Source organism: Nicotiana sylvestris, chromosome 2 (genome assembly GCF_000393655.2).
Source record: "Nicotiana sylvestris chromosome 2, ASM39365v2, whole genome shotgun sequence".
NCBI lineage: Eukaryota > Viridiplantae > Streptophyta > Magnoliopsida > Solanales > Solanaceae > Nicotiana > Nicotiana sylvestris.
The window spans coordinates 170,692,102-170,764,190 of NC_091058.1; positions in this window are offsets into that span (position 1 = coordinate 170,692,102).

The following is a 72,089-nucleotide window of genomic DNA, read 5'->3' on the forward strand; positions in this document are numbered from 1 at the left end:
TAGAAAGAAAAGATAGAGAGAGATATTATTGCACTTGTGAAGAAATGGAGTAACATCGGCCCCTTACAAAGTGGCATAGACTCCCCTTATATAAGAGGGGGAATACCATATAGTATAGGGGGTATTAAATGTAAAGATGCGGGGATGGGATGGCTAGACATGGTACTAGTGCCTATTGACTCTAGCTGCTTGCCTCGGGAGTCCCCCGTCTTCGTAACCTTTGCTGGGTCGTGGACAGATCCCTTAACCTCAAAGCCTTTGCAGGGCCATGGATGATCCTTAAGATAGGGAGCTCGATTATAATCCCATAGCCTTGAGGTGCTGACATGATATTCCGAATATGCCTTAATGGCGGGAAATAGATTCCCTTGATTTCACCGCATAGATATAGTCTCCGCATTTCCTAGAATGAAGTAATAGGAAACGATATTGAATCATCATCTCAATGTCATTATTTACATGACATCAACCGTCTAAGAGCATTAAATGTCATGCCCCAGAGAACCGCGCAGGCCGCCATCAGATGCGATAATCGAGAAACCCACAAACTGTCGTAGGCTCGTCGCTTCTGCTTCCTATAAATGCACCGGTTGCTAGATACTCCCTATCTTCACCTTTCTCGTAAACCTGCAAACCAGAATTTTACTACTTGATATCCTTTCCTTTTTTCACAAAAGGGTTTTTATCATTTTCCATTGTTGGGACTTCCAAGACGGTCCCCCGACAGAACGATGCCACATCGTCGTCCCGATTACCTGAGGGGGAAAACAAATCGGTTCCCACTTTAGAGCAATGGATTCCTCCTGATCTCGACACATCATAGGATTTTGACATCGAAACTTCTTCATCTACGACGGGTCGGTGCGAGCATGTGTCTCGATATGTTAGTGTTGTGGTCGATGATAGCAAAGTAAGGAAGAACTACCGATGGAGCGAGGCTGTGGATATAGAAATCCCCGGCCCCAATGGTAACATTACCGACTTCAAGGCTGGCTTCCTTCACATATACACTTACCTATTCACCTTGGGCCCTGATAAGTCCATTAAATCTCCCCCCTTGGAACTCGACTCGGTTATTCTTAACTTCTGCGCCCAATATCAGGTGACCCATGGTCAGATCTACCCATTATTTTGGAGGAAAGTGTTAATGCTTAGGTATTTCACCGAAAGGGTTAGAGGCGAAGTTTTCACCCTTAGCCATTTGATCAGACTGTACCGCCCTCGACTGTATCGAGGCTTAATCAAGCTTCGCCATCGATCCAAAAAAATTTTCTTCATGAGCGTTAATGAGGGGAAGGAGCGGGGATTGATGAGCAAGTTTATCCGAGTGAGGACCTCGGACATCATCCCGGCCTGGAGTATGCCCTTTCCAGAGCAGTGGAACGATCAATGTAAGTGAACTTCCCTTTAACCACTTCTCAATTACTCTTTGATTTGTCTTGGTAACCTCTTTGTGCTCTCTCCAGCCGCTGTTTGGAATCCCGAGGTGGTCCCAGATTTGTTGGGATGGATCAGGCGTTTGGATGAAAAGTTCCGTACCGCATTCGGTCTTGGACCGTCATGGCTAAGGAGCGTTAGGTGGCCAAGAATCATGGTGAGGTTCCTTTGCCTATGCTTCGCACTTTCTGTTTCCTTTCGAGCTCTTAGAAAAAATGTATCATGTTTATTGTATTGGTGCAGGCCTTGGCGAGAATATGCAAATGAGGCCGCCCCCCGTTGGTGAAGCAGAGGCCTTGAAGCCTGATACGAATAAGAAAAGGAAAAATAGGGCAGTTACTACTCGTCCTGCTGAAACTGCTGCCCTATCCTCTGGGTTGAACCCCAATGTCAAGGGGGAGGACGATGATGGAAGCCTGTTGAGAAGGAGAACGAGGTCTAGCATGGGAGATTTACAGGCGTCTCGGTCGTAGGCTAGTAATTCTGGAACGGCTGGCTCCGGCAGGGCTACCAAGTTGGGGGTCCTCGAAGGGAATGCTAATGTAGCTTTGAATCGTGTAGCCGGATTTGGTGTAGCTTCTGCTAGGAGGATCGTTGGTCCTGAGGGATCGGAGTTCGGGGCTTTCCAGGAACGTGGGTCGCTATTTGGAAAAATCGGCGACCCGAACGATTTCATTCAGAACTTTCTGGTCTCATTGGGAGAACTGAGGGATGCTGAAAGGATGATCGACGCCAGAGTTGGGACTCCTCTCAGAGGGGGAGACTTCATTGCCAATATTTTTGATGGCGTAATCGACAGGGCCGATCTTGACGTCTCTAGCACGGTTAAAGCGGTGGAGAAGTCCACACAACAGGTGATAGCTTTTCCTTGCGCGTTTCTTTTCATTCTTGGGCATTATTCGCCATCTTTCTTAACTTTCTCATTGTGACACAGTGTAAAGAGATGTATGATCATGCCATTCTTCAGCTTCATGGGGAACTTTTCTGCCATGAGAAGGAGCATAATAACATAGCTTTGAAGCTACAGGTCTCGGAGGCTCGCGATGCCCAGGGGGATAGAGAGTTGGGGGAGCTTCAGACCCTTTGGAGGCGGCGTTTTAGGAGAAGGCTGCTCTTGCTGCTCAGGTACTCTGCCTTGATCATACCCGCCCTTTTACTTCATATTCACACATGTTCTAGATTCATATATTCATCGACTTGCCCTTCGTCGTAGGTTGAGCTGAGTAGCTCGCAGATCAGTCAGCTGGAAGCGGAGATCTCTGGGCTGAAAGAGCGAAACGAGATTGTGACTGGGGAATTGGCAACATCCCAGTATCTTCTCTCGAGCACTCGCAGGGAGATTGTTATCTTGGCCGCGGTTAAGTCTGTACCCGAACGAGATGCTGCCACTTATTAGGAAGATGCGGCCACAACACATACAATGGTTCATGACATATCCCTAGCGGCCGAGAAGAAACTGATTCGATCTATCGAACATGCCAAAGCAGAGGCGAAGAGGGAGATCCTGGAAGAACTCGAGGCCAGAGGCTTCAATCTGTCTTCCGACCTGGAGGAGGCTCGTGCGGTGGAGGGAAGACTGGCGCTCTTGATTGCCCCTGATGGGGGTGAAGACGATAGTGGCAAGGAGTAGTCTCCGAGCCCTTTTTGTATGTCTCTCTTTTTGCTTCATGTGTCCCCCCCCCGGGAAACAAATAGTGTAAAGACGTTTTTCTTTTTTGTCAAAGTATGAAAGGAACTTTTATTCCATCAGCCCTTCTTGCTAATTTCTCTTTTTTTTTTTTGTCTTTGCATTCCAACATCGGCCCTTCGGAGCCTTTTCATAGGACAGACCGGGGGGCCCAATACTAGCCATGTCCCGAGGTTGAATCGATAGCTCCTCCAAACCGATATTTATGACATCGGGGATCTCCCGAGGTCCCTTTATTTTACGAGTTATGTAGGAGCCTGGAATGATTCTGCTAGTGCACTCCCCAATGAGAAGGTGACGTTAATGCGGCCAGAATTTATTGTCCTTGTTGGGCAAATGAGAAGTTGTCGCTTAGCCCCTATATATTTGTTTACCCCCCCCCCCCTTTAAACGACGATTTTGCAGTCTTTGATAGTCCTATCTCCTCTGCAGAGCCTGGCGCTTTGTGTGAGTCCTTCCTCTCTTTTGCTTCAGAAAGGTTTTTGCCTGGATCTTCCCCTTCTTCTCCTTATTCTATCGTAGTCATGGCTGCTGCCTCGATTCCTGATCCTCGGACGAAGGGGAGACCCTCTTGTGTTCCACCCTTGGTTGGTGCCAGCGGCTCCCCCCCGATGCCGAGAGGGCGAGGCCCGAGGTGCCCTGCCTTGAAGAGGGCTGTCATACCGGGGAATCCTCCCAATGTTCCGGGCCATCGAGAGCATGTATTGAGGATTATTTCATCGATGAAAGAGGAGAACCTTGAGATGATCAGGGGAGAATGCGGATGGGAGAAAGGCGTGATTCTGCAAGTACCTTCCACCGAGGAGAGTGTCATGACATATGTTGAGGGATTTTTGAGCAAGTATATCCACGTTCTTGCACTGGGTTCCCCGGATCGGGTCGTTCTTGATTTCTGTAGAAGATATCAAGTAACGTTTGCACAAGTTCATCCCTTTCTTTGGAGGATAGTGCAGTTGATGAGATATTTTGCTGATAAGGCCGGGATAGAAATTACCCTCAGTCACCTCATAAGGTTGTACTGGCCATTGCGTTATTATGGCCTAATTACTCTTCAGTGTAGGTCCAAGTGAGGAGGATGAGGACCGTGGATGGATGAGTCAGTTCGTCTAAATCCGGACAACCGACATTATCCCTGGAAAATATTTACCGTTTTCTGAGAAATGGAACTTCACACGTAAGCGCTCTGTTCGAACTGTCTTTTTCTTTATATGAGGTTGGCGCCATAACGATGTCTTTCATTTCTGTGTTTATAGCAACTCATTGGTTGCCCGACAAGGTCCCTGATTTAGCCGAATGGTCTCGTAGGCTGGCAACTTGCTGGACTTACGATAGGCACTGGTGGCGAGATCTTTCAAAAGGGAGATGGGAGGTGAAGCATCATGCTAGGTGCCTGGCGTACCCCCCCCCCTTTTTTTTTTATGGACGACTTCCTTTTTGCTGATTCATCTGATTCATCTGGCGCAGGTGCTGGGAGTTCATTCGAGGCGAGACTAGGTTCCCCAATGGAGGAGGAGAGATTGTTGGCCCCAGGATCAAGGAGTGCCGGTAAAAGGAAAGGTGCTCCGGGGTGCAAGAAGGCTTGTGGTGAGGCGTTTTCTCCGCAATAGTTAAGGGGAAGCGATTCGGTCGACCAACAAGCTTCCGGGATTGGTGCACCATCGAACGTTGCTTCAACCTTCGACAAGGCTTAGCGTTTTGGCCTTATGGTGAGTTTCGGTCGCGGTAAGGATGTTCTAGCCCTGCACTCCTTTCTTTTCTTTTTATTCACCAGGCTTTCTTTCTCAGGCTTTTGATAGGCTTAAAGCCGAACTGCTTCGTTGCGGGGCCCCGTTGTGGGAGGCTCGAGATAAGGAAAAATCCCTCAAACTTCTCAGTGTGGCGAAGGATAGTGAGCTCGTTCCTTTACAGCGTGAGGTGGACCGAAGCCGTACCCGGGAGGCCTTCTTGGAGAAATAGGTATTCTGCATTTCGTGCTGGCCTTTATTCCCTTTTTTGTCTTGCCGTCTTTGACATGTGGCCATTTCAGTTGAAGGATAAGGCGGATGAGCTGGAATAACTCTAGGGCGAGGTTGGCAGAGACAAACGTGAATTCACTAAACTGCAGGTGCATGTTAGAGCCCATTACGAGGCCATAGAGAGGGCTCAGGCCGGGGGTTCCACTCTTGAGGCTCCAGGCTGCCCGTGCGAATGATTCTGCTCGGGCGAAGATGATTGTGAGACTTTCATCCGAGCTTTCAGGGGTTAAAACCGAGGTGGTGAATATCCGGACCGAGATTGTGATGGATAATACCAGGACGGGACAGAAAATGGCGGCTTATTCGAGGAGCGCTGCCACTGCTAAAGCTAAGTTGTAGAAGACCCTCTATTGTGCCAGCAACAGCAAGGAGTACGCGAGGTGTAGATCCAGGAGGGAAATCCTCGAGGATATTCATGCTAGGGGCTTCGACCTCTCGGGGGAGATCGAGCAAGCCAAAGGAGATGAGTACGATGCCAAGTTCCTATTATCTGATACCGAGGATGAGGAGGAGGAAACCGCAAGGCTATAGCTTCCATAAAAGAGCGGAATGATCATTTCCTACCCTCTTTGTTGTGTATATATAGCCTTCATTATACGAAGCGGGCTGAGATCGCGCTTCGTCGTCAATATATAGCAATAAGAGGGAGAACCCCGCAACTTATATCTTCTGTATTTCTGCTTGTTGGAGTTTCGATCGGGTTGGTTTGATCTCGTACTTGCCCTTAGGCTTGCATGCTTTAACTGAATTTGGGTTCAGAATTCGAGTCGCATTGCGATTTGAGATTTAATTAACCCTAAAGTTCTTTCCTACCTGCATAGGCGCACGGCAATGGCCTTTTGTGTTTTGGGTCGAAGTGACCTTACATATGGGTGGCCCAGAGGCTCACTCGGTTGGTGATAGTGGCATTTATGCTGTGCCCTTGGGCACGTTGTAGTGTAGCTATTTCGGGTCCAGTCTCCGAGTCACATTGCGATCCGAGCTTTAATTGACCCCTTTGGTCGTTGAGACCTTTCAATATGTTGCCCGGAGGCTTGCACAGTTAACTATTTTGGATCCGGTCTCCGAATCGGGTTACGATTCGAGCTCATTTTAATCCTCAAGTTGTCAATTTTTTAGCTGGTAACAATGGCTCTTACGCTGTTTGGTCATAGAGACCTTTCAATATGTGACCCGGAGGCTTGCTTAGTTGGCGACAATGGCTCTTACGCTATTTTTGCCCATGGGCTTTTTTGTAGGCTTTATTTTTCGCTTGTTAAGGTCTTTTGAAATATTTTTGCTTAACCCATCGTCGGTTCTGTAAGAACCTCGATTTCAAGTCGTTGTTGGTGATATTTTGAGCACCTCGGAAGGTTCATAGCTCATAGTTCGAGTAGATCGACGCATTTGCGATTTGGAGCCGACATGGTTGGAGCTCGTTTTTGCCTATTGAGGGAAGCCTGTTTTAACCGATCTTTCCGAAGTATATTCAATGTAGTGGCCTACAATTTTAGTGACAGTCGTGCGTCGCCGAGTCGCATTTATTTTGGTTGTATCAGCCATTTTGACCATAGTCATGTACGTTTGGCTGTAGCCATTTTTGATCCCGAGTGATAGTTTAGGCATCTACACCGAGGGTATGCCCTTTAGGGATTCTTACAAATGCGATGTATAGCCTAAACATTGGGATTTTCATGCCTGTTGAGGTCTTAAAGTTTGTCATGCCTATTGAGGTCTTACAGTTTGTCATGCCTGTTAAGGTCTTACAGTTTGTAGAATAGATCTGGTTACGCCGAGGCTGCCCGCTAGGGGTCTTACAGTTTTGGATTTTCCAGTGTATGGCGATTAATGGCAATCTCTGAGTCATCAAGTTTGTTTAAGCTTGAAGACCGCTTCTCGTGAGCTCGGAGTTTCTTTATGGGGGCTTCATGAGCCCGGAGTTCCGACCCTGGGGTCGTGCGGGCGTTGAATTGATGACGCTAAGTCTCCGAGTATCTCAGGACGCGTTTGGTGGAGAGGCTCTTGTTGAGAGTATACTGTGATTTTCCTTTTCGGAGAATGAGATGTCGGGAATATTCTCCGATCCATTGGCGCAATACATGTATTGTTGTGTTGAGTCGATCTATATTAGGTCAAGTTTGGTTGCTTCGACAATTTTCATGTTGCCTTGCCTTACTCTGAGAAGGAGTCTCTCTCGTTTTTCATGGAAAAAGGGTGTTTTTCTTTGATTGCCCGATACAATAATACATGCTTCCATTGACGGGGGTCTGACTACATCGACCCTTCGGTCCGATACATCATCTCCCTATAGGAACCTTGCTTGTCGTTTCCACAACCACCTCAAATCGGGTAGCTTCCTGGGGGAATGCCCCTCGCCGTTTGAAAGTCAGCCGTGAGTATGGCCTCGAGAAATTTTGTGGAATTACCCCTTAGGCATCTCGTAGATGTTGCCTCATTAAAAACCTTGCCGGTTAAACCTTCTTTTTGGGATAAAAACTCGGCCAAAGGAATAGAGTGCAACGGGCGTGCTTTCGGGATCTTGAGGTCTCCTGATAGCATTAGCGTTCCGGTGTCTCCGGCCGAGTGCCTACATGAGGGTTAGTTTCTAATCTGAAATAAAACAAAAGGAATTGGTGCACCTTGAAACGAGATATGCTGGTGGCGCCTTGAGATTTGGCTTATTATGACTGCCTGGGGGCAGATAAGTGATGCGGCTTTCTGCTTTGTTTTGTCAAACCCGACTGGGGTCGAGACCTGATTCAACCGTTGGCTTATTGGGGAGCGGAGGTATGAGTGCTAGTACCATGTCGTGTATTGCAAACATTTCTCTCGCTGCGTGTTGTTCTCCATAGACGATTTTGATCCCGTCCTTTGTCGGGAATTTTATCATCTGGTGGAGAATGGATGGTACTGCTGACCCGTTGTTGCTTGACCTTTCGATTACTTGCCCGGCGGGGGGAGCTGTCTCCGGTGCCACTATGCTGGGGGTTCTCGGATGGCTTTGCAACTGAGTAATGTCCAGTTGCTATGCGTGCAACATTTCAAAAATAACATGAAGACTAACTTCCTGTTCTTCCCAGGCCGGGGTTTTTTGAGCTTTATCTTGGTCGTCGTGCCGTATGCTCCTGTTGGTGTGAGAAGTTTCGTCGACTTGTTGAGCATCCTGCGAATCTGCGTCTGCTAGGATCGGTCCGGGCACGATATCAGGATTCTATGGAGCTGCTCCAGCGGCCGGGACAGCCACGCAATTTTCCCCGTGGTTTTCGAGGTTGTCGTTTTCAACTCCGTTTACCGAGTCAGATATTTTGACCTGAAATCAAAGGATCTTGGACAAAAAAAAGTATGAAAGATAATGTGTATTTGTACAATGAAACCAGCAAGAAAATAATCACTATTATTTTTAGCCCCACGGTGGGCGCCAAACTGTTTACCGTGAAAATGGTAACGACAATTAAATTTGTAAATGGGATTCTAAAAATAAGTGATCGATTCTCGAGCTAGTTGTTAGAGCAGATGATGCTAAGAACATGAAGTTTAATGATGAAGTGCAAGCTAAAATGAGGCAGTAATCAAACCGAAGGGGGGCTGTTTCCCGGATGCAGAACCGGCCGGAGAGGACCTCGGGGTCAAGGTTTGAGTCGAGCTCGAGCTATTGGGGTCGGTTGGGAATGGGATAACAATTAAGGATATTATTAAGCAAGGCTCTTTATGACCGATATTGAGCAATATAATGAATAACAACTAAGAGGGCGATAGATATTAACGCAGCCTTGGGCCAGTGAGAACGAACAAGTTAGTAAGAAGAGAGAGACAGAGAGATATTATTGCACTTGTGGAGAAATGGAGTAACATCAGCCCCTTACAAAGTGGCATGGACTCCCCTTATATACGAGGTGGAATACCATATAGTACATGGTATATTAAATGTAAAGATGTGGGGATGGGATGGCTAGACATGGCACTAGTGCCTATTGACTCTAGCCGCTTGCCTCGGGAGTCCCCCGTTTTCGTTGCCTTTGCTGGATCGCGGACAGATCCCCTAACCTCGGAGCCTCTACAGGGTCGTGGATGATCCTCGAGATAGGGAGCTCGATCATGATCCCATAGCCTCGAGGTGCTGACATGATATTCCGAATATGTTTAATGGCGGGAAATAGATTCCCCTGATTTCACCGCATAAAGAGAAAAAAATGAAAAATCATTCTAAAATCACACGATTCTTGTAAAAAACCAAAAGATTCTTGTAAAACTCATATAAAATAGGTCCAAACCATTTTAGATCTATACAGATCTAAGAGGTTCAGAAGAAAGAAATTAGGGCTTCGAGAAGAACAATCACAAAGATGAAGAATCAAACCTAAAAACCCATAGATATAGGAATATCTCACTCGGAATCAAACCAGGACACCTTGAAACAGGAGAGAAAGGGCCATAGATGCAAGCAAACTAACCCTGGTCCCTTGAGGACCGTGGAGATGGCAATACCAATGTGAGGGAGACCATTAGAGGCCTGGGGAGTGGTAAGAAGCCACCAAGATAGCCATAGATGAGTGACAATTAGGGTTAGGTTTGAGAGAATTTGAGAGAGGAGAGGGATTTCAAGGCGGCGAATGGTGAGGAAATGAGAGGGTTTGGGGGGTCGTTTGGTTTATTTTAGGTAAGGGTTGTTTGTGGCCGTTGATCTCCATGATCAACGGTCGAGATTGAAAGGCTTTTAGGGCCGGATCAGGTATTAGGGTTTGGGCTGGGTAAATTTAAATTTAAATTGGGCTGGTATTGGGTTGAAATAGGGCTAAAATTGAAATAAAAATAGGCCAGATTTTTAAATAGCCACTTTTAATAACTATATAATTTATAAAAATAATAAATGAGTTCCAAAAAATATTTTCGTATAATAAAATGATTTAAAAAAGTTATTTAACATTTTTAAAAATATAAAAGATAATTTTATGCATCAATAATGTAATTATGCATTAGTATGGGCTATTATTGCAAAGATGTGTAATTTAGCCTAAAAATGTAAATATAATTACAAAAATGCACTAAAAATATTTAAACACTATGTTGGCATAAATAAAGAATTTAGATGACTAAATCATCACAAAAGTAATTTGGAGGATAATTATTGGATATTTTATAAATAAAAGAGAAGAAATAAATTGATTTGGAGCTTTTTTAAAAATTATAGAAAAATTATAAAAATGTTTGTGCATGCTTATAACTGCATATATGCTATTTTTAAAGTATATATATGTATTAAAATATATAAGGAAAAATTGTGTATCAACAGCTGCCCCTCTTCACCCGGGAAGGATGAAAAGTTTTCGGGTAAAGAAATGATGGCCAATTTTGACCAGTCGGGATATTTTAAAAGATAGAGGTCGGACTCCGATCTTTGAGCTGCCTACATATCTCCGGTTTTACAGGAATTAGGCCATGTGTAGTTCTAGATTCATTCGCGAAATATACCGATGAAGTCATTGCAAGAACGGACACGAGATGCAAGAGCGGTTATGGTGAGCGGCTAAGTTTGAGATAGTTGAAGGAACTAGAGTGAGATCGCTCATGCTAGGATAGTGATTGCTTGCTGGTCACCTGCAGATAAAGAGATGCTACAGACATGCTTTTGTGCGGCAATTTAAACATGATGCAGATTCCCTTTAGACCATGAAAGTTGTCTTTGGATGGTTAAGGATGACATCCTCGGACCATGATGTCCTGGGCTATGAATTGTTTAATGAGGGATTCGCAGCCATGGAATGGTGTTCTCGGGCCATGCAGATGGTGCCTCCGAACCATGACGCCTTTGAATAATGATATGCAAATTGGAGGGATCCTCAGGCCATGGCATGGTGTCTTCCGGTTATGAGGATGATGCCTTTTAGACTATGACGCCTTTGGATAAATTGGCAATATTTCAGCCTATGAGATGCAATAATATGATGCTACCAAGACAAGGCTTAGTGTTGTGAAATGCATGGCAGGTCTTAGCCCGATTGAAAAATAATGGATAGTACCAGAATAGAGCAATATTTATGCAATGAGGGACAGTGCTTAGTCCCGTGTAAATGTGGAGGCAAGGATTAGTCGCATGCAAATGTGGAGGCAGGGATTAGCCTCATGCAAATAGGGAGGCAGGGATTAGCCTCATGCAAATGGGAAGGCAAGGATTAGCCTCATACGGGTATGGAGGCAGGGATTAGCCTCATGCAGATAAGGAGGCAGGGATTAGTCTCATGTAGATAGGGAAGCAAGGATTAGCCTCATGCAAGTATGGAGGCAGGGATTAGCCTCACGCAAATATGGAGGCAGGGATTAGCCTCATGCAGATAGGGAGGCAGGGATTAGCCTCATGCAGATATGGAGGCAAGGATTAGCCTTATGCAAGCATGGAGGCAGGGATTAGTCTCATGCAAATATGGAGGCAGGGATTAGCCTCATGCAGATAAGGAGACAAGGATTAGCCTCATGCAAGTATGGAGGCAGGGATTAGCCTCAGGCAAATATGGAGGCAGGGATTAGCCTCATGTAGATAGGGATGCAGGGATTAGCCTCATGTAATATGGAGGCAAGGATTAGCCTCATGCAAGTATAGAGGCAGGGATTAGCCTCATGCAAATATGGAGGCAAGGATTGGCCTCATGCAGATAGGGAGGTAAGGATTAGCCTCAAGCAGATATGGAGGCAAGGATTAGCCTCATGCAAATAGGGAGGCAGGGATTAGCCTCATGTAGGTATGGAGGCAGGGATTAGCCTCATACAAATATGCAGGACAAGGCTTAGTCCCATGCAAAGAGCATGTAGCAAATGAGAGTAGTATATTTCTTAGCTAGAGATAAATTAGGTGTCTGATGGCCGGATCGATAGTGAATTTGCTTTGTGTATACATGTTTGTGAATGCTATCGCCACGTCAAATGTGCCTGCGTTCAAAAAGAATTGTAAGTTTTGTGACGGGAGGTTGGTTCGTGCTTTCGTCCGCTGGCCTTGCTTTGCTCCGTTCTGGAGGCCTTATTTGAGTTTCCCTGGGTAACACCTGACTGTTATGAAAAATAGAGTTTTTTTTCGGAAATATGCAATTGTTGGTAAAAAGAAAGTCATTTTAGAAACATATTGATATATGAAGTGAGTTTTAGATGAACTAGTGACTGTAACATATTTCTGAGACATTGCAGCTTCTTGTGTTAGAATTTTGAGGGTCTTCCTCAAAATTTTGCACCAGTTTGGTGGATGATCTTTTGACCGTTTGTAGATAATAGGCCTAGCTGAACCTTCTTCAGAATTTTGAGAATCCTTCTCAAATTTCTACCACGGTTTATTAACTGATTTCTGACTGTCTGACATATGTTGGCATTGGTTGAACTTGCTCCGGAATTTTGAGGGTTCTCCTCAAAATTCTGGCCTAGTTTCTGATCTTGGGGGAAATGGAAATTTTATTATGATATGACCGAACCCATAAGGCTACCTACATATCCCCTCTTAAACGGGAATCAGGTCAAGCGTAGTTCAATTACGTCAGATGAGGAAATGTAAATAATCTAAGCATAACATCTCTTGACTGCGTCTGAATTGATTGGTTTTGGCCAAATTTCTCCGTCCATTTCTGAAAGTATGAGTGCTCTTCCTGTTAGCACCTTGTGAACCATGTATGGACCTTACCAGTTGGGAGAGAATTTCCCTTTGGCTTCATCTTGATATGGGAAGATCTTCTGCTGTATCAGTTGTCCTACCGCAAATTGCCTTGGTTTGACCCTTTTGTTGAAAGCTCTGGACATCCTGTTCTGGTAAATCTGACTGTGACATACTGCGTCCATCCTTTTTCCATCTATGAGGGCCAATTGTTCATAGTGGCTACTTATCCATTCTGCATCGTTGAGTTCAGCTTCCTATATGATTCTTAAGGAAGGAATCTCTACCTCGGTGCCATAAACCAGTAAATAGGAAATTGCTCCAATTAACATGCGGACTATAGTGTGGTACCCCAATAGGTCAAAGGGTAACTTTTCGTGCCATTGTTTGTGGATTTCTACCATCTTCCTTAGTATCTTCTTGATGTTCTTGTTAGCGATTTCTACGGCTTCATTTTCTGAGGTCTGTATGCTGCTTGATTTTGAAAGTTTCACACATGACTTTCATCATATCACTGTTGAGATTAGTAGCATTATTAGTAACAATGGACTCGGGAGCTCCAAATCGGCAAACGATACGATCTTTGACAAAGTCTGCGATGACTTTCTTGGTGACAACTTTTTAAGATGCAGCCTCTACCCATTTTGTGAAGTAATAAACGGCTACTAGAATAAACCTATGCCCGTTTGAAGCAGTGAGCTCGATCGGACCGATGACATCCATTCCCTAAGCAGCAAATGGCCAAGGTGAGCTTGTTCTGTTGAGCTCATTTGGCGGTACTTTTATCATATCGGCATGCACTTGGCACTGGTAGCATTTGAGGACATACTGGACGCAGTCTGTCTCCATGGTCATCCAAAAGTAACCCGCCCTGAGTATCTTCTTGGCTTAGACAAAACCATTCATATGTGGGCTGCAGGTCCCAGCATGTATCTCCTCAAGTAGCTTAGAAGCCTCTTTTGAGTCGACACATTTTAGCAGTCCCAAATCAGGAGTTCGCCTATACAAATTTCCTCATCTGTGGAAGAAGTGATTGGACAACCTCCGGAGTGTGTGTTTCTGAGTGTGGTTTGTATGCTCCGAATATTCTCTTTTATGCCAAATACTCCTTGATATCATGGAACCAAGGTTTTCCATCTGTTTCTTCTTCGACATGAGCCCAGTATGCAGGCTGATTATGAATTCTCACTGGGATAGGATCAATGTAATTCTTATCTGGATGTTGTATCATGGATGATAAAGTGGCCAATGCATCAACGAACTCATTCTGAATTCTGGGCACATGTCAGAACTCTATCTTTGTGAACCTCTTTCTCAACTCCTGTACATGGTGCAGATATGGAAATATCTTGGAATTCTTAGTGTCCCATTCTCTTTGTACCTGGTGTACGAGCAAATCTGAATCATCGATTACCAGCAGCTCTTGAATATTCATGTCGATTTCCATATTGAGTCCTAGTATGCAGGCTTCATATTCTGCCATATTGTTGGTGCAGGAAAATCTGAGTTTAGCAGATACTAGATAATGTTGACCTATTTCTGATACCAAAACTGCTCTAATGCCCACTCCTTTGAAATTTGCATCTCCGTCAAAGAATATCTTCCAACCATCGTATGCTTCGGTAATGTCTTTTCTTAAGAACGAAACTTCTTCATCAGGAAAATATGTTTTCAAGGGTTCGTATTCTCCTCCCACTGGATTTTCAGTAAGATGATCTGCCAATGCTTGCCCTTTGACCGCCTTTTGAGTTACATAGATGATATCGAACTCACTCACCAGTATCTGCCACTTGGCTAACTTCCCAGTCGGCATGGGTTTCTGAAATATGTACTTCAGAGGGTCCATCCTGGATATGAGGTATGTATTATAGGCACAGAAGTAATGCTTCAATTTTTGAGTTGTCCAGGTCAAAGCACAGCAAGTGCGTTCTAACAGAGAGTATTGTGCTTCATAAGGTGTGAACTTCTTACTCAAGTAATATATGGCTTGCTCCTTTCTCCCTGTCTCGTCATGTTGTCCCAAAACACATCTAAAGGCTCCATCCAATACAGACAGATAGAGTAGCAAAGGTCGTCCCGGTTCTGGCAGGACAAGAACTGGTGGTGTAGACAGGTACTCCTTGATATTGTCAAAAGCTTTCTGACAATCCTCGGTCCAACTTGTTTCGGCATCTTTCCTCAGCATCTTGAACATGGGTTCACATATGACTATGGATTGTGCTATGAAGAGACTGATATAGTTGAGACGTCCTAGGAAGCTCATCACCTCCTTTTTGCTCCTAGGTGGCAGTAACTCCTGAATAGCCTTAACTTTAGACGGATCCAGCTCGATCCCTCGACGACTGACAATGAATCCCAATAACTTTCCCTGCAGGAACCCCGAAAGCACACTTTGCAGGGTTTAGTTTCAAGTTGTACCTTCTTAACCTGTCAAAGAACCTTCTCAAGTCTGCTAATTTGATAATGACGTCGTCCACATACACCTCTATTTCTTTGTGTATCATATCATGAAAGATGGTTGTCATGGCTTGTGATGACCCAAAATGTCATCTTTAAATTAAATAATCATTTCAGTATTTTTAAGACCTTGAAAAGCGGTATCAATAATTCCTCGACTTGCGTGCACAGTCCGTATAATTTTTCGAAAGGTTTTTATGTGAAAAATGGATTAAATTGTGAACTAGAGCTTTAAAACTCAATTTAGTTGACTTCGGTCAACATTTTGAGAAAACGAACCCGGATAAAAGTTTTGACCATTTCGGTAGTTCCGTATTGTGAATTGGGACTTAGTCATATGCCCGAAAGTGAATTTGGAGGTTCCTAGATCAAATTATCACCATTTAATGAAATCTAGAAATCTAAGGTTAAAGATTTCTTAGGTTTGACCAGAGATTTGACTTTTTGATATCAGGGCCGGAATCTAGTTCTAAAACTTTTCATAGCTTTGTTATGTCATTTATGACTTGTGTGCAAAATTTGAAGTCAATCGGACTTGATTTGATAGGTTTTTGCATCGAATATAGAAGTTGGACGTTCTTAGTTTCATTTGTCTTGAATGGGGATGTGATTCACGGTTTTAGCATTATTTGATGCGATTTGAGGTTTCGACTAAGTCTGTATCATATTTTAGGACTTGTTGGTGTATTTTGTTGAAGTCCCGAGGGCCTCGAGTGGATTTCGGAAGGTCAACGGGTAGAAAAAGCTGCTGAAATTCTCTTTGGGAAGCTGCTGTCTTTTTTTTACAGCATTATGTACAGTACCCCATGAACAATACCGTGCACAGTACCCCGTGAACAGTACCGTGTATAGTACCCCGAACAGTACCATGTACAGTACCCCGTGAACAGTGTCGTGAACAGTACCCCGTGAACAGTACCGTGTATAGTACCCCCCGAACAGTACCATGTACAGTACCCCATGAACAGTACCCCGTGAATAGTGTGAACGCGTCAACAGTACCCGAAATTTTTCTGGATAGAACATTAAGTTCTAAAAATGGTAAGTGTTCTTAACTTAATTTTGGTTAGATTACCCGAATCTATTACTAGTTTTGGCATTTAATTGGTGATTTTAATTGGGAAAATCTTGAAAACCCTCTTGGTTTAATTTGAAGATTTGAGGGTCGAGTTGATGTCGGATTTTAGTAAAATTGGTATGGTTTGACTCGTGGTTGGATGAGGTTTCATATTCCGTAATTTTGTCGGGTTCCGAGATGTGGGGCCCACGGGCGAAGTTTTAGTGCAATTTCGAATTTTTAATGGAAAATGTAGAATTTCATATGAAATTAATTCCTATAATTTTTATTGACTGAATCGAATTGTTTATGACTAGATTTGAGCATTCCGGGCACGAATTCGAGAGGCAAAGGCTTGTTGGAATTTTGAATTGGTTGCAAAGCGAGGTAAGTGTTTGGTCTAACCTTAGCTTGAGGGATTAGGAGTTGTGTCTTATTTGCTATATGTTAATTGTGGAGTACGACGTATAGGCATGGTGACGAGTATTTATACGTTGGTGTCAAGCATCCCCGTGAGTCTTGAATTATAATTGTTATGACTCTGTTGTGGTTTATTGCGCTTCATATGTTATTATCACCATTGTTCCCTTGCCGGGATGTTTGTTTGATATTATTGTTCCCTTGCCGGGATGTTTATTTTGATAGTATTGTTTCCTTGCGGGGATGTTGTTGAAATATCATTGTTCCCTTGCCGGGAAGTTGTTATATTGCTCTTTTTTCCCTTGTCGGGATTCCTTGTGATTATTGTTGGCTTGTAACTGGGAGCGGGTGGTACGCCTACCACAAGATATAATAAAATAGGAGCGGGTGGTATGCCTACCCCAAGATACAATAAAATGGGAGCAGGTGGTACTCCTACCACAAGATATAATAAAATGGGAGCTGGTGGTACACCTACCACAAGATATAGTAAAATGGGAGCGGGTGGTATGCCTACCACAAGATATAATGAAATGGGAGCGGGTGGTACGCCTACAACAAGATATAATGAAATGGGAGCGGGTGGTACGCCAACCACAAGATATAATGAAATGGGAGCGGGTGGTACGCCTACCACAAGATATAATGAAATGGGAGCGGGTGGTACGCCTACCACGAGATACATGAAATGGGAGAGGGTGGCATGCCTGCCACGAGATATAATGAAATGAGAGCGGGTGGTACGCCTACCACAAGATATAATGAAATGGGAGTGGGTGGTAAGCCTACCACGAGATACATGAAATTGGAGCGGGTGGCACGCCTGCCACGAGATACAGGAAATGGGATCAGGTTGCACGCCTGCAACAAGAAGTGAAAAGAAAGTGAAATCTGCCTTTGTTTTCCTTATTCTTGTTAGTGGTTGGATTTTGATTCCTTTATAATTCTCTTAATATTTTGTTTTTACCCTTTTTTTATGGTCAATACTCCAAATTTCAACAATTGTTACATTTTTAACTCAATTGATTTCTCAACTAAATTTTCCTTAAACCGTTTGAGGTTGTACTTTACCTAAAAAGGAATTTCTACTATGTTTTAATTTATTGATTTCTCGTATTAAAGGTAATGATTCATTTGATATTGTACTTTAATTGAAAAGGGTATCTTCTTTATCAAATTATTTCTAAAAATAACTTCATCTTTTCTTGTTGATTTCCTAATTGGGTTGGAAGTTGTACTCTACTTTATGTTAAGTGAATGAGGCGTCACAAAATGACCTTTACTCGAAAGAATTATATTCGAAAGATGCTTATTTGAAAGATATTTATTTAAAGGAAATATATTCGAAATATATTCATTGAAAAGCATATTATCTTAGAGATTATTACTTGAAGGATTTATAGGCGAAAGATTTATATTTGAAGGACTTGATAAATTGATTGCACTTGTATCTATTATTTGTTGATAAACATTTATGGTGTTCTTGTTGCATGCTATTTATATCACTGGTTGATCATTGTTGCCATCATTGTTATCTGCTTCCTATTATTTTTGTATGTTATATTACACAGGTTTATTTGGTAGTCTGGTCTTAGCCCCATCACTACTTCGCCAAGGTTAGGCTAGGAACTTACCAGCACATGGGGTCGGTTGTGTTGATACTACACTCTGCACTATGTGCAGATACTGATACCAGAGTGCTTGGACCGCAGTGAGGGTGTTGTCTTCAGCCCACACAGGTGACACGAGGTTGTCCTGCCGACGTCTGCGGGCCTTGGCATCACCTCCTATCTTTTCCTTTATCCTGTTTCCTATACTCATTTCAGAAACAGTGTTCATTTTATCTTTTAGACTTTGTATGTAGTATTCTTAGACCGTTTGTGAAGCTGTGACACCAAATTCTGGGTAGAGTTGTATTTAAACTTCCGCAGTTTTGTATTAAGATAAGTTGTCAGATTTTGTCTTCCGCTTAATTATTTTCGCTATTTGCATGATATCTACTTATCACTAATAATAGTTTAAACTAGAAAAGGTTAAGTAATTAGGATAATTTGGCTTGCCTAGCTTTCACCAGTAGGCGCCATCACGGCTCTCGATGGTGTGAAATCTGGGTCGTGACAAGTTGGTATTAGAGCTCTAGGTTACATAGGTCTCACAACTCACAGACAAGCTTAGTAGAGTCTGAAGGATTGGTACAGAGACGTCTGTATTTATCCCCCAAAGGCTATAGAGTTAGGAAAAGTTTCACTCCCATTCTTCTCTGTTGTGCGATTTTGTTCTCTCATTGCCAAATTGAAACCTCTACTTTTGTCCTTTCACGAATGGCAAAGTCATGTACCGCTTCTTTAGCTGAACAATAGCACAGACCGGATAGATCAACTACGTCTTCGGAGGCTTTGCGGAGGTTGGATAGGTTTCACCAAGCTCTTCGCTACCACTTTAACCGGTGCATCTTTTGAGGACCCACGGGATTATCTTGACCGCTCCTATGAAATATTGCAGAATGTGAGAATAGTCGAAAGAGATGGGGTTGATTTTGCTGTGTTTCAGATGACAAGTAGAGGTAGTGGAAAGATAATGTATTTACTAGACCAGTTGTGGCTCCGACGGAAGATATAGACGTATCAAGAGATCACCTAATGAATCATGTTGGGGTTCAACGAACCTTGACGTCTGGTTGATTTATTTGAGTTATGAAGGTCAAATATTGTGGATTATCGGATGTTGTGACCTATGGCTTCGTGCCAAGTAAGGGGAGTCCACTATCAACGATCAAATTGTGGGGTCATGTGTTATACCAATTTTGGCCTGAGCTGTATTTATGTGGTATTGAAAGGTTTTCAAAAACTTGTATATGATCAAGAGCTGAGATTTGAATGGGATGATGATGAGACTTGACATATTCCTGCGTCCTTAATAATTCTACATTTCAGTATCAGCGGGGTCATGAAAACATATTCAGTATACTCGTAGTGCTTAAGTTAATCACAACACTCGTGTGGGGCAATCATCTTTTAATGTACCAGTGCCATGAAATTTCCTGCAATGGTTATTTAAGTTATCTGGTACAGACTTAGTATGAGCAGTCGAACTGCGGATGGGTTGTTATGAAAATGGTGATACTAGGAACATCTTGAGAAATTATCCTAGACTTGGGAGATACATATTTCGTCAAAGCACTCAGGCTACGTGCCCCATTGCAGTTACTACTCCACTTACATGACCAACCATAGGTAGAGGTCAGGATATTAGATGTGGAGGTAAGACTCCTAGAGGTGGAGACCCAGTCCGTTGATATATTTTCTATGGTATGGCTGAGGTTGCTACACCAGACGGTATCATTATAAGTACGGTCTCGAATTATTATAAAGTCAAAATTTCCTAAACTTGATTCGGTTTTGAGCATCGATGAAAGTTCTCCTATTGTGCTTCACTTATGAGTGAGCTTCGTAATTCTTAAATCTACATATGAATACTTCTGTTGGGAGATTATATGGAGATAGCTATGTCTATCATTATGTGTTGGTCACTAAAAATAGTTGTGAGGCTAAAAGTGACTCGTGTTAATCAATTCGATGAGTTTGATTTAATTTCTAAATAATTGATTTCCACTGTAAATTATATGTCCTACCGGTAAGAGGGATCATTGTATGTTGTGATTTTGTTTAACCGAAATTATTTGAAAGAAGGAAGAAAGGAAATAGAAAATTTTAGTTGGCACAATGTGCAAAATACTTGTGATTCAGAGTTGAGGATGAGATCCTCACATTTTTATATGATATAAAATATTTAAACCGGGCTACAAGCTGCGGCGGATGTTATATAAGGACGAGGTCCTGGAGGTGAAAATTTTATGTGTTTAAATTCTCCTTTTGTGAAATTAAAATTTGTGTTGTAGCACTTGTAGGCCTATTAGGCTTATTTGAAAATTCTTGTATGAATATTTCTGTGCATAATTTGCCAAAATTGTATTGTAACTATTGAGTTTTAGCCTACAAGGTGAGAGCCCAGGTGGCGTTAAATTGTGACTCGTTACTTCGGGTAAGTAATTATAAGATCCACATGCCTTGTTGTTAGTAATCTGGAGTTTTGAAACGAAATTTTGTTAACATGAGGTTAATTGGTGATGTTGTAATCTGTTATGAACATCCATTAAGACCAGAGATGTGGTTATGATCATACATATGATGCGTTTTATGTCAAGATATCATTGTGATAATGGCGCGCTTGTAATGCAGAGATTAGTGTTATTGATATATACTTTGTGGTGCGTTGTGGACATGTTGGTAGGAGTTGTTTTGGTGTTACTCTTGTAAGCACGTGATTTTTGCCCTATATGAGAATTACTCCCAAAAAATTCAAAAATAAAATAATTTTTCTTGGTGTGCAATTTTTGTGATATTTTGTGGTATTTTTGTGTAATTATTTGTATGTTTGTCTGTGCATGTTTATTTGTTAAATTAATAAAAATAAAAAAATATGTCGCATTTTGCATGTAGGATTTAATTCTACAATTGTTAGTAATTAAGTTTGTTTTACAAAAAAATAAAAATTACAAAAATAGGCATCGTTTGCATTTTTAGCATTTAATGTCCGAATATACAATTTTATGCTTAATTATTACTTAATTATGCGTTAATTGTTATTGGGAGTTAATTTGCGCTTTTATAACTTAATTTAGTTCTTAATAATAGTTTAAGTATTTTTATAATGTAGTTTTAGAAAAATAAAAGAAGAAAAGAGAGCAAAAAATAAAGAAAGTCGGAATTGAGCCTCTTCTTCAAAATTCAAGCTACAGGCCCAAATAATTGCCCAACTTTCCCCATGACCCGGTCCACTTCAAACCGGGTCGACCCGGTCCGCTCCATTAACCCAACACCCCTTCTTCATTTTTGTCCAACACAAAACAAAACCAAAAAAATAAAAAATAAAAGGTGAATTATCACTATTAATAGTTTTATTTTTTGTTTTTTTTTATATATAAAAAATCCGAAAATATTTTTTTTTTTTTTTATTTTTTTAAAAAAATACAATAATTTCGGGAATGATTTAAAAAAAATAATAAATAAGAAAAAGGGAAGTATTGAATAAAAAAAATATAAAAGTAAAAATAGGTGAAATGTAGAAAATTTAAAAAAATAAAAAGTTTTGTGGAAAGTTTTAAAAAATTTAAAAGTAAAATAAGGTTGGAATTAAAAAATAAATATAAAGGTATCTGAAAATTTAAAAAATTTAAAGTAATTGAAAGTAGCATTTTTAAAAGAAAAAGAAAAGATAGTGGTTTGTTTTTTAAAGAAAAGTTAAATAAAGTGAGATTCTCTTTTAAAAAAATAAAAAGTGGGATTTTAAATAAGATAAAGTAATTAAAGTTGGAATTTTAAAAATAAAAGTAAATAAAGGTGGGATTTCTTTTTCTAAAAAAATAAAAGCAATTTGTAAGTGGGATTTCTTTTAATTAAAAAAATAATAAAATAATAAAAAACAAATCTGAAAATTTCGAAAATTTTGCTATAAATAGAAGAGAAAATTTAGGAAGAAGGGTGGAAAAAAAGAGAGGAAAAACTAGATAGAGAGAAGAAAAAAAGAGGGGGCGGAGTGAGAAGTATACACCCGATATACATTCTGGATACACAAAATATACAGGGACAGAATTCATTTTGGAGAGAGTAAAAAAGATATAACCAAATTTTCTGAAATATTGAGAGCGGAAGAACACCATAGAGAGTTCAAATCTAGAAAGAAAAACAAAGAGAGATTTCCGCACTATTTTTCTTCTCCATTTTTACTAGTTTTCTCCGTGTTGCTGGGATTTCTGGATTGAGGTGTTGAAGCTACTGTGTTGGGCTTTATGCTGCTGTATGTTGTTGTGTTACATACTACTTTGCTGACCTTCTTCTTCTTGTATTGACAATACCAGGTACAAAAACGATACACTGGTTCATCTTGTAAGCTACTCGAAACATGAATGCAAAAAATGAGAAAAATTTGAAGTTGTAGTTTAATGTAGTCTTTTCTTTCTTTTACTGTCTGTATGTAAAACATTCTATGCGCTGCCCATGTAAACTCTTTAAACGACTCACTTTCGAAACTTAACTATAATAACTCGAAAGTATGTAAATAAAGTAGGACATTTTTCTTCATTTATTTTAGAGAAACACGAAAAATAAAAAATGTAGTCATTCTAAGATTATTTTTTTAAAAAAAATAAATAAATAATGAGACGAGCCTCGCCAAATAAAAATGCAAATTGCGGGGCCCTCAATAATTGGTCATAATAAATACTTAGAATTCGGGATGGACTGTTTAGTGAATTTCACTGCCTTCCCCAAAGATAATAACGCGTTAGACTCTTTAGACGCGATTTAATTAAATTACTTTCTTAAACTCGGGTGCACATTTATGTGACCCAAATCCAAATCTCAACGGAGTCGAAATGTGTCTCTAATCACGGGTACATTGATTGTGACGTGATCCGAGATGCATGTCCATGACGTTGCAAATTCCTTTAAAAAATAAGAATGAGATGAGCCTCACCGAATAAAAATACAAAATTGTGGGGCCCTCGGTAAATATTTGCTTTAAAATTGCTTAGACTTCGGGATGGACCGTTTAGCAAAATTTCACGGCCCTACCCAAAGTAAATGATACGCTAGTCGCTTTAGGCACGCCTTTTAATAATTTAATTTTCTTAAAACTCGGGTGCACATTTATGTGACCCAAATCCAAATCTCAACAGAGTTGAAATGTGCCAACAACCACGGGTGCATTGATGTGACGTGGTTGGAGATGTATTTCCATGATGTTGCAATTCTTGAAAAAATATATAAATAATGACGAAAGCGGTTAAAAGTTAAAACTTGCACATTAGCTCATAATTGTATAAAATCAGATAAACAAGCCGAATATGACAGTTGAGCGACCGTGCTAGAACCACGGAACTCGGGAATGCCTAACACCTTCTCCCGGGTTAACAGAATTCCTTATCCGGATTTCTGGTTCGCGGACTGTAATACAGAGTCATTCTTTTCCTCGATTCGGGATTAAATTGGTGACTTGGGACACCCTAAATCTCCCAAGTGGCGACTCTGAAATAAATAAACAAATCCCGTTTCGATTGTCCTTTAATTGGAAAAACTCCCTTGTCCCCATGCGGGGGCAGAAAAAGGAGGTGTGACAGCTCTGGCGACTCTGCTGGGGATGATAACCCAGAACCACTGGTTCAGGGTTCAATAATTCGAGCTTAGAATAATTGTTATATTTGGCTTTATTATCTGATATATATTGCATGTTCTGATATAACATACTAAATGTTGTCTTTTACCGCTTTGATATTATCTGAACTGTATATAAACTGTGCCGAAACCCTTCTCTTCTTACCTCCAGGGAGAAGCTCGCTGGTCGAGGCTCCCTATTCTGTTAGTGTCAATACCTGAAATAAGAAAGAGGACGGATAAGTTACGAAGCCGAATGGCCTTTTGGTTCCCGGTAAGTTGCCCCCTCCTCAACTCGAGTTGTCCGCTCGGGTACACAGTCTAGAACATATACCCAGGTTATAAACCTAGTATAACGAAACCTCATTTCGGATCCCTAGTAGGAACGATTATTTGCATCACGTTACATTTGACTTAGGGGACTCAACACAGGGGTTGGGTCCGTCTAGGACTAGCAACCTGAAATGAAAAGACCATTCTGATGCATCCTACTTGCTCTGTACATATATTTGTTTCGAACTTGCATGTTGACCGGTTTCTGAATCTCGGGAATGTTGGAAAATTGAAAAAAAAAGAAAAAAAAGGGAAAAAGAATATATCAGTTAGGGAGTTAATTGATTATTTTAGAAAAAATCAATGACCAATTACTGGCGAAACTCTGCCGAAATTTTGAAAAAAAAGGAAAATATTTTATTTTGTTTTACTAAAAAATATATATAAAAAAAGAGTCTTTTATTTTTTGGAAAAATAGATTGTTTTATTGTTTGTTGAAAATGGAAAAAAAATCGTTATTTTGTCTTTTTCAAAAATAGAAAAGGAAAATATATTGTCTTGCCAGGAAAAAATAAAAATGGAAAAGAGTCATGTTTCAAAATAGTTTGGTTAATTTGCCTGAATTACGCGGATTTGATTCTCACCGGATGTGAGATACGTAGGCAACCCTCATCGGGTCCAACTCCACCTTTTGCTAAAATGGCCAAAAACAAATTAAAAAAAAACATGTCAAAATTTCAACTCTGTCATAAAGAGGTCGGGTGATGCTGTTTTGTCATAAATAGCCGAATGTTCCCGAAAGGGACGCCGGAAGGCTGACTTTGCATAAACAACCACCTTTGGGTCATTTTTTTTAAGATTTGGTCCAGTTGACCCACACAGCCTTAAAAATCTTCATCCCCGAGACGTTGAAAGGTCGTGCTTGCAATATTGAGTTTTCTAATTTGAAAAACGATAAAAAGAGTCATAAATAAGTCAGGTGATGTTGTTTTGTCATAAATAGCCGAATGTTCCCGAAAGGGACGCCGAAAGGCTGACTTTGCATAAATAGCCACCTTCGGGTCATTTTTTAAGATTTGGTCCAGCTGACCCTCATAGCCTTAAAAATCTTCGTCCCCGAGGCGCTGAAGGGCCGTGTTTGCAACACCAGGTTTTTATTATTGTTTGAAAAAAAACAAAGAGTCAGCGGTCAGGTGAATACCGTTTGGATTTTTGTCAAAAATAAGTCGAGCCAGCTTCGGCCGCGTCTTAAACCGTTCTTGCCTAAATAGCCTTAGAGTATCTTTCAGTTGTTGAAAGGCTATTTTCGTAAAAGAATGGACAAGTTTGTAAAGTGTCATAAAATAATCCTCCCCGGCCTCAAAATTCATGTGGAATTTTGAAGGGGCCACGTTTGCAAAAATAACCATTCAGTTGCATTCGTCAAACGGAGAAAGGAAGCTAGCCATTTGTTTTTGGAGTTTGTAAATCTTTTGATTAAGATATGTGGGTTGTTTGATTTTCCAGTTTGTAGGTCATCTTCAAACCTTTGAAACCCAGTTTGGTTTTGATATGAAAATTGAAAGAAAAAATGTTTAGTCTTGTTTATCTTTTATTGGTCCGAACTACGCAAGGCCTGATTCATGCGGGGTCATGATACGTAGGCAATCTCCATAAGATTCGACCACAACAAAAAAAAAGAAAAATGAAAAAGAGCAAAAGAAAAAGAGAAAAGAAAAAAAAAAGATGAAAAAAAAGAAAAAAAGAAAAAAAAAGATGTTGTTAATAATGAGGACCGACTGAGTCCATTCTAACCTGTTTTGTTTCGCAAAGAAAGTTAAGGTGGTTGGTTTGTGGTAAGCCGGACAATGACACCCAGAATCCTTTACTTGCATCTCATGATACACACTCTGCGGGGATCAGGCCTGATAACAAAAGCACTCGAATCCTATTGGGAACTTGTTGACGGAGGTTGATGATATTGAAGCTGGTAATGGTCTAGGCAATACTGATGCGAAGCTCAGTGGCTAAGATGCCAATTTTGATAAAATGGGAGGACGCTCCGTTCCTTGGTTAGCAAAAGAGAAGCTGGTGGTGGCTTATTTTGTTGTCATTTCTGTTGTCCGGATTATTCTTAGGGTTGTAATCCGAATATTTTCTTGTGTCAAACCTTCCTATCTTTCCATTTTGTCATATAAGTTTGTTTAAGTTTTGTCGAGGTTGTGTTAGGATTTTATTCTGGTTGTTTTGTTTGTTTTATTATTCAAACCATTTCGTCGGTAGTCTAATACAAAAGCCGATCTTTTATTATTTCCAGTCATCTTTTTGTTTAGTCCTTTTATCATTTTTGTTCAATGCCGATTCTAGGGACATGACATACGCACACAGTTTGGGCCTAATCTTAAAAGTTAATCATAAAACCCTGGGAAGGTGATCAAAGCATTTAAAGGAAATAAGAACGGTTTGAGATTATTTGGATCCCGAGTCATGTGGAACTGGGGCAAGTAAAACACAAAGAAAACCGTTTAAAAGCAAGATTCACCTTTCATGATAACGAGAGTAAGAGTGTCGCCCAACAGTGCTTTAGAAATGACAAAGGAAAAATAAAATGTGTGAATATAATTGTCAAGTCCAGCACCATCGGGAGAGGCTACAAATCTATGTTCAATTGTGTTGTTTGCACTTGGCATGTTTTGAAGACTGGAATGACGAAGGCATTTTGTTCTGCTACCTAAACACTTTATCCTTCGTTACCCCTTTTGAGCCTTATTTATTTCCTTCATACCCCTCGTTCGGAATCAATAGCAACGACTAGGAAATACGAGCCTGGAAGGTAAAAAAAAAATCAACAAAAAACAAAAAAAAAAGAAAAAAAGAAGAAGAGGAAAAATGCTAACAAAAAAAAACAAAACAAAAGAAAGTCAAATGAAAAAAGAGGAATTGGGAACTACGTTTGACCTGATTCCTCAAAGAGGATACGTAGGCGCTTCACGGCTCGGTCATGGTTTTGAACAATGAAAAAAAATCAATTAAGATATCCCCCAGCACGAAACTGGGGCAAAGGTTGCGTTTGTCGTAAATAAATCTAGTTCCGAAGATTGTAATTAATAACCCAAAATCGATGCATTTTGATCCTTTAATACCCTTTCTTTCTAGCCTATCCAAAACCCACATTACGGTCCAAAGAAAGACCTTCTGACCAGTCTGCAAAAAATGCCAAGTCAGACAAATGAGAGTCTTACCGGCGAACATAACATTCTGTTCCACAACAGAAAGGACTCTAATCTCCAGCAGAGAGAGTCATACCGGCAACACTCCAAATCCCCAGCTGGAAAGTGATACAAATGAGAGAGTCTTATCGGTGAAAATCTTCACGGACACCATAAGGCGATGAAAGCTGAGAGAAAAACCAAAATGAGAGAGACTTGATAGTGAAAACCCTTCGGGCACTACAAGTCGAATAAGATTGAGAATCAGATGAGGAATTGCCAATTGAAGGTCTTGAAAGACGATTGACGACGGAGGATAGGCCACATATGCATGTCATGACCATTAGAGTCGGTGTCTGCGTTTGATAGGTTTTTATTTATAGTTTCTTTTGTTACAGAGTCATCTTTTTCATTTGTCTTTTATTCTGTTCCCTTTTATCTTTTCCTTTCATAGAAAATTCTCCAGTAGAGTCTGTATGGTCAGAACCAATGGGAAATGATTTCGAAATAGGCCATCAGTTTTCCAATTATGCAAGATGAGATCTGGCTAGTATATCCAAGTGGTATAGTCAGCAAGGAACAAGCGCAAGACCAGTGTCAAGAAAGATATCCCCAGCAAAAGGGAATTGTCAAAAGGATTGACGAGTGTCAAGAGGGATATCCCAGCCGAAATCAAAGGTTGTTAAACCTCAAGACCAAGGCCCGTGAAGGAGAGCAGTGAGCATGATTTGGGAAATTCATATGATACTAAAAGATCGGTGAAGTGCAAGTTTCCAGGCTATGTCACAAAAGAAGAGGGATATCCCCAACAGAAAGGGATTATCCCCAGCAAATAATGTCATCCCCAACAAGTTGTGGAATACAGAGCAAGGAAGGAGAAAGGGAAAACCATCCCAGTAGGAGTATCACAACCAACCACCGCGTTTTAAACTAACAAATTTTGTTTGATTTGAAACAGGTAAAGGAAATGGCATTGATGACAAAAATGCATGCCACAAGGGATATTGTCAAACTGGGGCAGAAAATTTTCCTTTCATTTAGAAAATTTTCTGGAAGTCAGGTACCCATTCGGGGAAGAATAAAGATAACGCCAGTCTCAAGGGAAGTGGTCTTAGAACCAGTGTTGCCCCAAACATAATAAGTTTCAATGGAGGAAGTTGTTCCCCAGCAAAAGGATGAAACTTGAGCTCAGAAAAAGCAAGAGGCCAGCATCTTTCACAACAGCCTTCCGAAGAGTGAAGCACTAGTTCTGAAGGAATCAGAATCCCTCAGCAGTGTTATCCTCAACAGCGTTATCCCCAGCTGATAACATTTTACTCCCCAACAGGTAAGTAAATAATTCTCCAACAGTGTTATTCCCCAACAGTCTCGAGGAGTCCAACACAAGTTTAGTGAAAATCGGTATCCTCAACGGTTCCTTTCGGGGAAAGGCAAAACGAGTCGTAAGGGAGGTAGTCTTCGAAGGAAGAAGCTATGTAAAAAGAAAAAAAAAGAAAAAAGAAAAAAAAAGAAAAAAGAAAGAGAAAAAAAAGAAAAAAGGGGAAGTAGTTTGCAGAGGAATGAAACATCCTACTTAAAAGGAAGTAATTTTGGAAGGAGAAAGATAACATATTTACTCAGTAGAGTTATCCTCAGCAGTGTTATCCCCAGTGGTTCATCGAGATGCAGAAGCATCCTCGACAGAGTTTCGGGCAACCCAGAGTGGGTAAGGAAGAAAAGGAAGAGTCATCCCCATCAAAATAATCCCCAGCAGTTTTGAGGGAAGACAACACAGGTAAGTAAATAATTCAGGAAGAAGGAAATGGTTCACGCATAGGAGATGCATTTCCTCCTAAGTTTGTTTTACCCATAGGAGATGCATTTCCTCCTAAAGTTTTAGTTTTACCCATAGGAGATGCATTTCCTCCTAAGTTTAGTTTTACCCCTAGGAGATGCATTTCCTCCTAAGTTTGTTTTTTACCCATAGGAGATGCATTTCCTCCTAAGTTTGTTTTTTACCCATAGGAGATGCATTTCCTCCTAAGTTTGTTTTTTTACCCATAGGAGATGCATTTCCTCCTAAGTTTGTTTTACCCATAGGAGATGCATTTCCTCCTAAAATTTTTTTACCCATAGGAGATGCATTTCCTCCTAAGTTTATTTTTACCAATAGGAGAGGCATTTACTCCTAAGTTTAGTTTTACCCATAGGAGAGGCATTTCCTCCTAAGTTTAGTTTTACCCATAGGAGAGGCATTTCCTCCTAAGTTTATTTTTACCCATAGGAGATGCATTTCCTCCTAAGTTTACTTTTACCCATAGGAGACGCATTTCCTCCTAAGTTTAGTTTTACCCATAGGAGATGCATTTCCTCCTAAGTTTGTTTTGGTTTCACCCCATAGGAGATGCATTTCCTCCTAAGTTTAGTCTTACCCATAGGAGAGGCGTTTCCTCCTAAGTTTATTTTACCCATAGGAGAGGCATTTCCTCCTAAGTTGTTGTTGAAATCAGGAGTCCGCCTGAAGAACGGAGACATACAGTTTAAATTTCAAAAATCAGGAGTCCGCCTGGAGAATAGAGACATTCAATTTCAAATTTAGCAATCAGGAGTCCGCCTGGAGAACAGAGACATACTTTTCAAGTTTGACGTCAGGAGTCCGCCTGAAGAACGGAGACATACAGTTTAAATTTCAAAAATCAGGAGTCCGCCTGGAGAATAGAGACATTCAATTTCAAATTTAGCAATCAGGAGTCCGCCTGGAGAACAGAGACATACTTTTCAAGTTTGATGTCAGGAGTCCACCTGAAGAACAGAGACACACAATTTAAATTTTAAAAGTCAGGAGTCTGCCTGGAGAATAGAGACATTCCATTTCAAAGTTAGCAATCAGGAGCCCACCTGGAGAATAAGGGAATACAATTCAAATTCTAAGTAGTCAGGAGCCCCCTGAAGAATAGAATGGCGATTTATTGGTTGAAATCTCGCCAACCTAAAGAAAGGAGTGGCATTTTTAAAGTTGTTGTTGAAGTTGGGAGCCCGCCCAGATAACAGAGGCATACATTTCAGTCTTTACATTTCAAGTGTTGAAGTTGGGAGCCCGCCCAGATAACAGAGGCATACATTTCAGTCTTTACATTCCAAGCGTTGAAGTTGGGAGCCCGCCCAGATAACAGAGGCATACATTCAGTCTTTTCATTTCAAGTGTTGAAGTTGGGAGCCCGCCCATAGAACAGAGGAATACATTTCAGTCTTTTCATTTCAAGTGTTGAAGTTGGGAGCCCGCCCATATAACAGAGGAACACATTCAACATTAATTTTCAAGTATTAAAGTTGGGAGCCCGCCCATACAACAGAGGCATACATTTCAGGATCAAGTCAAAGGACAATAAACAGAGGGTTACAATAGGAATCCCCAGCAGGAAACAATAAAATTCCCCGACACTGGGAAGCAAAAGGTTGCAATAAGAGGTCCCAGCAAAAACTCAAATGCATGTGTCTAAAGGAAGAAAAGCATCGGAAGAAAAGCACCGGAAAAAAATGCAAGCAGACAAGAAAGCAAGGCAACAAAAACAAATTGCAGTCTAGCCTAGCTTCTTGTTTTCTTTTAAGCACGGTGTAACAAGGAGATCGGTAAGCAGTAGTAATAGCATGCAACAACAGTAACATTGCAGTCCCACGGTAGTCCCAGCTACCAAAACTTCCCGAACTACATTGACCTGATTCCTGTTTAGCCTAGGATATGTAGGAAACCTTTGAAGCAAAGGTTCGGTCAAATCTTTTTCAAAAAAATGCTTCACACGGAGTACTCGGATGGGCAAAAATCGCTCGCTTTATCTTTGCACGAAAACCCTTCGTGTCTTCGGGCAAAGAGGGGCAGCTGTAAGCACGTGATTTTTGCCCTATATGAGAATTACTCCCAAAAAATTCAAAAATAAAATAATTTTTCTTGGTGTGCAATTTTTGTGATATTTTGTGGTATTTTTGTGTAATTATTTGTATGTTTGTCTGTGCATGTTTATTTGTTAAATTAATAAAAATAAAAAAATATGTCGCATTTTGCATGTAGGATTTAATTCTACAATTGTTAGTAATTAAGTTTGTTTTACAAAAAAATAAAAATTACAAAAATAGGCATCGTTTGCATTTTTAGCATTTAATGTCCGAATATACAATTTTATGCTTAATTATTACTTAATTGTGCGTTAATTGTTATTGGGAGTTAATTTGCGCTTTTATAACTTAATTTAGTTCTTAATAATAGTTTAAGTATTTTTATAATTTAGTTTTAGAAAAATAAAAGAAGAAAAGAGAGCAAAAAATAAAGAAAGTCGGAATTGAGCCTCTTCTTCAAAATTCAAGCTACAGGCCCAAATAATTGCCCAACTTTCCCCATGACCCGGTCCACTTCAAACCGGGTCGACCCGGTCCGCTCCATTAACCCAACACCCCTTCTTCATTTTTGTCCAACACAAAACAAAACCAAAAAAATAAAAAATAAAAGGTGAATTATCACTATTAATAGTTTTATTTTTTGTTTTTTTTATATATAAAAAATCCGAAAATATTTTTTTTTTATTTTTTTATTTTTTTAAAAAAAATATAATAATTTCGGGAATGATTTAAAAAAATAATAATAAATAAGAAAAAGGGAAGTATTGAATAAAAAAAATATAAAAGTAAAAATAGGTGAAATGTAGAAAATTTAAAAAAATAAAAAGTTTTGTGGAAATTTTTAAAAAATTTAAAAGTAAAAGAAGGTTGGAATTAAAAAATAAATATAAAGGTATCTGAAAATTTAAAAAATTTAAAGTAATTGAAAGTAGCATTTTTGAAAGAAAAAGAAAAGATAGTGGTTTGTTTTTTAAAGAAAAGTTAAATAAAGTGAGATTCTCTTTTAAAAAAATAAAAAGTGGGATTTTAAATAAGATAAAGTAATTAAAGTTGGAATTTTAAAAATAAAAGTAAATAAAGGTGGGATTTCTTTTTCTAAAAAAATAAAAGCAATTTGTAAGTGGGATTTCTTTTAATTAAAAAAATAATAAAATAATAAAAAACAAATCTGAAAATTTCGAAAATTTTGCTATAAATAGAAGAGAAAATTTAGGAAGAAGGGTGGAAAAAAAGAGAGGAAAAACTAGATAGAGAGAAGAAAAAAAGAGGGGGCGGAGAGAGCAGTATACACTCGATATACACTCTGGATACACAGAATATACAGGGACAGAATTCATTTTGGAGAGAGTAAAAAAGATATAACCAAATTTTCTGAAATATTGAGAGCGGAAGAACACCATAGAGAGTTCAAATCTAGAAAGAAAAACAAAGAGAGATTTCCGCACTATTTTTCTTCTCCATTTTTACTAGTTTTCTCCGTGTTGCTGGGATTTCTGGATTGAGGTGTTGAAGCTACTGTGTTGGGCTTTATGTTGCTGTATGTTGTTGTGTTACATACTACTTTGCTGACCTTCTTCTTCTTGTATTGACAATACCAGGTACAAAAACGATACACTGGTTCATCTTGTAAGCTACTCGAAACATGAATGCAAAAAATGAGAAAAATTTGAAGTTGTAGTTTAATGTAGTCTTTTCTTTCTTTTACTGTCTGTATGTAAAACATTCTATGCGCTGCCCATGTAAACTCTTTAAACGACTCACTTTCGAAACTTAACTATAATAACTCGAAAGTATGTAAATAAAGTAGGACATTTTTCTTCATTTATTTTAGAGAAACACGAAAAATAAAAAATGTAGTCATTCTAAGATTATTTTTTTAAAATAAATAAATAAATAATGAGACGAGCCTCGCCAAATAAAAATGCAAATTGCGGGGCCCTCAATAATTGGTCATAATAAATACTTAGAATTCGGGATGGACTGTTTAGTGAATTTCACTGCCTTCCCCAAAGATAATAACGCGTTAGACTCTTTAGACGCGATTTAATTAAATTACTTTCTTAAACTCGGGTGCACATTTATGTGACCCAAATCCAAATCTCAACGGAGTCGAAATGTGTCTCTAATCACGGGTACATTGATTGTGACGTGATCCGAGATGCATGTCCATGACGTTGCAAATTCCTTTAAAAAATAAGAATGAGATGAGCCTCACCGAATAAAAATACAAAATTGTGGGGCCCTCGGTAAATATTTGCTTTAAAATTGCTTAGACTTCGGGATGGACCGTTTAGCAAAATTTCACGGCCCTACCCAAAGTAAATGATACGCTAGTCGCTTTAGGCACGCCTTTTAATAATTTAATTTTCTTAAAACTCGGGTGCACATTTATGTGACCCAAATCCAAATCTCAACAGAGTTGAAATGTGCCAACAACCACGGGTGCATTGATGTGACGTGGTTGGAGATGTATTTCCATGATGTTGCAATTCTTGAAAAAATATATAAATAATGACGAAAGCGGTTAAAAGTTAAAACTTGCACATTAGCTCATAATTGTATAAAATCAGATAAACAAGCCGAATATGACAGTTGAGCGACCGTGCTAGAACCACGGAACTCGGGAATGCCTAACACCTTCTCCCGGGTTAACAGAATTCCTTATCCGGATTTCTGGTTCGCGGACTGTAATACAGAGTCATTCTTTTCCTCGATTCGGGATTAAATTGGTGACTTGGGACACCCTAAATCTCCCAAGTGGCGACTCTGAAATAAATAAACAAATCCCGTTTCGATTGTTCTTTAATTGGAAAAACTCCCTTGTCCCCACGCGGGGGCGGAAAAAGGAGGTGTGACAGCTCTGACAGGTGGATAGGCCCAATTACAGGGGAGACTCTGCCGAAATTTCTGAAAAATTGGGGAGTTAGAAAAATTTGGGATATTGAGATGTGCAAAGAAAGAGATAAGTTACATTATGTGTTTGAAGACGGACTCTACTTCTCATTTAAGGACGAATGACCCTAAGTGGGGGAGAATGTAATACCCCGTATTTGATGGGTGCGTAGGCACGAGTTGCTATAGCCAGCCGGGACTAATATCGTGTGTTAACGTAAAAGAAAATCGGACCTTTCTAGAAATGATTGGAGTGTAAGAAATTTGGTCTTGAAGTTTACGAATATGGATAGAGGAAATGATCTCAATTGAAATGGTGTTGTCGGACTTATGTTGAATGCGATAATGTGGGATCAACCGCGAATAATTGTGTAAAAGTAAAATCATCAATTTGGTAACTTGAGAATAATTCTTAGTACGTTCGAGGACGAACGTTTATTTTAGAGATGGAGAATGTGATGACCCAAAATGTAATCTTTAAATTAAATAATCATCTCGGTATTTCTAAGACCTTGAAAAGCGTTATCAATAATTCCTCGACTTGCGTGCGCAGTCCGTATAATTTTCCAGAAGGTTTTTATGTGAAAAATGGATTAAATTGTGAACTAGAGCTTTAAAACTCACGGATAAAAGTTTTGACCATTCCGGTAGTTCCGTATCATGAATTGGGACTTGGTCATATGCCCGAAAGCGAATTTGGAGGTCCCTAGATCAAATTATCGTCATTTAACGGAATCTAGAAATCTAAGGTTAAAGATTTCTTAGGTTTGACCGGAGAGTTGACTTTTTTATATCGGGGTCGGAATCTAGTTCTAAAAATTTTCATAGCTTTGTTATGTCATTTATGACTTGTGTGCAAAATTTAAAGTCAATCGGACTTGATTTGATAGGTTTTTGCATCGAATATAGAAGTTGGACGTTCTTAGTTTCGGTAGGCTTGAATGGGGATGTGGTTCGCGGTTTTAGCATTATTTGATGAGATTTGAGGTTTTGACTAAGTCCGTATCATATTTTAGGACTTGTTGGTGTATTTTGTTGAAGTCCCGAGGGCCTCGGGTGGATTTCGGAAAGTCAACGAGTAGAAAAAGCTGCTGAAATTCTCTTTGGGAAGCTGCTGTCTTTTTTTTACAGCATCATGTACAGTACCCCATGAACAGTGCCGTGTACAGTACCCCATGGACAGTACCGTGTACAGTATGCCGCGAACAGTACCATGTACAGTACCCCATGAACAGTACCCCGTGAATAGTGTGAACGCGTCAACAGTACCCGAAATTTTTCTGGACAGAACATTAAGTTCTAAAAATGGGACAAAGTCCCATTTTCCATTTTTAGCGAATTGGAGCTCGGGAAAAGGCGATTTTCATGAGATTTTTAGAGAAAACAACAGGGTAAGTGTTCTTAACTTAATTTTGGTTAGATTACCCGAATCTATTACTAGTTTTGGCATTTAATTGATGATTTTAATTGGGAAAATTTTGAAAATCCTCTTGGTTTAATTTGAAGATTTGAGGGTCGAGTTGATGTCGGATTTTAGTAAAATTGGTATGGTTGGACTCGTGGTTGGATGAGGTTTCATATTCCGTAATTGTTGTCGGGTCCCGAGACGTGGGCCCCACGGGCAAATTTTTAGTGCAATTTCGAATTTTTAATGGAAAATGTAGAATTTCATATGGAATTAATTACTATAATTTTTATTGACTGAATCGAATTGTTTATGACTAGATATGAGAATTTCGGGCACGAATTCACGAGACAAAGGCTTGTTGGAATTTTGAATTGGTTGCAAAGCGAGGTAAGTGTTTGGTCTAACCTTAGCTTGAGGGATTAGGAGTTGTGTCTTATTTGCTACATGTTAATTGTGGAGTACGACGTATAGGCATGGTGACGAGTATCTATACGTTGGTGTCAAGCATGCCCGTGAGTCTTGTATTATAATTGTTATGACTCTGTTGTGGTTTATTGCGCTTCATATGTTATTATCACCATTGTTCCCTTGCCGGGATGTTTGTTTGATATTATTGTTCCCTTGCCGGGATGTTTGTTTTGATAGTATTGTTTCCTTGCCGGGATGTTGTTGAAATATCATTGTTCCCTTGCCGGGAAGTTGTTATATTGCTATTTTTTCCCTTGCCGGGATTCCTTGTAATTATTGTTGGCTTGTAACTGAGAGCGGATGGTACGCCTACCACAAGATACAATAAAATGGTAGCAGGTGGTACGCTTACCACAAGATATAATAAAATGGGAGCGGGTGGTACGCCTACCACGATATACTAAAATGGTAGTGGGTGGTACGCCAACCACAAGATATAATGAAATGGGAGCGGGTGGTACGCCTACAACAAGATATAATGAAATGGGAGCGGGTGGTACGCCTACCACAAGATATAATGAAATGGGAGCGGGTGGTACGCCTACCATAAGATATAATGAAATGGGAGCGGGTGGTATGCCTACCACGAGATACATGAAATGGGAGAGGGTGGCACGCCTTCCACGAGATACAGGAAATGGGATCGGGTTGCACGCCTGCAACAAGATGTGAAAAGAAAGTGAAATCTGCCTTTGTTTTCCTTATTCTTGTTAGTGGTTGGATTTTGATTCCTTTATAATTCTCTTAATATTCTGTTTTTACCCTTTTTTATGGTCAATACTCCAAATTTCAATAATTGTTACATTTTTAACTCAATTGATTTCTCAACTAAATTTTTCCTTAAACCGTTTGAGGTTGTACTTTACCTATAAAGGAATTTCTACTATGTTTTGATTTATTGATTTCTCGTATTAAAGGTAATGAGTCATTTGATATTGTACTTTAATTGAAAAGGGTATCTTCTTTATCAAATTATTTCTAAAAATAACTTCATCTTTTCTTGTTGATTTCCTAATTGGGTTGGAAGTTGTACTCTACTTTATGTTAAGTGAATGAGGCGTCACAAAATGACCTTTACTCGAAAGATGCTTATTTGAAGGATATTTATTTAAAGGAAATATATTTGGAATATATTCATTGAAAAGCATATTATCTTAGAGATTATTACTTGAAGGATTTATAGGCGAAAGATTACTATTTGAAGGACTTGATAAATTGATTGCACTTGTATCTATTATTTGTTGATTAATATTTATGGTGTTCTTGGTGCATGCTATTTATATCACTGGTTGATCATTGTTGCCACCATTGTTATCTGCTTCCTATTATTTTTGTATGTTATATTGCACAGGTTTATTTGGTAGTCTGTTCTTAGCCTCGTCACTACTTCGCCGAGGTTAGGCTAGGCACTTACCAGCACATGGGGTTGGTTGTGTTGATACTACACTCTGCACTATGTGTAGATACTGATACCGGAGTGCTTGGATCGCAGTGAGGGTGTTGTCTTCATCCCCCACAGGCGACACGAGGTAGTCCTGCAGACATTCGCGGGCCTTGGCGTCACCTACTATCTTTTCCTTTATCTTGTTTCCTTTACTCATTTCAGAAACAGTGTTCATTTTATCTTTCAGACTTTGTATGTAGTATTCTTAGACCGTCTGTGAAGCTGTGACACCAAATTCTGGGTAGAGTTGTATTTAGACTTCCGCAGTTTTGTATTAAGATAAGTTGTCAGATTTTGTCTTCCGCTTAATTATTTTCGCTATTTGCATGATATCTACTCATCACTGATATTAGTTTAAACTAGAAAAGGTTAAGTAATTAGGATAATTTGGCTTGCCTAGCTTTTACCAGTAGGCGCCATCACGGCTCTCGAGGGTGTGAAATCCGGGTCGTGACATGGCTCTCATGTAAGTAGCCCCAGCATTCTTCAGACTGAATGGCATCATATTGTAACAGTATACCCCCCAAGGTGTAATAAAAGCTATTTTCTCAGCGTCTTCTTCATCCATCCAGATCTAGTGATAACCCGCAAAGCAATCTACAAAGGATTGGAGTTCATACTTGGCGCAGTTGTCGATCAAAATGTGTATGTTTGGCAGTAGAAAGTCGTCCTTGGGACTTGCTCTATTTAAATCCTGATAGTCAACACATACCTTAGCTTTTTCATCCTTCTTCGGAACTTGCACAATGTTAGCTAACTAGGTTGGGTACCCAACCACCCTAAGAACTTTGGTTTTGATATGCTTGGTAACTTCCTCCTTGATTTTCAAGCTCATGTCTAGTTTGAACTTTCTGAGTTTCTGCTTCACTAGCGGACTCATGGGATTAGTAGGCAACTTGTGAGCCACTATGGACGTGCTCAAACCGGTCATGTCATCATATGACCATGCAAAAATGTCCCCATACTCTTTTAGGAAACGGATCTACTCTTCCTTCTCTGTTGGTGACAAGTGAATGTTGATGCGAGTCTCCATGACGGTCTTGGCATCCCCCAAATTTACTGCTTTGGTTTCATCCAGATTGGACTTAGGCTTATTCTCAAAGATTTCAACTTCCCTGACAACTTCCTCGGTTATCTCATCTTATGAATCACTATTCTCATGTTGCGTTGCCTCATTACATGTCACAGTCACCGGTTTATCGGAAAAAGTAATAATAACACTATAGAAAGAAAACGTGTAGAAAATAGTAATGAATAATAAAGAGCAAATATGTTTGATTTAAAATTAAACAGCATCCAGACAAGTGCTGCTCGATAAATCGAGCATTTATTTTGGAAACAAGTAAGTCTTTAAAACAAAATTACTGAAAATCTTAAATGCCTAGAATGGCTATAGAAATAAAATCTGCTAAGCTACCCAGGGACTCGGTGGGCTTGGGACGGTGTGGCGGTCTAGTTCCTAAGTACAGCTCCCTTCTCCACGGTCTGAATAGTGAGGCCTTCTTCCTCCTCCTCCTCAATTACAGCACTGCAGTCCATGTCTTCATCTTCCAAGAATAGATTCTTCAGCCCCGCTAATGCTTCCTCTTCTGCGGTTCCCCATATTGTATTGGCTTGGTGAAAAGTTTGATCCAGATGTGGCACTGGTTGCTTGGGAGGATAATACGGTCCGTGCCATGGAGGTGACCAATCATTATACTCTTTCCATGTGTACCGATATCCGAGCCCAAAGGTAGTACCATGACCCTTCAGCCGTATTGGTTTAGTGATACCCCGGAGATTCTTCCCAAGTCCTTTGCCGGTTTCATACCCAGACCATGCCAGTATGCTCTCTATTTTCCTGCTCCACCATTTATCTTTCTCGACGGCATTAAGATGTTCAATGTGATGATAGGTTTCCCTTCCTAGTCTTCTTTTATGTCCAATAATTGGGATGGTTTGACTGGTGTAAATGGGGTTACTCCCATCTCCGTGAATGATCACCTCTTAACGATTCCATTCGAATTTCACGACTTGATGTAGTGTGGATTCCATAGCCCCAACGGCGTGGATCTATGCTCAGCCCAACAGAAGATTGTATGAGTCCGGTATGTCGAGCACCTGAAACTCAACGTCGAACCAAGTTGGCCCCATCTGCAAGCAAAGGTTAATTTCCCCGATCGTGGCCCTTTGAGACCCATCGAAAGCTTTCACATTCATGCTTTCTGCCCGTATTTCATAAAAACCTTTGTCTAGTCTTTTCAGAGTGTTTGACAGACAAATATTTAGGCTTGAACATCCGTCAACCAAGACACTGGCAATGAATTTGTCTTCAAATTGCACTATGATATGCAATGCTCGATTGTGATTCAACCCCTCATGCAGTAGCTCATCTTCGTGGAAGATGATCTTATGACTTTCCAGTACCTGCCCTACCATATTGGCCATCTCTCCACTGGTGATATTTTTGGGTACATAAGCTTCACTCAACACCTTCATTAAAGCATTCTTATGCGCCTCTGAATTTTGCAGCAGTGACATGATGGATATCTGAGCTGGGGTTTTGTTCAAATGGTCAATGACGGAATACTCCTTTGCTTGTCTTTTCCTCCAAAGGTCATCTGGCCCTGTTTCGATGGTAGGCTTCTTGGTAGTGGCATCCTTACTTAGTCCTCCCAAGTGTTTAGGTGTATAGACTCTTCCGGTCCTAGTCATTCCCTGTGCAGCATCAGATTCTTCTACCTTTGCCTTCCCTTCACCGAGCTTTGGCAACGTAATCCCAGGGTATTGCTTTTGAGTGGAAAGGAGGTGTGGTTGATACTATCACTGTGAAAGGTGTGACTACTTCTACTTCAAATGGAATAAGGGTGTCCGTAGGCGGAGCCACCTCTACCTTAAATGGAACTGATGTAGCTACCTCAACCTCGATTGGTGACTGAGTCTGAACTACAATAGGAGTAAGTGTGACCGAGAGTTTAAAGTCGTCGCCCTCCCGAATAAGCCCAATCGACCCCTCAATGTCCCATTCTTCGTTCGTCTCTATCATATGTACCCCACTACCTCTATGATCGGGGAGGGGGTTGTTACGGATATTGGGTACGGCTTCCTTTTCCTGTATGACCTTGTTGTCAATTAGCGTCTGGATCTTATCCTTCAATGTTCGGCACTCATCAGTGGTGTACCCCTTCATACCGGAGTGGTACGCACAAGCTTTGTTCAGATTGACCGATTAGGATGGATTCTCTAATGCCATAGCAGGAATGGGAGTGACATAACCAGCGGCTTTCAACCTTTCATACAGTTGGTCGAAGGGTTCAACAATGGCGGTGTATTGTCTGAGTGGCTTGCGGTCGAAATTAGGTCTTGGTCTTGGAAAGTTTTGGCGAGTTGGAGGTGATTGGAAAAGGGATGGTTGGGAGTTATAGGTGTGATGGACAGTGGCTGGTTGGGAATATCTGAGAGATGAAGGCTGATATGTAGGTGGTGATGCTTGGTATATGGGTGGAGGTGTTTGATATATGGGTGGAGGTGTTTGATATGTGGGTGGGGTGTTTGATAGGTAAATGGAGATTTGGGACCTAGGCCACCATTACTGCCCCGACGTCTCTTTTCTTTGATATGTCGCCCGATTGTAATGCCTTATTTGTGGCCTGTAGTGCCTCAAAATTCATTACCATCCCGATTTTGATGTCTTCCTTAATTCTTTCCCCGAGCTTGAAGAAATCAGAGAACTTATGGTTTTCAATAACCATTAATCTTTCATAATACTGTGGATCCTGTGCTCTGACGAAGAACTTGTTCATCTGTTCCTCATCCAAAGATGGCCTGACCTTGGCCGCTTCCGACCTCCAACGAGTAGCATACTCGTGAAAAGTTTTGGTGGGCTTTTTCTTAAGATTCTGGATATAGAAAACATCTGATGCATTCTCTGTATTGAACCTAAACCGGTTCATGAAACTCGATGCCATACTCACCCAATTGGACCATTTCTTGGGATCCTGGCTGATGTACCAGGATAAAGCATCTCCAGCAAGACTCCTCATACAGAGTTTCATTCGGATATTTTCGTCTTTCCTGACCCCAACAAGCTTGTCACAATAGGTCCTCAAATGAACCCTGGGATCACCTGTACCATCAAACATCTCGAACTTGGGAGGTTTGTATCCCTCCGGCAGTTCTATATCTGGCTGTATACATAGGTCTTCATAGTTCAAACCTTCTATTCCTTTGCCGCCTTCGACACCTTGAACTAGTCTTGTCAACTTCTTGAGTTCTTCAACCATGTTTTGAATGAGCAGGTCCTTCTCGGAGGATTCTGTGGTATAGGAGATTGGTTGGATAGAGTGAGGCACGGTTTCCACATATATGGGTTTATTCTGGTAAGTGCCTGGTGCCTGGGTGTAATGGTGGTCATTAGTAGAGTTTTGAGGATCGGGAAAGGGTTGTGGTGTGTTTAAGGGAGTGTGGTAAGTGGACGTTGGTGGGTAATGAATTGGTTGATGGTGGTGTTGTGGCAGAGTTGGTATTGGTAGGGGATTGAGATTTTTGGGTGGGGTTTCATATTGATGTTGTGCAGGAGGGTTTTGCGGATGTTGGTTTGGTATGTTTTGGGGAGGTGCTGGGTTTTTTGTGTTTTGTTGGTTGATGTCAAGGACATTCAGGGTGAGTGACAAGTTTGCTAAGTTGCAGACCTACTCAAGCTCTCCCTATAGCTCCAATATCTTTTGTTCTAACCTTAATACTAGATCATTTGGTGCCGGAGTACTCCGACTGTCTGAAGCTTCTGCGTTCTCAGCATTTTCCTTTCGAATGCCACTTAAATCATCCATTTTTGTTTTTCCTTTGCCTTTCGTATTACTTGGAGGAGGAGGAGGTGGGGGCCTCTATATCTGGTGTGATATGTTGACGATGCCAGTATGAGCAAACCAACCTTAGGGAATGGGAATAAGAAATAAAGAAAAATAAAAAGGTAAGCAAGTCAGTAAGGATTCTGAAATGTTTGCAATATTTAAACACATTGCGGGAATGTAAATCCGTGTCCTAATTTAGGAGCCTCGTGCCCGAGGTAGGCCTAGCAACAAATAAATTTGGAGAACTTTAGATGCCAGTAAATGCTTTATTTCTTAATGTGAAAACAGACGAATCCCAAAATGACACTAAGACAATAGAAAATTAAGTCACTATTGGTACTTGGCCTTATTACATTTAAGAAAGCAAATAAATCTAGCTTACTTGGTCCTATAAGGACCTTCCCCGGATTCAATCACTACAAAAAAAACTGGATTTAGCTACGAACGTCGTCGCTAATCTGTCGCTAAAATGCTCGTTGCTAGAAGAATCTTTTGATAATTCGTCGCTAATCCGTCGCTAAATGAGATTAGCGACGGATTTTTCTGTTTAGCTACAGATTTTATCCGTCGCTAAACCCTGGTTTTTTTAGTAGTGAATCTTCTTGACTCCCTCGTACAGGTTCCCCAGCTTGCGCAAACCCAACAGCAGGTAGGCTCTGGCCAGATGTCCTCCTTCACTTCCTTTAGCATTCTAGCAATCCTAAATCCTCTTTATGACTTTTCTCTCTAGCTCCACTAATCCTCGCTCCAGATATTCCACCTTTCTATTGGAAGTGACAGCCATTTCTTTCCATTCGTCGATCAACCTCATATTTTTCTCGTGTATTTCCCGGTGCTCATTCTCAGAGTCATGGACCCTTTTATGTAGCTTGTTGTATTTGATTTGAGCCTCAGCTTCTTCGTCTATGATCCTATTCCCTCGACCAGTTCCTGGCATCACCATGCCCTTCAGATTGTCCTCTAACCATGCTGGGTAGAGAGGTTCACACCCTGCATGATACTTGTCTGGCTTAATGGTGTTCTTTTCCACAATGATCTTGCAGTGCCACATGTGCTGAGCTTGGCACTTGTAAGGGACATCATCATCCTGAAAGTCTACTCTGAAATGGCTCATTTAGGCGATCCTGGGTACAACCTGTTTCCTGATTGCTTGCCTCTTGACTCGGATAGGGACATAAGGGTATATCCCTCTCAACCCAATTAGCACCAAGTGTGGAGCGTCCCTAGATCTGATGATGAATTCGTCTGTTGCGAACCATTCAAACATCCATTGCACATGTTCCTCGGTCAGATTGTCGAAGAACTCTACCCACTCTTTGGTGCTTTCCGGCTGAGCAAACTTGTCCGGAATGTAAGTCATCCGCTTAGGGTGATGGAAGGCAATATGGTCGTTCCCAGCCCTTCGCGAAAATTCTTGGCGATAGTGACCTTTTTGAAGATGTTCTAATAACCACAACTGCATCAACAGGTTACAACCCTCAAAATGCTTTACCCCTCTTTGACAGTGCTCCAGAGCCCTGTAGATGTCGGCTATGATCATGGGGACTATAGTGTATGTTTGCCCATTGATCCCCTCCATCAAAGTCTTGGCGACGATGGCCAACCTAGTATGGATTCTTTCCCTTTTCATTGGGAACACTATCAGGCCCAAGAAACACACAGTGAAGACGAACACTCTGCGATGGATGTGGCCCAGAGAAGTGATAGAAATTTCGTCATGGAAGGTACGGAAGGACTTGCTATGGCCATATCTCTCATACAGGTATTCGAAGGGTATATAGGACTTCTCCAGGCATCCCAAGTTAGCATTTTTCTTCAGCACCATCATTTTTAGGATCACTTTAACAGTACGGTTCTCCGGTACAAACAACCCAGGGCTATCCCAAGTCAATCCCGCAAGTCCCCCAATTTCCTCTAGGAGTGGAGTCATCTCTATGTCGTCGAAACGGAACATAGCCCTTACACTATCCCAGAATAAAGTGGCAGCATCAATCAACCTGTTGTTTGGATGAATGTCTAGTAGAGACGGCAAATTGCCCAAGTACTTTCTTACATATTTCTTGTCACTTGAGGAAAGGTCCTCCCACCAATCTAGCAGCAATGGTGGAATGTTGCTAACCATACCGAATCTGGGGACCTCGTGCCTTATTTTCTGCAAAACAAAAGGGTTAGTCCCTTCTCCCCCACCAGACTCGACTATTTATACATTTATGATTAGCATATTGGCATTTAATTCTCCAAATTAATGCACAGAGCGTGGTTGTGTCCGTTTGGATTATGGAAACCCCGGTGGACTTTTGGATAAGGCTCATCTTAAAGGATCATTATGTGGACAACATATTAATCCGACTAAGTTTGACCTTGATGCATGCATAATTTCAATCAGAGTAAGGTTACTATGGGGGTCTAGACTGGTACCCTCAAGTGGACAACTTGAGGGGGAAGAACCGTCGAATGCACCGTTGATCGACTAGTTTTACCGTAAATAAGCCTTTCCGAATTTAAGGGTAATAAATTGGAAGAGCACAACCACTCATCAAGCGTTACTATAGGATTTAATATGCACGAGGGGAATATGATGTGGAGCATGAGTTATGCAACAATAAATAGCATGTTATCAGGTATTTGCACGTAGAAAAAATAAATACAATATTTAAATAATTGAAAGACAGTTACAGAAAAGAAAACAAGGAGACAAGTCAGTTTCAGGAATAAATAAATCATAAATGCTTGAAAATAGACAGTTAAATTCAAATAAGGGGAACGGGTACGTGGGATAGAGCATGCTTGGACTAATTCACAAAAGATAAGTTCGTTATGGTAAGAGCCTAAAATATCCCCAGCAGAGTCGCCATGTTGTCGCGCCCCTTTTTTTCTCGCGGAGTCCGGGTTTTGACATTCATGGGGGAAAATAACTCATTTTCTTTTGGGAATTGGGTATTTGAAGAGTCGCCACCTAACGGATTATGGTGCGTTAGGGCACCTAGAGCGATAGACCAGTTTGTATTACTAGATATTAGGGTAAGGGCTCGAAATAACCTTGAGGGGAAGGTGTTAGGCACCCCTAGCGATCCACAATGGTGGGTCCCGGCCGAACCTAAACTATGTGAATTAGTCAGTTAAACAAATAAACAGTTTTAACACGTACTTGCAAGTAAAGGCATTCTAAGCACATATATAATTCAAGTAATGGAACAAGGGAAAAGGTTTGAACAAGTTGCACATATATAAAGAAAAGTAATTTTAAACAATGAAAGTTGGGAAAGAGGGGTCTAGATTGGTTAGTCTATAGGATCACACCCACACAATGCCCGATAACATTACTCAACGAGGGGCTACACGTGACATTAGTGCGTAGTTATCATGTTCCTTACTACCCAATACCCTCCCCTTGGCCATAGCCTAAAGCGTTCTAGCAACCTTAAAAGATACCATACGCGTGCATTACTCATCCCTTCCTTGTGGCTATGGAGGTATTTATAACCTCTAATTTAGGTAGTTCTAGACCATTCTAAGGTATTTAAAGGATAAAAGTCTAGGCATCAATCAAAAACAATTAGGACTGCACTTAAAGAGGGAATGATTAAAGGCTCACATTTACCTCCACAAACATAACAAGTAAGTGCACGTCTCAAACAACAATTTCAAGTATTTAAGAGAAAACCTTAAAGCCTGATATCTAGGTGAGCAGCGATTATATAGTATTAACTAGGACCAAAGTGTCAAAGACCTATTCAGCTTGCCTACTGATTTTTCAAACCTACTGAATGTGAGCAGTCACTAATAACAAAGCGCAATTTTATAGTTGCAGGATTTTAATCGCCCTATAGGCTTGCCTAAGCGCATAATAGTGATGTCCTAAGAGCATGATATCTATATTGATTAGGAATGCAGAAAACAGTAAGCCATTTTAAACGGACAACTTGAGATTCTATAGGCATGTTTTCTAGCAGTATTAATTTAAGGCAGTGTTTGAAAACTTATTAAAGAAGCGGACAGATTAATTAATTAAACCGATTCAGAATGAACAAATGTGAATTGAACTGACTTTTCTAACCGAACTATTTTAAGTCTTATAGGCATGATTGCTAATTAAGCAAGGTAAAACAAATAGCATTTATTTAACCAAAGTGAAACCCCTATAGGTATGATTTCTATAGAGCTGATTTCAACCCTATAGACATTATCTCTTTTATTAAAACCATTTTAGATCCTATAGGCATAGTTTCTAATTGTGTGGAAGTAAATCAAACATAACAAACACATTTGAATCAACATGGACCCTATAGGCATGGTATCTACCCAATTTGCCCAATATACATAACTATCCTCCCTTTTTCACTAATCATCCCCACTGTTTGTTTACAATATTTATTACAGACCAATGAATCAAATGACAAATTTGCATAAATAGAAAATTAATCTATAGGGAGCCTGAAGTAGGCCCAAATGACTTCCAAGCCTCCAATAGCCTCAAATGCCCAAAGTTTCATAGCCAAATTCGTGTCTAGGTGTGTTAGAGTTCCCTAAGAATATCAAGGATACCGGGCAGTGCTCACACCTAGACCTTTTATCAAATAATAATCGATTTAGGTGCAGTGTGGAAAGGCCAGCTTTGACATTCCAGAGTTCAGAGAGATCTCAAGGATCTCAAGGCAATACACATATCAGAGGGGCAGAACCTAGTATTCTAAGAGTAAAGTGAGAGTGCTTGACATAGTTTTGAAAAGGTTTTGAAAATAGTACAGAGATGACTTTAGGAGTGAAAAGGTTTTCTGAAACAGGAAATAGTTTGGTGGTAAAAGACAGTTTGAGAAGAGTACCAAAACTCTTTTGAATACAGCAGACAATCAATTGGTCACAAAAAACATCCAAATTCAGAAACACTCAACAAACAGATCTCACATGGGGATAAAGGGATTGGGACACATGAGAGTCACATTTGGGGTACATGGATAGGGTATAGAGGAAGCATATAGTCAACAAACTGTATAAAACACTTAGGGTCTTAGAGACTTAGCAGGCTAGTCATGGATAGTAAATAGTTAAGACATAGATCACAGTTGTAATATAGAAACCCTGACATGTCTTGAACAGGATTAAACATACATCAAATAGCCAACATGATCACATAATTAGGGGATTGAACAAATATTCATAAAAAACATACTGGTTAAGTATCAAATAACTAGGTGAAGTGTAGATATGCTAATCATACATTGAACAGGACAGAGTTTAGACATGCTAGGCAAAGAAGTAAGTAAGAATACAGGTTGAATTCATAGCTGATGAACTAGTACAGGAATGAAACACATAGGGTTTGGATTTCAAAATTTAACTAGATACATACCAGTTGAAGAAAAGAGTGCAGAATATAAAGCAGATGTACTTCAAATATCTAGCCTTGGCTTTCAGCCGGCTAGACCAGTGAATATCACAAGTAGCAGAGGAGAAAAGAGAGCTTTAGAGTGTAAGTGTGATTTTTGTGAACTAATGTTCGTTATTAGAAGTGAGAATAGAAGGGAGTTTATATAGTAATCAAAAGCTTAGCACAATAAGGTAAGGGACCAATTAAGTAGCAATTAGGGAAATTCAGGGAAATCAATCACATATAAAATCAGTAAGTCTTCCCTTTAATCAAGGGATAATCAATGGAAAAGCAGGACAGATACTTAAGAAAGAAAATCGAGTACAGAGTATGTAATTAGGGGTGAATGTATAGGGGTTTAATTAAGGAAATAATTAGTAAGAATCAGCAAAATAACAAATAAGGCAAGGAAAAATTAATTAAGGCAAGTAGTTCATTTAAACGGTGTAGAGAGGTAAGAATCAAAAGTTTTGTTAAGGAAAGATGTTCAAATCAAACCAAGAAATAAGGACTTCAGAATAATCAAGGGTCCAATCAAAGAGAAAATCACGTAAATTGTCAGCAAGTTTAGCAGATAAAATAAGGGAAGAAATGAATATTCAGGATTCGACACATAATTTTAACAAAACAAATTGTTAAATCAAGAAGACGATACTGATTCAAGGAGAAAGATATCGGTCTTAACATGAATAGTCAGGATGAATACAAACATATAGAATCAGTGAAAGGTTGAACTAAGAAATTCAGTAGAGGCATATTAGGACAAGAAAACCACGAGACATCCAAATGGCTAAAGAGAAATCACAAGAACCAAGGCAAGAACATAGTCAGTACACCAGTACTCAGAAACCAAACAAAGAATATCAAAAATTAGGGTTTTTAATACAAGCGAGTTAAGGTTGTAGCAAACTTACAAAATTAGTCAAAACACATAAGAAGCAGAAGATCAAACACTCAAGAATCATCAAACATTTTGGAAAAGAAATTTTCGGAAACCCTAATTTAGAGAAAAAAATGAAATTCATTCGAAAATTACACGATTCTTGTAAAAAATCAAAAGATTCTTGTAAAACTCATATGAAATAGGTCCAAACCATTTCAGATCTATACAGATCTAAGAGGTTTAGAAGAAAGAAATTAGGGCTTCGAGAAGAACAATCACAAAGATGAAGAATCAAACCTAGAAACCCATAGATATAGGAATATCTCACTTGGAATCAAACCACGACAGCTTGAAACAGGCGAGAAAGGGCCATAGATGCAAGCAAACTAACTCTGGTCTCTTGAGGACCCTAGAGATGGCAATACCAACGTGAGGGAGGTCATTAGAGGTCTGGGGAGTGGTGAGAATCCACCAAGATAGCCATAGATGAGCGACGATTAGGGTTAGGTTTGAGAGTATTTGATAGAGAAGAGGGATTTCAGGGCGACGAACGGTGAGGAAATAAGAGGGTTTGGGGGGTCGTTTGGTTTATTTTAGGTAAGGTATGTTTGTGGTCGTTGATCTCCATGATCAACGACCGAGATTGAAAGGGTTTTGGGGCCGGATCAGGTATTAGGGTTTGGGCTGGGTAAATTTAAATTGAAATTGGGATGGTATTGGGTTGAAATAGGGCTAAAATTGAAATAAAAATAAGTCAGATTTTAAATAGTCACTTTTAATAACCACATAATTTATAAAAAAATAATAAATGAGTTCAAAAAAATATTTTTGGGTACTAAAATAATTTAAAAAAGTTATTTAACATTTTTAAAAATATAAAAGACCATTTTATGCATCAATAATGTAATTATGCATTAGTATGGGCTATTATTGCAAAGATGTACAATTTGGCCTAAAAATGTAAATATAATTACAAAAAATGCACTAAAATATTTAAACACTATGTTGGCATAAATAAAGAATTTAGATGACTAAATCATCACAAAAGTAATTTGGCGGATAATTATTGGGTATTTTATAAATAAAAGAGAATAAATAAATTGATTTGGAGCTTTTTTAAAAATTATAGAAAAATTATAAAAATGTTTGTGCATGCTTATAACTGCATATGTGCTATTTTGAAAGTATATATATGTATTAAAATATATGAGAAAAACTTGGGTATCAACACTATTGAATTTGTAAGAATCGATAGAACTTTAAGAGTGAAATATAACAATGTCAAATTCAGGATAGCAGTCTTGGACCTATCATGCCAAAGCCCTTATTCTTTGTACTGCTTATAACTCATTGCTCTAGTCTCTAGTTCTCTTTGATTAATTTTTACTTGCTTTAATTTTAGTTTGTAGTGGTAGCATTAATCATCCCAAATCAAAGTGCTAGCATTTAACCCAGAAATTACTTGAACGTTGTTTAAATTCAATCCCTGTGAAGATAATATTTTACTATACTATCTTTCGCTAGCGAGCATTAATTTACGTGTTGTATTTTCCGCTCGCCATTCATTTAGCCATTTAGGGCTTATGATAACTTCTACGCTTAAATTTTATTAATTTGTACATCATATAGTCATAATATATCGTAAAGATTCTAATTTTAATAGTAAAAGTAAGGGGAATTGCCTTCTTGAAGAACCACTAGTTCTTTAGCTCTTGAGTTCTTGAAGATGATCTAAGGATTTCAAGACGAAATCTTGCTAGAATCTACGTTGGGGAGTGATAATCCAACTATAATCACGTTAAAGACTTACCTTGGGCTTCGGGGAATGATAGTGGCCTAATATCTCCTTGAAAGGACTAAACCCTAACTCTTTAGGGTGTTAAGAATGAAAAAAATCACATTTTTGGTTGCCATGATTGGAATCTGTTGCCATGGTTGGCCTCCTCTCTCAGGACTTACTTCATAGCCACATTCTGGAATTCTCCATGGTTTTCAACCATGGTCATTGCCACTGTTTGAACCGTTGGCCACAATTGGCTCGGGTCAGGTTATTGCTATGCTGCTCTTTTGGTAAAAAAGTTATATTTTTTTTTGTAAAAATATCAGAGAGCTTTCATTTGGTATGTATCTAATAGTTCAATTCATTATGAATTGATAGTTATGATCATTTGAAATATAGGCATGTACCACTAAAGTCATTTTCATCACTTAAACAATTTCAACTCACTCTAAACTACTTCACCCCTCTATTTATACACCCCTACGACCTTTGGAGCATAAAGTTTAGATGTTACCTATCTTCACTACTTTTCAAATTAGTTATAGGTTGTTACGGGACCTTACATATACTTTGTTAAACTCTACAAAGTTTATTCAACTTTCCAGACAAACCTCTCAGTTTTGGTCCAAGCCCCAAGTCTTTAGAAATGAAAAGATCCAGTCCATACATCAGTTCGTGGGCTTTTAGTTGTAGTAAATAGCCCATGTTTCAAGTTGTAGCTCTTTTCATTCTTACAAATTGGCGTGATGCTTGTGCTACATTCAAATTTTGTGAAGGAAGTTTCTTTTCTGTTTGGTCTCCTTTTCTCAATGGCTAATTATCACACCTCCTTTTTCCTACACACGAAAGGGTATAAGGGAGTTTTTTTCAATTTAAGTGACAATCAAAACGGAATTATTTTTGTTTATTCAGAGTCGCCACTTGGGATAATTTATGGTGTCCCAAGTCACCGATTCAAATCCCGAATCAAGGAAAGATTGACTCTGTTTTATAGTCCGCGAACACAGAAATCCGGGTAAGAAATTCTGTTAACCCGGGAGAAGGTATTAGGCATTCCCGAGTTCCGTGGTTCTAGCACGGTCGCTCAACTATTATTATTGGCCTGATTATCTGATTTTAGAACACCTTTAAACCTATGTCCATTTTTAACTTTAAAATCGCTTCTATTTATTTATGAAAATTTCAAGGTTATTTAAAACACATCGCAAACCACGCTACATGAAATACACCCGTGATTCACGACACGTTCTATTTAACCTTGTTGGAAATTTAAGTCGGGCCACATGAAATGTACTCCCGAATTTTAGATAATAGTTGTGATAATTATATAATTAATGCGCCTAAAGCAAACTACGAGTTTCATTTTTAATATCTGAATTAACACATTGGTGAGGGCCATAGATGTTTTTATTTGCTTATGGCACACCTCAAATCTCTTTCTTCAATGATTTTTGACCTAATCTTTTGAGGGCCATAAATTATATGTTTTGTTGATATGGCACACCTCAACCTAATTAAGGGGGTCACGTCTTACTGGGCCTAAAGACACTTGTATTTGCAGCTGGTTTGAAATTAAAAGAGTTATTAATTGTGAGCCCAGTTGGGCCATGAATCGTTTCAGAGGAATGGGCCAACACAGAAATCCCTTGGACGTTGAAATCAGATGGCCAAATTACTAAAAAGACGATAAAAAGTTGGGCCTTAGGGAAAGAGGCCTGGGACGCATGAGCTTGATTTAGGTCAGGCAGTCTTGGGCCATTTAATGGGTCTGGCTGTTCTAAGGAATATGTCCAGTATTTTAAACACTTTGAGTAACCCACTAATCTATATTAGACTAAACCGATCTCATTAAATCAAATAAGAAATATTCACCATCTACTTCAAATCCAAATTGCAGGGCATTCGAACACTATATACTCAACGAACACTCAAGACACATGTATTTAAAAATTGGAACTACTGCTAATTGATGTTAAATTCGTACACATAGTGGTTCTAACAGTAGAATACCCCAAACATTTAAACTGAATATCAAAATAAAACAACATGTTCCTGAATTTGTTCAAATACTAAACCAACATCTAAAATAGTAAAAACCACGAAATTTTTTTTTAATGTAGACTGATCATCACTATCAGCTTGAACAAATACAATCAAAACCTAACAAGGACAGTTCTTCATCTCAATTAAAACCATCTTATAACAGTCCATCACCAAACACATGACAGAAAAGTTCAACCCAAACTGAAATCAAAATGACAAAATTAAAGTCCAAACACACCCCAAGAGTGTACTGGCTGCAGTAAAGTCACATATAAAACTGATTCAAGAAGGAAAAACATAAATAGTCTTAGAAGATCATTGACTAGTACACAATCAGCTAATATTCATCCTCAAATATCTAAAACAATTATATGGCTTCAAAATGCACCTCTCAAGTTAATGAGGTCCAAGAAGTACCTGGAAAAAATCAGAGCAAAAAAAAGGTGAAAGGATCTGCAACAGGAAAAGCTTGCAGTTCAGCAAATCAACACAACACAATTAGCGTCCTCGGGCCATTTTTGAACCCAAAATGAACCGAAAAATCCTTTTTAAAAGACTTGAGCTATTACTAATAATGAATTTAAAGAGTAATTCCCAACAATTTAAGTCAAAATGATGCAGGGAACTTCTGTATTTTTTTAGTATGGGAAGCTGCCCTCCAAATGAATCAAAGAAGTCCTTAAACAAGCAGCCTAAGGCAGCCCTAACCTAACCAACCATTTCCCCTTTTACCCCTTGAATTCTTGGTTGTTTTTCCCCTTTTACCCTTCCAAATATCTGACCCTCCTTATCTCTTAACAAACCAACTATAAGTCTATCCTCTAGAAGCTTCTATGCTAACAGAAAATGATTCCCCCAAATCCCTAAATTGACCCCTGAAACCCCTGTATTTACTTTCAGAATGCCAACCTGGGTTAAGTTAACCCAAGACCCCAAATGAACGGGTCTCTTACCCGGGTCAGTGATGACCACAGTTAATACAAGAACTCAAACCATCACAAATTATTGAACAAAGAAGATCAAATAAACAATAATTCAAAACTTTACAATTAAACCTAATTTTAACTACCAAATTAAAACGGATTTCATTACTAAAGAAGATAGGACAAAACAATGAAGCAAATAAAAATATAAATATAAATAAATAGAAAATACTACAATGAACAAAATCGTGAGAAAGAAGAGGGGAAAGTATCAAATTATGCCGGAATGTCTTGACAACATGAAACAAATCAACGAACGATGATGGGAGTAGACATTTAGCCGGAATCTGGTGAGTTCGTCAAAATCCAGCATCCTCGGAATGAACTAAAACCAATGCTAATCGATCTAATGTAGATTATAGGTCAAAGCGAGCCGGAACTCTGTGCGAATTTAGAAAACAGAACAATCTAGGGTTCGAATTTTCTAGATTTGGAATTGGGGGAATTTCGTTGGTATTATTGGGAAATAGGTGTAGGGATAGGATTTAGAAGGGCATGAGGGTTGTGTGGTACGAATTTGGGGTGGTTTGGAGCCTGCTGTCAGCGGATATGGTAGAGAGAATTTGAGGGAGGCGCTAGGGTTTTGGTTCTCCCAGCGTGGAGACGATGAATTGAGGGGGGTATTTGGACTGGGGGGAACCTGCTTAGGATAGTTAAATACAGATAGAAGCCCCAGTTCCCAGCCGTTCGATAAGTGAAAATCAACAACTAGGATAAAATGCCTCAACACGGTGTCGTTTGGTTAGGCCAGGGGCACTGGACCAGGTTAGGATTGGACCTACGCGGGTGAGACCAAAAATTGGGCTTGGCCCTTGGTTTGTTACAACATCCTCATTTCTTAATTTCCTTCTTCGTTTTTCAATTTTCAACCTTTTTTCCTTTTTAAATTAGTTAAAAACCCAAATTAACTCTTAAATTAGATTAATTTACAAACTTAAACTAATTATATAATATAATATTTACAACAAATTAATTAACTCCTAAATTAGAAGAAGAACTACAAAATTAAAATTAAACGGCTAAAATGCAAAAGTGAGTCATTTTGTGATTTTTTATTTTTATATAACAACTAATTTACTAATTAACCTAAAAATGTAAAACTAAACCCCAAATGCAATGCAGAGTATTTTTGTATTTTTCATGATTTAAATAAATTAAATGCACACACAAATGCAAACAATTAACAAAAATCCTATGAAAAATCTACAAAAATTGCAAATAATGGGAAAACATTATTTTCTTAGAGTTTATGGGAGTAATTCCTATAGGAAAAAAATCACGTGCTCGCCGCTACCCCTATTTGCTCGAAAACATGAAGATTTTTCGTGCAAAGATAAAGTGAGCGGATACGAGCGATTTTTGCCCATTTGAATACTCCGTGGGAAGCATTTTTAAAAGATTTGACCGCACCCTGCTTCCGAGGTTGCCTATATATCCTTGGCTATAAAGGAATCAGGTCAGTATAGTTCGGGAAGTTTCGGTAGATGGGACTACCAGGAAGTTGTGATTTCACTGGAGCTGTTGCTGCTACTGCTTGTTGAACTCCTTATTATACCAAGACAAAATAAAAAAAGCTAGACTAAACTGTGATCTATGAATTACAAGAATCCTATCTATATCTTCCACTTGATCTTGTAGTTTCTATTGCTCTGTTGACTTGTAATCTCCAGGTGAACTTCCTTTGTTGCTGACTTGAATTGTATTCTGAGGTGCTTTCCCTTTTTCTCCAAGTGGGCGCCTGATTGCTTAACTTGAACCGTCTTCCTTTGAATATTGTTGCTTTCCCTTTGTTCTCCAAGTGGCCGCCTGATTACCAACATTTGAATTATCTTCCTTTTCTCCGACACTTGACTTGTTTTTCTTTTATTTTCCAGGTGGGCGTCTGATTGCCGAACTTGCACCGTCATCCTTTGAACATTGCTTTCTTCCCTTTGTTCTCCAGGTGGGCTCTTGATTACCAACATTTACACGGCTTTTCCTCAAAACTTGAACTGCTTCCTTTTGTTCTCCAGGTGGGCTCCTGATTACCAACACTTGAATTGCTTTCCCTTTGTTCTTCAGGAGGAAGCCTGATTACCAACATCACTGTTTTTCCTCGAAACTTGAATTGCTTCCCTTTGTTCTCCAGGTGGGCTCCTGATTACCAACACTTGAATTGCTTTCCTTTTGTTCTCCAAGTGGGCTCTTGATTACCAATACTTGAATTGTTTTTCCCTTTGTTCTCCAGGTGGGCTCCTGACTACCAATACTTGAATTGATTTCCCTTATTTCGTTGGGTGCTTGCCGCCAATACTTGAACTGAATTCCCTTGTTTCTCCAGGTGGGCGCCTGTTGTTACAACAAAATATACAAAACAAAAGAAATTTTTATGCCCCAGTTTGGTACCAGGAACATCTATGAGTGTTAATAGAATCTTGTTATCAAAAGAGCTATAAGAAATCAAAAACTAAATCCCATTATCCAGGAGGGTCCTGAAAATTTCAAATTAAATCTCATCTTAAGAGTGACAACTTTAAAGCTAAATTATATTTTATAAAAGTAGAACTTATGCTAAATCTTGTTATTTATGAAGGTCTTGAAATTTAACTAGGTTCCATTATCCAGGAGGGTCCTGAGAATTTACGGCCGAACCTGCCTGGCACACGCTTTCCTTACGGAAGGTTCCTCCAGAACAAATGAAATTTCTTGCCCCTGTTTCAATCAAAGAAAATTTGTGAGTTTAAACATGGTGGTTGGTTTGTGGCTTTGACTTTGAGGGCGAATGCTCTGTTACTTCCCATGATAACTTTGATTTCAACTCGAAAGACTTGTTTGTTTATTGACTGACCACTTTCTCTATCATCCTTATCACGGAAAATACCTCTAATTCGTTCAAACCCAAACCCTTTATCTGTTGCATTGTGCTCATGAATTGACATATACCGAACCTTTATATTTCATATGAATCCCAAAGCACGTTGATTGTTACCAACTCAGTGCGCCTGTTGTTCTTTCCTGATGCATGCCACTTTGATGTGCTAGCCAGATTCCGTTTTGTGCAATTGAAAAGCTGGTGGCAAATTTGAAGTCATTTCTCACTTGTTCTGACCAAACAGACTCAGGAAGAGGAAGTAAACAAGACAAAAGGAACAGAGTAAGGACAGTGAAAAGAGATGATTCCTAACAAGAAAACTACAAAATAGAAACTTATCAGATGTGGATACCAACTCTAATAACCTTGGTATGCACCTTTGGATTAAGTGGTCTAATCTGTCAAGCAAGTCTAATGTTCAACTCTCATTGTACCTCTGAGTCGTGAAACTGGGCTTTCATACTCCGGTTGTCCTATCTGATTCACGGTCCTTATTTGACTTATATTGCCCGAAGGGTTTTCACCATCAAGACTTTCTCATTTTGTTCTTTCTTTCAACTTATCATCGCCTTATGGTGCCTGTGAAGGTTTTCACCGATAAGACTCTCTTATTTTTATTTTCTTCTTCTTCCCTCTGATTCTGTAGATGACAAGGAATTAACCACGAAAGAAATATCATATGCTCTTGGCATGTCTGACTCGGCATTCTCAAAAATTATCTGGGAGGTCTTTTGGACTATAATGTGGCTTTTGGACCGGGTTAGATGGAAATGATATCATAAAGGCTCAAAACAACTAAGATAACAGGGTTAATTTATTTACAACTTTTGGAATCCATTTTAAAAACTTTGTCCCAAATCTGAAACAAGAGAATTTGATTCCTTTTTTTGAGATGGAATTTCTAAGAAAGACTTCCCCACTCTCGACTTCGTGGGATTATGAAATATTTTATTTAGTATGATCGAACCGTAAGGCTGCCTACGTATCCTTAAAAGGAATCATATCGAACGTAGTTCACAAAGATACTTTCTTTTTGTTGCTATTCCCTTTTTCTTTTTCTTTTCCCTTCTTTTTTCTTCTTTTTTTTTCTTCTTTTTCCTTCCTCTTTTTTTCTTTTTCCCCTTTTTTATCTCTATTTTTCTCTTCTTCTTTTTTTGAATTTTCTTTTTGGAATGAACTTTCTAAAATAAACCTATGGGGACATGAACTCTTCTTCTTTTTTTCTTTTTTTTCATATGACTGTAACTTGATTCCAAAATAGGGGAGGTCAAAGAAACCAGTATAGGCTCAAAAGGGTATCGAATGGTAGAAGTGTTTGGGTAACTGAAAGAGGGCCTCCCAATCCCTGAAAATGCCAAGTACAATATGTTCAACTTGAGAATGAAAAAGAAGATCATGCACAACATTTCTTTTACAACTTCGGCATTGATATCACTGATATGCCTCCCACTTTTTTTTAGTGCCTTGTCAAGTGCAGAACTCTCATTGGGTGATTTCTTTTTTACGATGGATACCCTCCGTCTGTTCGGAGAAAACTTTATTGAATTTATCTTATAACTTGAGAGGAATTGAACTCATAGTTATTTGCTTCAAATTGTCCGGGATGTACTTTCCTTTAACGAATTCTTGTCATCCTATTAACTTCCTAAATTATCTGCCCCAGTTTCACATAGTTCGGGCTTTAAATGATCTCAAAATGTCCAAATCTATACTTATTTCTCTCAAGTGTCCCTATTATCTTCAAACTTGTTTCATTGCTTCATGATTAAACTAACTTTTAAGACCAGGCTTAGAATTATGCGTGCATGTCATGTCACTAGAGCCAGCATAAAAAGAACTATAAAAGGAAAAGAAAACTAAACAAACACTGACTAGAAATAACAGAAAACAGAAAATTACATTAGACAGATGTTGAAATGGTTTGAACAACAAAACAAGTAAAATAAGCTGGGATTACAACCCTGGAACAAAACTAGACAACACTAAACGAGCTACTACGACTAAACAAACTAGGCAAAATAAAAGGATAGAAGGGTTTGAGTCACAAGACAATATCCGGATCACAACCATGAAATAACCCGGATAACAGAAATGACAACAAAATAAACCAACAGAACTCCTCCCGAACTAACCAAGAAGGGAGCGTCTTTCCAATTACCAAGCTCAACATCTTAACCACTGAGTTCCACATCAATATTACCAATATCATTACCAATTTCAATCACATTGACCTCAGCAAATAGCTTTGGGTCCCTTTTGATGGCTCGTTCTTAAGATCAACCTCTGATAGCACTGAAAGCTTTGCAGCACGTGGACCTCTGAGGATCTCAGAAGAATTCTCATATTACTTTTCAAAACAAATCATACACACCATATGCGTCTCATTATGAACAGGCGCTGGACTTTGGCTAGTGTCTACTGCATCTGGATTTTGCACGACAATGTCACTTGCATCAATAAGCTTCTGAATTGCTTTTTTCAGATGCTAACACTTTTCTGTGTTGCGACCCGGGGCATCAGAGCAATATGCGCACCTTTGAGAATAATAAAAATTCTTTGGAAGAGGGTTCGACATTTTTATCTGAATCGGCTTTAACATGTCCAATTGCCTCAACCTTTGAAAAAAACTAGCATATGATTCTCTAATGGGAGTGAAAGTCTTTTTCTTTTTCTTTTACCTTTTTATCCTGTGCTCTAGACTCGGTTGGAACCTTTTGCAGGTAGGTGGTTGATATACTTGAGGGGGCAGGTAAGACATTTGTGGAAGTGGTGCAGGCCATCGCGAGCATCGTGGGTGTGGAGCATATGGTGGTGCATTGTGTACGGAGTAGTGGGAAGGTGATGTACGACTTTTGGGGTTTTGTGGAGAGAAGTAGCATTGGGGAGGATTATCTGGAGCACAGGGATATCCATGGGGTCGATGTCGAGACTGAAAGCGTTGAGCAGGAATGCCCGCTGGATCTTGTCGTTGGCGCAACTCAACGACATCTTTTCTATTTCTCTTTCTTCCTTCCAAACTTACCGAGATGTTCTGAGCATCTTTTGTAGTGTCTTTCAATGTAGAATAACTCATGATTTTGCTTGATTTGATTTCCTCTTCTACCATCTCCCCCATTTTTACCACATCATTGAAAGGTTTACCCAAGGCCGGGATTAAATGACTGAAGTAGGTGGTCCTCTGGGCTTGTAGGAAAAGCTCAACCATTTCTTCTTCACCAATCGGGGGACTGAGCCAAGCAGCTTGTTCCCTCCATCTGAGCCCAAACTCCCTAAAGCTTTCCTCCGGTTTCTTTTCCATATTAGATAGGGATGAGTGGTCTGGGGTAACGTCTGTATTGTATTGAAAGTGTCGAACAAAATCTTGAGCCATGTCATGCCATGCTTGCCACTTATTGGTACCTTGACGAGTATACCATTGCAAGGCTGCCCCAATCAAGATCTCACTGAAATATGCTATCAACAAATCATCTTCTCCGTCAATACTTCTCATTTTACTGCAATAACTCCTCATATGGGCTACTGGATCTCCACACCCATCATACAAGTTAAACTTTGGCATTTTAAACACCGCGGGTAGACGAACATCAGGGAACATGTTAATCTGATTTCCCATCCCGTGCATGCTCCTTAAGGACTGTTCTATACCTTTCAGCTTCCTGGATATCTCATCTCGCCCTTCTTTTCCTGTGAACTTTTTATTTTTAACATGAGGCTCATCCCGAAGGCTCTGCTTGTATGAGTCAGGAACCCTGTGGGCAACCTCTGAGGGGTAATATTGGGCATCATGAGTTTTGAGTGGGTGTTCATTGTTGGATCTATGAAGGGAAGATTGTTGAGAAGTTGGGATCATAGGGGTAGTAGATATGACAGGAGGGAAATTTTGGGGAGAGGTAATTGGAGGATGAGTGACGGAGCTACTAGGGTGGTTGGGAAAGCTGTGATAAGCGGGTGGATCTGGAGAGTATGGGGGATCATCTGCACTATGACCGGAGTTTGGGTAAGGGTAGCATCTAAGAAGCTAGGTGGTGACGGGGGTGGTGCCTTCCCAGTCATCCAATCCTGATACATGTCCGCAATGTGTTGTCTTAACATCCTTACCTCTTCAACCAACCCATTGCCCTGTTCAACCAATTGCTTTTGGGCACCAGTATCAACCGACTCAATTCCGCTGCCGTCCGCTATTGCCTTCGACCTTATGTTGTAGAGAAGAGCTGCCACTTTAAGAACCACAAATCAACCACTCTTCTGCTATAATGAAGATAGCAAAAGGAACAGAATGGGGTCATCCTGTTAGCATTAGGGCATTTAATAGCTAAAAATATCACATTGCATACAATGCACCTAGCAACAATTAACGGTTCTAGAATGACTTCTAGGGTCACAAGGTCACTTGGCATCATCCCAATTTTGTTCATTTCAATCTTCTCTTTTCTTTATTTTCTAGCACTTCTTGGCTTGCTCATTTTTCTTCCTCTTTTTTCCTAATTATCACTCTTTTCTTTCTTCTCATTTCTCATATTCCATAATTTCACCTCCCTTTTTTCTTTTCTTTTTTCTCTTTTTTTTTCTTTTTCTTTTAAGTTAAAAAAAATGATTCGATCAAACCCTATGTAGGTTGCCTATGTATCATGACGTCGCATGAATCAGATATTTGCGTAGTTCGGGAAGATCGGGAACAAACTAACGTTCCTTTTTTTTGAAATTTCCAGACTTAATGTTCTATAACCTATTCTAAGCTTGAACATATTTTTTTTTGAAGCAAATACTCTATAGGAATTATTAAGGAAAAACCCTAGAAGAGAAAAATATTTTTTGATTCTTTTTTTTAGGAAGGAAATCCAAAGAATAAACCAAAGAAAAATATTTTGAAATTTTCATTTGATATCCTGAAAAAGATTTCAAAACGAGAAATGAAAAAGATAAAAAAATATTTTTTTTGGATTTCAGGTTTCGATTACCCAAGGGAGAAACGCTAAAAATAAATAAAAGATAAAGTATGTTTTTTCCTTCTATATACAATATCCTAAAGTTCTAATGAAAATAAAAAGAATTTTTTTATTTTTCATTAATTTCCCAAAGAAGAACCATAAAAGAAAATCTTTTTGGATTTTTGGAATTAATATCTTAAAGAAAACTTTTAAAGATATACTAAAAGAAAAGTCTCTTTTTTTGAATTTTTAGTGTTAATATACTAAAGGAAATATAAAAGCAATCTCTTTGTTTTTGAGTTCTAGATATTTATTTCCTAAAGGAAAACCACCTCAATTTTTTTTTTTATATTTCTAAAATTAGTATTCTAAAGAAAACTTCTAACAGAAATATAAAACGCAAAACCTCTTTTTTTTGAATTTTTGAGTTACAACATACTTTTTCAAATACAAAGTAGAAAGTACAATAACAAAAAACTCAACATTACTGTATAAAACTAGAAGGTAAAAGACGACACAAAAAGAAAAACAGACTCAAAGCATAAAAAATAAAAATAAAAATCTTCTTAAGCAACTCCTGAATAAGCGATCCTGACTGGATGGTGCTAGAGTGTCTATCATGCTCAAACTCCGATAAGTAAATCCACACCTATATGAAAAAACTTAAACCAACACTACTTTTCAAATTAGTTATAGGTTGTTACGGGACCTTACATATACTTTGTTGAAGAAAAAGAGTCGTTAAACTCTACAAAGTTTATTCAACTTTCCAAACAAACCTCTCAGTTTTGGACCAAGCCCCAAGTCTTTAGAAATGAAAAGATCCAGTCCATACATCAGTTCGTGGGCTTTTAGTTGTAGTAAATAGCCCATGTTTCAAGTTGTAGCTCTTTTCATTGGGGTATTTGCATCTATTCCGTTTTTTTGTGTCACGTTTTAATCTGTGCTCGCTTTGTAAAAAAATTGCAATTATACCTGCTTTTTCGTATAACTTTAGCATACGGGGCTGAAATAGCAAAGGCAATCACGCAAAACTTCAACATTCTAATAGCCGGGCCTAAAGTTCAGCTCTAGAGCTAAAGTTTTTGTTTTGTAATTTTTATTTTGTAACCGGTGAATTTCAGCTCTAGAGCTGAAGTTTTTGTTTTATAACTGTAACATGGGTTACCTTTTGGTGAGTTCTTTTAATTTCATTCTACAGGTTTTTTTTGTTGTTTTCTCTACACAATTGAGGCTTACACTATGATTGGTTTCCCCAGAAGGATCTGATTACACAAATAGTCTCAGCAATTCAATAGTGAAATTTAAAATTTTCAGTCTAATGACATTTAGTTTGAGACGAACTTTCTACTAGAAATATGGGAAATACACAATACTAAGAAAATAGTTGTAATTGTCTAAGAAGAAGGAGAAGAAGGGTTGAAGTTATTTAAAAAGTGAGTACAAGTTAAAAATTTAAAAAAAAAATGGATATGGGTTAAATGGAGGCGACCAAATAGGGTGCCGTGCAATTTTTACCTTTTCATTCTTACAAATTGGCGTGATGCTTGTGCTACATTCAAAGTTTGTGAAGGAAGTTTCTTTTCTGTTTGGTCTCCTTTTCTCAATGGCTAATTTTGTTTACCGATCCATATATAAATGTAAACTTGAAAAACATTTTGAGTGACTAAATATATTTAATTAGTGGTAAAACTATCATTATTAGTGTTGCAGAGTTTCTTTACTACAATAATCAAGAGAACCAAGGCCATCGCTAAACTATGTGGGTTTTTTTTTCTCGTTGCCATTCAATTAATCCAATTTTAGCTTTTGTCACAAATTTTCAACTGTGGTTGTTGAAGATGCAACAAGCTCATTGCTAAACTTTTAATTCTTTGACTTGAAACTATTTAATCCTTTTCCACTGATGTAAATCAGACAAGAAGATGACAGGTAATTGAGACTAAAGTCTATTAGTGCTATTGACTGCATTTTCACATTTATCATGTCAAAGTTAAATTGGTCTCATAATCTTTTTTTTTTCTTTTGATCTCATTTGACTTGATTACTTTGACCAATACTGCTGCTTGTAATTGGATTCAGTAGATGGATTTTCACTTGAATTCGAAATGCTGCAGAAGTCTTAGCAATAGTACATATAGGTAAAAATAGCACGGTATAGCCAGTTTTCGGACTGGTCATTCAAAAATAGCCAGCGTTTACGAAGTCAATGAAAAATAGCCACTATTTTGCTGCAACAGAGACCGATCCAACATAATATACTGGAGTTCGCTGCACCTGTATATGAACTTCAGTATATTCTGCTGGACCGGTATACTTTGCTGACTCCAGTATAATATATTGGAGACTGGAGCACCGGTGCTCCAAACTCCAGTATATTATACTGGACAATTATACTTGCTGGAACTCCAGCATAATATGATGGAATTCCAGCATACTTATCCTGAAACTCCATCATATTATGCTGGAGTTCAAGCATACTTATGCTGGAACTATAGTATAATATACTGTCGTATTTTTCGGGTTTTGAACAGTATTTTCGCTCAGATTTATCTTGCATAAAAAGTAGCTAAGTTTCAATTACTTTTAAAACTGGGCTATTTTTGAACGATCAGTTATAAATCTGGCTATTTTTAAATTTCTTCCTACATATAATACATAACCAAAAGAGGTTACAAGAACTACAGAATCCATATCAAATAGGACACTATATATAAGATGTGGGCAATCCAAAGTTTTAATAATCCAATAAGAAAATATGATACAGTTGATAGACTATAGTTGGTCAAAAAAGAAAAGAAAAAAAAAAGGAAATTGGAGCGTTTGAAGGTTCAAAATGTGCAAACAACGACATTACGCCTTAATCCCAAACTAGTTAAGAACGATTAATATGAATTCTCACTAACTTAGACTTATATCAATCCATTGTCAAAAAATGTCTTAGAAGTTAAAATATCCCTGAATATTCTCGGTCTTTTTATATGAGGTTAGTATCATTTTTATTGGAGAAAACGATGTTTTCATATTTTTACTATTGTGAATCTTGGGTAGTTATTTTCTTACTATCGTTCGCATTATTACTGTATATAGCAATCATATCACTATAATAGGGATTAGGGTCTTTATGACAAACTATTCATGGTGAATCTGTAATGCGTGCAATTACTCATGTGAAAGTGCAGGTAAAATAATAAAGCGTGATAGTCTTTAGAAAAAGTATAATTGAAAGTGAAAGTGCAAAGTTAGAAAAGCTAATAAGCGTGATGGTGAAACCTTTTGAATTATGTAAGAAGAAATAGTACTTCCGTTCACTTTTACTTGTCCACTTTGAATTTTTCACGCCCCTTAAGAAATAATAATTATAGTATGTATTTTATCATATAACCCCTAATAATAATAGCATTTCAAAAAGTCTTAGGAAATAATTTTGAAAATGAGTAATTAATGATAAGGATAACCTGGGTATGGAGTCACCTTTGTTAGGGAGCGTTTTACCTTCAATCTGAGACTTTTCAGCGCGAATCCAAATTTAGTCGGGTCATAATGTGGGTATCGAACACCGAGTAAAGATTGTCTTTCTCTTAATTTAATATAATAAATAACTAAAAGTGAAAATATATTTATTATAGTGGACAAGTAAAAATGAAAGAAGAAAATATTAAATTAGGTAATGAGTATTTTATGTTGGTCACTTTCAATCCATTATCCTTTTTTTCCCAAATCATATAGTATGTTGTTTCAATGAAAGGATAAAAGTGAAAAAGTACATTATATAGTTCCCTTGGACCCATGAATTCTCTAGTGTTCGATGACAAGTAGATCAATTGGCATAGATCTTTAAGTCCTATCAATATTTGCACATTGAAAAAGTTTAACTGTTCTATGAGTGAAATGGATTCCCACTAGACTTATATATTGAATTAAAGAGTCCTTTTTTGTCTATATCACAAGTTCATAACCCTCCTTCCCACCTCTCACTCCGTCCAATAAGAATAAGTGTACCCACTAAATTGTACATGTTGGGTAGTTGAGTTAATAGTGGGGTGAATAGGGATTTTAAGGTTCTAAATCTTGAAAAGATAAAGCATAATAATTATGTTGCCATAGATTGTATTATTTGAGTAGTCACCTTAGTTGTAACGTGTGGTTTTTTTTTAATAGTGAACTCTGCAAACCCCACAAAATAATGTTTTGTAAGAAATCTTGTAAGATGACCACATGGAATTATTTTCAGGATAGTGGGAGAAAGTGATGTATGCATCAACCATCTGTCAAAAAATGCCGTGGAAAGAAGAATAGTTTGGATTGTTCCTCCATTATCTCTTTCCAACAAGTCTTTGCTTTCCAACAACTCATTGTTATCTGTGTTTTGATGATTCAATTAACAAATCTCTTTAGTTAGCTTTCATTCCACTCCATTACTTTATCCTTTAATCCCAATTCACCAAAAAAGTATGCTTATGACAAAGTCATGAAAATTCCCATATAAAGTAAACACAATGTGGGAGGTTATTATTCTACATGTGTGGGGTCCTCTCATAACCCTACCCCAAGTCTCCAACCCCAAACTGTTTGTATTTGTGGGCCATACTTGTAGTGTGTGGACCCCACTTCATAAAGAGCATATGTTTTGAAAGAGAAACAAAGGAAGCAACGTCAAATTTAAGGTGATTGAAGAAGGAAGAGTAGATATGGGCCATAATCACACGCTGACAGAATAAGGTAAGGTTAAGTTTCACATCTTGGGCCCCTGCACAATTCCTTGATAGTATCCATACTTTTGTGCTAGGTTTTGTCCCCTCTATCAATCCTTCTAAAATTCTATCTCAAGTCAATGAGGATAGATCCCTAAAGCAGACAACTTTTGGTGACACCCCTTTCCATTTCTTAATGATATTAGGCCCACACCCTCATTTAGTCTTAAGATTTAGGGGCACAAACATGGGCCAAGATACTTGGATCCTACCTTTTGGGTTAGAATGGGGACCATCAAGAATACTATAAAAACATTGAATGTGGAGTGACCTAAATGGTTGGATTGTTGAATCCCCTTTAATTAGGTTTGCCATCTTCATGATATGTCCATGTTCTTGTAGGTGAAAATGATGTAATTGTGACATTTACTTGTCAAAGGACATTCACATGCATCAATCAAATAGTTGTTTCAAATTATTGTGACACCAAAATATCAAGGCTTAACTTTTTTCCAACTAGGGGTAGTGATTTTGGTTTTAACTTAAAGAAGCATTCATGGATCACCAAGTAAAAAAGGTTTTTAAAAAGAGGAAAAAATGCCGATGTTTCAACTTTTAATTCCAATTCCAATTCCAATAGGGCGAGCCATCCCTTTCATTGCTAGCCATTTCGAGCCCACTAAATAAATAGACAAGAAAGGCATTGATAGGAAAAGTCCCCTTCCCAACCCCACCTCTCATTTAGACCAAAAGGCAAGGCAAGTGGTGCAAAAGTGGTTGAGATCATTTATATATTCTATTCTGTTGTGATTATTTAAGCAATTTTTGTGGAAAATAGGAATGGGTCCCAGAAATGCAATCTTATGACAACAACCCTTTTATTTATTTATTTATTTATTTATTTGTTTTATTTATTTCAAGAAAAGCAACGGCTTGAAGCAAAAGGGAAGTTTAGCTTTGTAACATCACACTTTATACATCATTTTCATTTTAAAAATACTAACAGTGAAAAATACCTCACGGAGGCACACACAAGTAGCAGACTAATACTTGTTCTCCCCTAAATGAGACTTTCAAATATCTTATAGCTACATCGTGGATGCTAATAAATCAGAAGGAAGGATACTCAATTTATAAAAGTCCAAAACATTTTTCTTTAAGAAAAATGACTAGCCAAATATAAAAGAATTATATTATCTTTTTCGTAAAAGGTAAAATCAATTATGGTAAATATGCTGCTCTTCCTTTAAGGAATAATAAAGAATCAAATACAGTAAAAAAATCAAAATAAGCACCTAATAAATATTTATCTGTTAAAGATAGAGAGCAACACGGTGCATATATTGGATTTGAACCCATTTCCTCCCTCTGCCAAAAGCACAATTATAAGTTCAAGAGAATTACTCTACGATCAGAAGTCAAATAATCATTTTCATAAAAACAACATTTTGAAATCTGAAACAAATTCAATAAAACCAAAGAGAGAATTAAAATACTAATGATCCCAAACAAACAGTAAGTATAACAATACAGAAAGCAAGGGGGAGTGAAAGTAAAAGTGATATGAGACATGGCAGACTCATTTGTGGTAAAGTTTATTTAGCATCATATTGCGCACTGCACCCAAGCGCAATCAAAGCGCTCATTTGATATGCATATTGCTAGTACTCCCTCCATTTATGTGAACCTGTTTGATTGGGTACGGAGTTTAAGAAAAAAATGAAGACTTTTGGAATTTGTGGTCCTAAACAAGTCCAAATGGGGCTCAGAGTATTTGTGTGGTTATAAAAGCTTCTCATTAAGGTAGAGTTGTAACTTTAAGCTAAATTGTTACCAAATTTAGAAAGAGTTCATTCTTTTTAGAACGGACCAAAAAGAAAATAGGTTCATATAAACTGGAACAGAGGGAGTATTATGATACGTATCTTTTCGCTTGAGTTGAAGTGATAAATATTCCTACATCTTTAATCGTATATTTTGAGTTCCAACTTTGGGTATATTATTGTTTTTGTTATGAAGCACTTTATCTCTTAATGTGAATTTCTCAGCGTGAATTCAATTTTAATCGAGCCCCCACATAAATACTAAATGCCGGATTGGGAACCAAAAAATATATTATTCTACTATTACCAATTAATTACTCTGCCAATCTTTAATTTTCGTTAACAATTACAAAAATAAAGTGTTAAGGAAGATTGTGGGTTAACTAGCATAAAATCACACACAAAGCAAATAGAGAAGAAAAAATGAAACAAGAATTTACGAGGTTCGACTGATCTTAACCCTCGAGGCAGAAACATGGAGAGTTTTTCACTATGAATCAGACGAATAACACAATAGAAAGAATCACACCTTCAACTCCTATATTTAAATCTCAAGTAGTCCTAAATTTAGAGCCCGTTTGGACATAAAAAAGATTTTCCTTTTTTCCAAAAAAAAAATTACTTTTTTCGAAATCAACGTTTGTTCATAAAATTTCCAATTTTCACTTGAAGATGCATTTTGGAAATTTTAGAAAATTTAAAAAACTCCAAAAAGCTGTTTTCAAAACTTTCACTCAAATCACTCACAAAACTTCAAAAACATCACAAACTGAAATTTATGTCCAAACACAACTCTAATTTCAAATACCATTTTCACTTGAAAATTCTTTTCACCATTTTTTAGAATTTTAAAATTCTTATGTCCAAACGCCTACTTATAAGAGAATAATTTTCTAAAATCCTACGAGGACAATAGGCTTTTCTTCCCAAATCTATTAGGATTATGAATGTCCTAAACTAAAAATCGAACATAACTAGGATTCATATAACTCAATAAACAAATCTTTACCTTTACTTGAATTTTCTTCATCAACTGGAACGTCTCTACCATGTCCTTAGCCCTCGCAAGGTCTACTGAGTACTGCCCACACTAATCAAGTCTAGGCAATACCTAAACTTGTTGATTGGGACTACCTTGGTCATCATATCAGTTTGATTATTATGTAAAAATATTTTTTTCACATCAACAACCTCTTTTGATATAATATCTCAGACAAAATAATGTCTGAATTCAATATGCTTCGTTCGCTCATGGAACATCTGATTCTTAGTGAGATAAATATCACTCTAACTATTACAAAATACTGAAGTCTCCTTCTGAGCTTGTCCAAAATCACTTATCAAGTCTTGTAGCCAAATGACTTCTTTCACTACTTTTGAAACTATCATATACTCAACCTCTATGGTAGACAATGTAACAATAGACTGTAAAGTTGTCAAGGATCTTCTCTTATTCAAGTGATTTGTACAATCTTGAACAACATAGTATAACGACTCGACTAGTCATTTTAAGTTCTAGCGATCCATTTTGCAATTCGAGTCTGTAAGTAGGTTCATTTGATGTTTTTAAGACTTGTGTGTGATTGGTTTTGATTTTCGAAGGCTCAGAAGAGTTTTGGAAGGAGCCTTCTCATTTGAAAGCTTTAAGTTGTAGGAGTTGACCAATATTTGACTTTTGAGTAAATAATCCCAGATTGGTCATTTGATGTCACTTTAGCTTCCTATTACAATTTTGCACTTATACGTATATTTATTTTGGGACTCGGGTGACTCAGGTCATTTCGGCGCTTCTAGCCCAAAATTAGCAATTTGAGTTATGAATATTTGAAATTCTTGAGTTTTAATGCATGATTCTTAATATTTGATGTCGTTTTGATATTTTGAGTTTACGAGCAAGTTTGTGATAGGTTTATATACTTGTTTGGATGGGGTCCCGAGGGGCTCAGGTGAGTTTTGAATTGGTTTTGGACTATTTTTGTAAGTCTTGCAATTGTTGGTGTTATTGTTATTGCAATTGCGAAGAATAGTTTGCAAATGTAAGGTTCACATTTATGAATGTCACATTGCATTTGCGAGGTTTAGGAAGGAAAGATTCGCAATTGTGAAGCTTGGATCGCATTTTTGATGGTCGCAATAGTGACCTGCCTATCGCATTTTCGACATCTGTGGCTTTGAAGGTCCTTCACAATTGCAAACACTTGTTTGCATGTCACGACCCAAAACTCTAACCTGTCGTGATGACACCTATCGTGGTACTCGGCAAGTCGACACCTTCCAAACACTTCAATTTTTCATTTAAAAGATAAGTTTCATATTAAAACTTTATAAAAGAGTTCAACTCAAAAACAAAATGCAGAATGATTGCCCGATATCGGGGTGTCACTAAGTCATGAGCATCTACAACCGGTCTAGAATCAAAGTTTACAATAATCCGTCAAATGTCGTAAAAACAAAAATAAAGACAATAATGGAAGGAGAGACAAGGACTGCGGATGCCAGCAGCTACCTCATAGATCTCCGATAGTCAATTGCGCACGAGCTCAACAACCTCTACGACCGTTCTCACCTGGATCTACATACAAGTTGCAGGGAGTAACGTGAGTATTTCCAACTCAGTAAGTAATAGAAATAAATAAGGAACTGAGAAGTAGTGACGGGCTATGCAAATACAGTTATCTCAATAACTTTCAAATAAGAACAGTCATGCTTTCAAATTCATCAGTTTCAATCACATCAGTTCGTGCTCAAGTAAGCCAGATATCAAGTCTTTCAAAAATTTGTTTAATAAGGAAAAATAGCAACTAAGTGCAATAATTAATTGCAAGAAAGTACAGCCTCTCAAGGCAACAACCACTCAACTCATCTCAACCGCTCAATTACTCGGCTCTCAGCTCTCAAAAATCATACTCAATAGGTACCTGTGCTCACTCGGGATGTGCAGACTCCGGAGGGGCTCCTTCAACCCAAGCGCTATATCGATGCAGCATGAAGCCCGATCCAATATATAAACAGCAACAAGTCTCGTTGCGGCGTGCAACCCGATCCAATATAAATAATCAGCCCGAAGGCTCGTTGCGGCGTGCAACCCGATCAAATATATACATATATAGCCTGAGGCTCTTTTCGGCGTGCAACCCGATCCATTATATACTCTCACATAGCTCGTAACTCGGCACCTAGGCCCTATCTCAGTCACCAACCTCTCCAGTCCCTTGGCCTCTCAAAAAACATAGAATTCAGCCCAAACAAAGATAATAACACGTATCAATAATAAATGGGAGGGACAAAGGTAAAATATGCAAGTAATATCATGACTGAGAGCAAAAGACAACAAATAGCAACTAATTCAGCAAGTATACGACCCCACATGTCTCAACAGTGATGTCACAAGGCCTAAACAGGATTTAACATGAAGTGCAATCAATTTCCATAAAAATAGAGGAAACATGTAGTAGATAGTAAGCTAATCGATTCTACAGTCTCACGGGATGGACCAAGTCACAATCCTATGGTGCACGCCCATAAGCCCGTCACCTAACATGTGCGTCACCTCCAAAATAATCATACCACACAATATCCGGGTTTTCATACCCTCGAGACCAGATTTATAAACGTTACCTCAATCCGAGCAAAATCCTAGTCCGCGATGCCTTTGCCTCTCGAATCGGCCTCCAAACGTCTCGAATCTAGCCAAAAGTAATACAACACAATTAATATATGCCAAAGGAACCAATTCCACAAGAAAACTACTAAATTGGGTTCAAATTCTGAAATTGGCTCAAACCCGTCCCCCGAGCCCATGTCTTAAAATTCTATAAAAGTCACAAAATTAGAAAGCACATTTACTCACGAGTCTACCCATACCAATTTCATCAAAATCCGACATCATTTGGTCCTTCAAATCCCCAAATTATTCTCTCCAAAATCTCAAGCCCTAACCCCTTATTTCACTTCAAAATCCTACTAATTAGGTGGGAAATCAACGGAAAAATAACATAGCTAACGATAATAGAGCTCAAGCAAATTACCTCAGTGAATACCCTTGAATCCCCTTAAAAAATCCTCCCAAAAGCTCCAAAGTCTGTTGATCACGCCCAACTCTAGTCCTAAAAAGGATAAGCGGTCGCTGCAAATATAATCCGGTCTAAAAGTCCGGAGTCGAATCTCACAGAGAACTAAGGCTTAGCTATATCTGTTTAATATCACTAAAAGATAAGTTTGAACAATTTTCTAAATTATAAAGATAGAGATTTATATTTCTAACTAATTAACTAGCAAATTCTAGAAAACGGTAAAATTATCAACTAACGAGACAAAGGGTTGGAGGCTAAATTAAAGAGGTCTAGAGTTATGATTTTCCCAAAGGGTTGGAGACAAAGGGTTGGAGGCTAATCCAACTTCCTGAAATCCAATCCGACCCCGATATCAAAATTTTCACTACTGGCCAAAAATTGCTAAAATTCCAACTCGCCAA